Raw genomic sequence first — 72,089 nt, 5'->3', positions numbered from 1 at the left:
TAATTTTACTAAAAATTGCTTGTGTGATCAACACTAAATCTGTTACTTCATAATATTGAAATTGTTTACACGAATACATTAACCACATACTCTTTGTGATACGATACCCTACTTGCTCTAACTATTTAGAATAATTAGGTTTTTGATTGACTCGAACGACGGTCATCAAAATGGCGCCGTTGTCGGGGAGCTAGTGCGCTTAGTGTTGCGTTGCTTGTTTGATTAAAATAAATAAACAAAATTTTTTTGAAATAAAAAGTAAAAAGAAAAATAATAATAAAAAAAAATCCAAAATATATTTTTCTTTTTATTTCTTTTTGTTTAAGTTCGGTATTACGCTTGGTATTTCTTGTGTTTTCTTGTTCAGGATCTTATTATAGCGTCGACAGCATACGTATAGTTCGATTATGAGTTATTATAGTAATCAAAGTTCACCGGGTGGCCCGCCAGACCCGCCATTCACACAAGAATTCTCAAACTTTGACCTTCCACATCCTCAAACACAAAACCAATATGAATATGATGAGTTTGATGAGTTTGTGCCTTCGGTGCCACAATTTAATCAAAGAGGTCAGAATCGGGTCAAGTTGGGTCGGCAAAGGTGTAATGGTTATCAACAGAACAATTATGGAGGACAACACAGTCAGTATGAGTATATGGATGGATATCCTAGGACGAATCACAGAGCCCCGGTTAGAGGAGTTGCCAGTCATTTTGTGCCTATAGTACCAAGGAACGCCCCATGGATCACATCACCGCATCAGAATACAAGATCTTTTGAGAGTCAGGAGAATAGGAAAATGGGTCAGTATGGGTCGGATGATAACTCCCTCAATGAAAAATTGGATACAGTTATTGAGTTAATGATGGATATTCAGAAAGGCAATGAAATCAGAGATAAAATAATTAAGGCATTGTCACAGCAGGTTGGACAATTAACTGAAGAAATGGAAATCATCAGAAGAGATCAGGGTAAGCTTTGTAGTGATACTCAGATATGTCCAACTCACAAATCCTCTAACACAACGAATGTCCACATAAATGAGGTAAGTACTCATCCTCTTTCTGAAATTTCTATTGTTGAAACTCATTCACCACAATGTGTTGAGGGTGGAGTGAATGATATAACTGAGTCTAAGGGTGATAGTGAACATGATCAGGAAGTTAAAAGTTTTACAAAATCTGAAAGTGATTCAAATAACATGTTTTCTGAAATTAGTAATTTGAATCTGAAAGTTCCATTTCCAATGGCTTTACTTGCATCAAAAAATTTAAGTAAACGGGAGCAACCTACAAGCCAAAATCGTAATGGTCGTATAAACTGCCCGGGAGAATACTGATGCTAGCTCCAAGATCCGGGAACGCCCATTATACCCATTCAAGTGGTGATTTTAAAATGACTCGGGCGCTTCTAGATGTTGGAGCTAGCATCAGTATTCTCCCCGGGCAGTTTATACGACCAGTACGATTTTGGCCCGCTTCGTGCGGCTGCCACCACGGTAGTCTTGGCTGACCAGACACCAAAACTGCCCCGAGGAATATTGACAGAAGTTATTGTCAAGGTGGAAGACTTTTACTTTCCAGTTGACTTTTTAGTTCTCGATTATGTTTCGGGTGAGAGGACTAAACAGCCTACGGTTATCCTCGGTAGACCATTTTTGGCTACCGCAAATGCCAACATTAATTATAGAAATGGTACTGTTGACATGGCATTCGGTAACTGTAAGCTGAGAATTAATGTTTTCACACGTGGAGATAACTCTCCGGTCGATGACGAGTGCTTTATGGCCGATGTCATTGACGAGTGCATTCCGTTATACGACTCTGTCGTCAGTTCCGATGGCACAGCGGAGACGTGTTTTTTGTTTGACAGGTTACAGGTGGAAACAGACAAGTTGCTGGAGGAGGAAGAGAAACAAATGGAGATCGCAGCTGTGCGAGGAGACCGTCCACCATGGTCAGTTCAGGTGGAACCGATTCCAGAGAAGATTGATACCAGGTTGAAACCGTCAATGCTGGAAGCACCGAAAGTCGAGATGAAAGAGCTCCCAAAGCATTTAACATATGCTTTTCTTGGTAAGAATAATACATTGCTTGTTATTATAGCTTCTAACTTATCTGTTGAACAGGAAAATGCTTTGATAGAGGTGCTGGTTGCGAATAAAGAAGCAATCAGGTGGACGATAGCGGATTTGAAGGGAATCAGTCCCTCAATTGTGATGCACAAAATTTTAACAGATCCGACTGTCAAACCCGCGCACGATGCTCAGCGGAGGTTGAACCCGAACCTGAGGGAAGTGGTGAAGAAGGAGGTGCTGAAATGGTTAGATGCTGGCATTATCTTTGCCATATCAGACAGCACGTGGGTGAGCCCGACACAGACATTACCGAAAAAGGCGGGCATCCAAGTCGTCAAGGACGACTCAGGTAACGAGGTCGCCACCCGGCCGGTAACCGGGTGGCGCATTTGTATTGATTATCGTAAACTGAACGCGACAACATCGAAAGATCATTTTCCGCTTCCGTTTATCGATCAAATTGTCGAAAAGCTATCTGGTCAAAAATTTTATTGCTTTTTAGACGGGTATTCTGGTTACAACCATATAGCTATTCATCCTGATGATCAGGAAAAAACCACGTTTACGTGCCCGTATGGCACATTCGCGTTTAGGTGAATGCCATTCGGGTTATGTAACGCCCCGCCACCTTTCAGAGGTGCATGATGAGTATCTTTTCAGATATGGTGGGAGAGTCTTTGGAAATTTTCATGGATGATTTTTTGATTTTCGGCACATCTTGTGAGTCGTGTTTAAACCAACTCGAAAGAGTTTTGCAAAGATGTGTCGAAACGAACTTGGTTCTTAGTTGGGAGAAGAGCCGTTTTATGGTCCAAGATGGAATTGTATTTGGCCATATTGTTTCGAGTCGAGGGATTGAGGTGGACGGAGCTAAGGTCCAAGTTATTTCCACTTTACCTCATCTCACAAATGTTAAAGGCATTAGATCATTTCTGGGGCATGTCGGGTTTTATAGACGGTTTATTAAGGGTTTTAGTGACATTACCAAACCCTTAAGTAATTTATTGCTTAAGGATGCCCCGTTTGACTTTAATGATGAATGTGCTAAGGCCTTTGACATTCTGAAATTGAAATTAGTTGAAGCCCTGATCTTGAAATCACCCGATTGGAGTTTACCTTTTGAAATAATGTGTGATGCAAGTGATTATGCGGTCGGGGCTGTTTTGGGTCAACGGGTTGACAAGAAACTCGTTGCTATATATTATGAAAGTAAAACCCTCTCGGATGCTCAATTAAATTATACCACAACCGAGAAGGAGTTACTAGCAGTAGTATATGCTCTAGATAAATTCCGGTCTTATATTTGGGGTACTAAATTATTATATATTCTGACCATTCTGCTGTCATGTACCTTATGGATAAAAAGGATGCAAAACTGAGGCTTATCAGATGGGTTTTGCTGTTGCAGGAATTTGATTTAGAGATTCGGGACAAGAAAGGGAGTGAAAATGTTGTTGCAGATCACTTGTCCCGAATTATGGTGGAAAATGGGAACACTGATGGGCCCATTAACGAATCCTTCCCGGATGAGCATATCCTGGCAGTTTCACAAAATCCTTGGTTTGCTCATATTGTTAATTTTAAAGTTGCAGGTGATTTACCAGAGCATTGGCCAAGGAGAAAGAAGAAACATTTGATAACCCACGCTAAACAGTACATCTGGGACGATCCAGATTTGTATAAAATTGGTGCAGATCAGATGATCAGACGATGCATACCTGAGGAGGATGTCAGATCGGTGTTGGAACACGCACATTCGTCTACGTGTGGCGGTCATTTCAGTGGCCAGAAAACCGCTCGAAAAGTTTTAACGAGTGGTTTCTTTTGGCCTTCATTGTTTAATGCTCACGAGTTCGCGACACACTGCTTAAAGTGTCAATAACTCGGGAGTATTTCCAAGCGGGACGAGATGCCCTTGAACCCGATCCTAGTTGTTGACATTTTTGATATCTGGGGGATCGATTTCATGGGCCCGTTTCTGAATTCTCACGGCAATTTGTATTTGGGGAAATATGAAAAATTTTAGCCCGATAGTACCTCGAAGAGTGTTCAAAAACCAAAGTTGTTAACTGTTAATTATTGCCATTAATGCCAAGTCATAGGTTTCTGGTCATGGTTGGTTTTTCAGCGTCTCATTAGTCTTACTCACAAATGTTTTTATAACGAGAAGTTGAAAATGGGGTCGTTTAGGCGGGGATAACGAGTCATGGGGACAGGTACACATGTTTATATCGTCAACCCTATTCCTCCGGTACATGTGTGAGTTGACCCAAATATATATAGTACACATATAATATATAGTACACACATGTCATTTGAGTGCTTTCACTGATGTTCATGGATTACGGGATCACAGTTCGCAAAAATGCAAAAGTGATAGAGGCAACTAGGTTAAGCCTCGTCTGGATGAGCGTGAGTGTGGGTATTGGGGGGGGGGGGTTGGGGACTTATTATTACACATATGAGGTGAGGTTAATGTGAGGGGCGGGAGGTTGGGTCCCTTAGAAAACATTTCTTGGACTTATTTTTTCATTTGTTTAACCCCGACATTATGTTACGAGACGATCCGGCTTACTAGGTTTATCTGTATCTGTAATTGTAATTGCTTTTGTTTTGTATTTGTATTTATCTCATTGTTAAGCATCACGTTATTATGCTTAGAAAAAAAATTGAGAAAAAGACAAAAAGATGTCTGTTTATATTCAGTTATGTATTTTGTAGTTCGTTGAAGTTCGTTTATGTAAAAAAAAAGTGAAATCAGTATGTTGATAGTTTGCGTATTTAGATGTATATAATCAGTCAGTTAGTTGTACAGTAGTTTCGTTTATTAGATGTTCTGTAATAAGCCGGGTCGGATCGTTTGAGCTACTTAAATATTTCCCTTCCATACCCTTACACCTGGCCCCGTTACAACCCTTTTAAAGACCCCTTGATTTGCATTTGTGCCAAAGAAGCTGGACGGATTAATATGTACTTATGAGTGATATTGAGAGCTGAGTGATACTGGTACATCTTTTGCTAGTCCATATATTAAACCGAGAGGAGAGATGTTATATTACGAGTGGAATGAGCATGTGTGCCTTAACCGGAAACAAAGTACACCTGTCTGGGCGGCTCTATTGTTTTTATTATAGAATTTAACCGTATTTGTGAGATGTCAATCTAAAAACAGTGTCAGTCTGGGAAATTGGGTATGACCTTAAATCTTTCTAGTATTAATGGCGATAATCTGCATACCTATGATGGAGGTCGATGTTTGCTTTAGAGTTTTGCTTGAGGGCAAGAAAGAGATAAGTGTGGGGATGTGATGGTCGTTAATTAGTATATATTTTAGTTCGTTAATTATTTAGTATTAATTGTTTACTCTAGAACTATCGATACTTCATACGTGTATTATTGGATTTTGAGGTCACAGGCGTTAAAGTACTCAATATGGACCTGTTGTGACACAGAATTAAGACCTGTGATGTCCAGCACGCGAAACGAGAAGGTTAATGATATTTGCTGGTGAGGAGACCCATCGCGTAAAGACCCATAGCGTATCGCTATGCTCCGTCTCCAACTTGACCCATCGCGTATCGCGATGGGTCATGGTTTGACCCGAACCCGTTTCTGATGTATATACCCTCTTCTTTCCTTCTTTCTTCCCCGTCTTCTCCCTTCCCCGTCTTTTCTCTCTTTCCGGAGAACCACCACTTTCTCACCCTTCCTCCACCACTGCCGCCACCGCACCCACCACCAATCATCATCAACGTTACTCCCACCCAAAACCTACCACCACCGATTCACCCACCACCGCCGTAAACCACCCTTCAACAACCACCACTGTCACCACCTCGCAGTCTACTCCCACTCCTCCACCACCAAACCTCCGACGAATCACCAACCACCGTCCATCAGTCAGCACTACCCCACCACACCACCACTGTCTACCCTGTCACCACAAAACCACCACCAATAATCACCACCACTGCCGACCACCGTCTTCATTAATTGATTTACTATCTTTCGTCGACTTTGAGGTATGTTATTTTAATATTATTATTTTACTTCGTCGATGTTCGATTTGCGGGATTTATTGGGTGTCGGGCCACTCGTCGGGTTATTCTCGAGTTGACTAAGGTTTGATATGTGGTCTGCCGGGTTGTTTGGGTTAGTTATTTAGTAGATAAATTATGGTTTATTGTGAATGTCAGTTTTCTTTGAATGCGTTTATTTGGCAAATTGGGTTTTGATAGTTCAAAAATTCTAAATCAATTTTTTTAAAATAAATGATAGTGACGGTTCGTTATTAAATTTTAATTTTGAACTTAATTGGGTAATATTTTATTCTTAAACCCGATTTATCACATTTCCGTCATTACCGACAGGTTCAGTGTTACTTTGCACGTTATTCGACACAGTTTGTCAGTTTGTATGTTAGTTAGTTAGAGTTAGTGGTTCGTTTGATGTGTTGTTGTGTATTTTAGAGTCTGTTGGTCTAGTGTCGAGTAGCATTTGTTTGTGGTTTGTTAATCGAGTCGCGGGGCCGAATTGTTAGTTTGAAAAGTCATAAATTTGAATTGTTAATTGATTACCCACCCGTACTCAATCTCCATTCGGGTGGGTTAATCTGGTTTTTAGATATACGCACAGGGTGTCCCGGAATTTTTCGTCTTTATTTATTTTTTTTTATTTTAATATTTTATTATTATTATAACATTATTTAATTATGTGGGACAACCGCGACCGAAATGCTATACGGTTGTCACCACATTGACCGTTGACATATCTAACTTACATGTTTGATTTTACAGATATGTCTGCGGCATCAGCGTCTTCGAGGCGCAAGAGACAGAGGACTGGGCCCCGCACCATACGTTACGATGGTGATGAGGTGCCGATTATCGAGGGCGTTGAGAGAGCGGATATCGTGGGCGATGGACACCACATGCCTCATCAGGTTCTTAGATTTTCTGATCCGTCCGAGGAGTACACCAGGTACACGCGGATGAGAGGTATGCAGCTTTTGCGTATGAGGACGTTTGATTGGGTACTCTGGGGGCAGATACCACTCTCTAGGGATTGATGTCGGCTCGGTGGCGGGCAGTACTCGAGTGTGACTCGATTTCATATTTCGAGCTCACACGCGAGTTTTACTCGACATTCTCATACACCGCCCCCGATTTCGACGAGCCGCATGCCGTGTCGTTCTTACTCTGACGACACGTGTATGAGATGCCGGTCCCTGATTTCGCTGTGGCGACGAGCTTTTACACGCAGGAGGATGTTTAGGCTCCCGCGTTTTTACAGAGCTTTCGCGGATACACGACATATCAGCAGCAGGGTCGACCGTTTTGTCTCACTGAGCCTGATTTGGCTCAGTTTTGGGGGCAGATCGCGGACGTGGCCCATTCGAGTTCTGTGGTAGCATCCGCTATCAGGAACCCCGTCCACTGATACTTACACCGCATCGTTTCTTACACTATCGCTGGCCATCACTCGGTCCGCGATAAGTGTAGCAAATTTGATTTGTTGTGCCTCCTGTCCATGATCAGTAGCAGGGAGGCCAACATTGCGATGCTGCTCCTTACATCATTCGCACGAGTCCAGAGTATACATGGTGCATCGGCCCAGTTAGCATTGGGGCCGTACATTACTAGGATTGCAGAGACATTGGGCGCATTTGATAGATATTCGAGAGATTACTTCACTACGGGCCCAGCTACCGAGACGTTTTCGTTGGCAGACATTCAGAGGATCGGGATATGTACTTATGACGATCCACCGGTACTCATCCCAGTCTGACAGGGACCACAAGTACCACCACCAGAGGGTACTACAGCCGACGTGGCCAAGCAGCGGGGGATTCCGATGCATCGTCAGCATATTCGGGTCCCGCGCATTGAGTGGCCTCAGCAGCAGCATCCGCTGAGACAGGCATCAGCATCATCATCTTCACAGCCGCAGGAGCCAGTCACATTACAGATGATTTATCAGCGGCAGTTGGGGATTCAGGAGGAGCAAAGAGCTCAACGGGTTAGATATGACGAGTATTTTCGGTTGTTGTTTGTTTCTTCGCAGGTACCACTACCACCGTCATTGAGTATTGCAGTGGACCCACCGGTGGATCCGCAGGATGAGTCAGATGATGACCCGCCAGTACAGTAGCTTTTTGGTTACCCCTTTTCACTTTATTTTGTTTTTATTAGTATCATGGTCTGTATTATATTATATTATATTTTGGGGGATCATGTTAGGGTAACTGGTTGGGATTATATGTTTATATATCTTTTGATTGCTGATGTGTTTGACATTTTTTGTACATTTTGTTGTAACCGAACTTTTTGGGTGTAGTTCACTATAAACCCTCACGAGACCCCACTCGTCCTCCCGGGCTACCGGGGGGTTTACAGGGCTTGTTGCATACGCTAAATGCAATCGTGATTCCTATGAAAGTGAGTTAGGTCTTTTAACGTTTTTAACTAATTTAACAGAATTTATTATGAAACGAATTAATTTGGCTCGGTAATTGTTTTAATAAAATTAACAATTATTCATTTTCGAAACTCTTAAAATACCTATGTCTTACACTTGTGAGAAGCTTGCTTCTACACATCTCGAGATTTTGCAGGTTCGATTGTAAGTTTGGTTATTGGATGAGATGAGAGTTTACGAGTTACGAGAGTTCACTAGCCGACTGGTCCTTCTCCAGTCACGTTGATATCAGGTGATTTCAGTTTCATAATTTATTTTGTTTTTATTGCTTTAAACGCTAAAAGTGTAATTGTATAATTGTCAGTAGAACCGCCTCACATGAGCCCCGAAATTTTTAAATCGCTTAATAGAAAAAAATTCAATTTCAACCCCGTCCCTAAAATGTTCATTAATCGTTCTATCATCTTTAACTTTGAGGACAATGTTAAGTGTTCTTACATTGCGGACAATGTAAACCTCAAGTGTGGGGATGGGGGAAATTTTAAAAATTTTAGCCCGATAGTACCTCGAAGAGTGTTCAGAAACCAAAGTTGTTAACTGTTAATTATTGCCATTAATGGCAAGTCATAGGTTTCTGGTCATGGTTGGTTTTTCAGCGTCTCATTAGTCTTACTCACAAATGTTTTTATAACGAGAAGTTGAAAATGGGGTCGTTTAGGTGGGGATAACTAGTCATGGGGACAAGTACACATGTTTATATCGTCAACTCTATTCCTCCGGTACGTGTGTGAGTTGACCCAAATATATATAGTACACATATAATATATAGTACACACATGTCATTTGAGTGCTTTCACTGATGTTCATGGATTACGGGATCACAGTTGGCAAAATGCAAAAGTGATAGAGGCAACTAGGTTAAGCCTCGTCTGGATGAGCGTGAGTGTGTGTATTGGGGGATTGGGGTCTCATTATTACACATATGAGGTGAGGGTAATGTGAGGGGCGGGGGGTTGGGTCCCTCAGAAAACATTTCTTGGACTTATTTTTTCATTTGTTTAGCCCCGACATTATGTTACGAGACGATCCGGCTTACTAGGTTTATTTGTATCTGTAATTGTAATTGCTTTTGTTTTGTATTTGTATTTGTATTTATCTCATTGTTAAGCATCACGTTATTATGCTTAGAAAAAAAATTGAGAAAAAGACAAAAAGATGTCTAGCTATATTCAGTTATGTATTTTGTAGTTCGTTGAAGTTCGTTTATGTGAAAAAAAAATGTGAAATCAGTATGTTGATAGTTTGCGTATTTAGATGTATATAATCAGTCAGTTTGTTGTACAGTAGTTTCATTTATTTAGATGTTCTGTAATAAGCCAGGTCGGATCGTTTGAGCTACTTAAATATTTCCCTTCCATACCCTTACACCTGGCCCCGTTACAACCCTTTTAAAGACCTCTTGATTTGCATTTGTGCCAAAGAAGCTGGACGGATTAATATGTACTTATGAGTGATATTGAGAGATGAGTGATACTGGTACATATTTTGCTAGTCCATATATTAAACCGAGAAGGGAGATGATATATTACGAGTGGTATGAGAATGTGTGCCTTAACTGGAAACAAAGTACACCTGTCTGGGCGGCTCTATTGTTTTTATTATAGCATTTAACCGTATTTGTGAGATGTCAATCTAAAAACAGTGTCAGTCTGGGAAATTGGGTATGACCTTAAACCTTACTAGTATTAATGGAGATAATCTGCATACCTATGATGGAGGTCGATGTTTGCTTTAGAGTTTTGCTTGAGGGCAAGCAAAAGATAAGTGTGGGGATGTGATGGTCGGTTAATTTGTATATATTTTAGTTCGTTTATTATTAAGTTTTAACTGTTTATTATAGAACTATTGATACTTCATACGTGTATTATTGGATTTCAGGCCACAGGCGTTAAAGTACTCAATATGGACCTATTGTGACACGGAATGAAGACCCGGGATGTCCAACACGCGAAATGAGAAGGTTAATGATATTTGCTGGTGAGGAGACCCATCGCGATACGCGATGGGCTCCCTTGAAGACCCATAGCGTATCGCTATGGGGTTAAATAAGTTTGACTATCTGGTCCATCGTGATATGCGATGGACCATTGAAGACCCCATCGCGTATCGCGATGGGGGGTGCAGACGGGATTTTTTGGTTTTTATCGTATTTTTCATCTTGGAAAATCCTAACTCCGTTTTTACAACCAAGAGGCGATTTCCAGCAGTCCTATAGGCGATTTCCACTATCCTAGCTTGTGTCAAGACCATATCTATGGTCTATATCATCCGTATTGAAGATTCGATGATGTCGTTGCTCGGCTAATCTCCTAGAATCGCACCTGGGATGTATAGTTTGTAACCATTTACAGTTTTTCTCATGTGATTAAGAATACTTATTTTTGTTATTGAAGATTGATACATGATTATTGATGTTTAGTATTTTTGTGTGTTCGGTCGGTTTAGGTTTACGTCGGTCTGAACGATCTGTTACTAGTTGCTAGATAATTAGTCATATAACTGTTTGGTTAGATTGAATACGATAAAACGTACAATTACCCTTAACTGAGTCACACTGGCAAGGACTGTTTGATAACCAATGCCGCGTGTAAAGTAATTGTTGACGTCTAAGGTTTTGTCTGGTTGATCAGTTTTCAGTTAATCGTTAATAATAAATCTGTTAGGTTGCATGAGATACTGTTTGGTTGCTTACTTGAATTCCAGGGTGTGATTTGCTTGTTAAATGTTTGAAATTAATTTACGTGTTCGTTGCTTAGTTCTATAAATTTACTAAAAATTGCTTGTGTGATCAGCACTAAATCTGTTACTTCATAATATTGAAATTGTTTACACGAATACATTAACCACATATTCTTTGTGATACGATACCATACTTGCTCCAACTATTTAGAATAAATAGGTTTTTGATTGACTCGAACGACGGTCATCAATGTTATGTACGACCTGACATGGGATGAGTTTAAGGCCATGGTGATGGGAAAGTTTTGTCCTATGCACGAAACCGACCAAATTCAAACGAAATTCCTTAATCATAATGTCGTAGGGACAAACCTTCGAGAGTACAATACCAAATTTCTTGAGTACTGTCGCCTCGTTCCCCATCTGGTTAACCCTGAGTCCAGCAAAGTCACAAGATATATATGGGGACTGCCGCGAGAAATCCGCGATATGGTGAGGTCTCACCTACCTCAAAACGCTGACTATGCGATGGAGTTAGCCGGTTATTTGATGGGCGGCCTAGTCCGCAACAAGGAAGAGGACAAGAAGGTGACGACGACAGCTGCTCAAGGAAAGACTGGAGGAGGTTCCAACTTTAGAAGCAAAGGTGTAAACCGAAACAACTCTAAGCCATGCAAGACATGTAGGAGATATCACAAGGGTCGATGCAATTTCGCCCCATCTCCTAAAGTCTGTGAGTCCTGTAATCGTACGGGACACGATGCTGCTAACTGTTGGAAGAAGAAGATGATTTGCTTCAGTTGCAAGGAAATGGGCCATTTAAGTTTCGAGTGCCCAAAGAACAAGCCTGCTGCTGGTGGTGCGGGTGGAAGTGGCCAAAACAAGAAAGGAAACGCTCGAGTCTTCGTACTCGACACAAAAAGGGCCGCTGACTTGCCAAAACCATCACCGGTACGTTTCTAGTCAACGACACCTATGCTAGAGTTTTATTTAATTCAGGTGCCAATTTAAGTTTTATAGATTATAGTTTCTGTAGTCTATTAAACGAACCATTAACTAAATTAGATAAAACTCTAAGGGTCGAGACTGCTAGTGGAGAAATCGTTAAGATCTCCGAAGCTCTTGAAAACGGAAAAAATTCTTTTAGCTGGTTATATTCTGCCTATTTGTTTGTTACCCATGAGTTTGGTTGGTTTTGATATTGTACTTGGTATGGATTGGTTATCCGATAACCAAGCCCGTATCATATGCAATAGCAAAACCATTGAACTTCAAGCCCTCGATAAACGAACGATTCGAATTGAAGGGGACAAAGACGCTGGTCAAGTTAGCATAATCTCCATGATTAGGGCTAATAAATGTTTGAATCAAGGATGCCTCACATTCATGGCGTACATCACTGAAGAGTCCAAGCCAAAAGAAATCAAAGACGTTCCTATCGTGTCGAATTTTCTGACGTCTTTCCTGATGAACTTCCCGGAATCCCTCTTGATCACGAAGTAGAGTTTAGGATTGATCTTACTCCTGGTACTGCTCCGATCGCCAAAGCTCCGTATCGTTTAGCGTCAACTGAAATGAAGGAGTTAAAGAAACAACTCGATGAGCTACTAGAAAAGGGTTTCATTCGATCGAGTTCGTCGCCTTGGGGAGCACCAATTCTATTCGTCAAGAAGAAGGACGGATCCATGCATATGTGTATCGATTATCGTGCGTTGAACAAAGTCAAAATCAAGAACCGATATCCACTCCCTCGTATCGATGATCTTTTTGACCAACTTCAGGGTGCTAGCTTCTTTTCAAAAATCGATCTTCGTTCCGGCTATCACCAACTCAAAGTTCAATCCGAGGATATTCCAAAGACCGCCTTCCGAACAAGGTAGGGACATTACGAGTTCACGGTCATGCTGTTTGGACTTACTAATGCCCCAGCCGCATTCATGGACATGATGAATCGTATTTGCAAGCCGTACTTGGATAAATTTGTTATCGTATTCATTGACGACATACTTATTTATTCAAAGTCCAAGGCTGATCATGAAATTCATCTTCGAACTTTGCTTGAAATTCTTAGAACCGAGAAGTTGTACGCCAAGTTCTCGAAATGTGAGTTCTGGTTGCACGAGGTGCAATTTCTTGGTCACGTCATTAATGGAAACGGTATTCAAGTGGACCCCGCTAAGATTGAAGCTATCTCTAAGTGGGAGGTCCCGAAGTCGCCAACCGAGATTCGAAGATTTCTAGGTTTGGCCGGCTATTACCGTAGGTTCATTGAAAATTTCTCTCGAATCGCCGTTCCCTTAACTTCCTTAACTCGTAAGAACATCAAGTACGAATGGAGAACGAAGCAACAAGAGGCATTCGATATACTTAAACAAAAGCTCACCCAAGCACCTATCTTGGCTTTGCCAGAAGGTACTGAGGATTTTGTAGTCTTTAGTGATGCATCTCACTCGGGTTTGGGATGCGTACTAATGCAACGAAAGAAAGTTATCGCTTATGCCTCTCGTCAACTCAAAGTACACGAAAAGAATTACACGACTCACGATCTAGAGTTAGGCGCCATAATCTTTGCACTTAAGATATGGAGGCACTATATCTATGGAGTAATATTTACTGTGCACAATAATCATAAGATTTTGAAACACATTTTCGATCAAAAAGAGCTCAACATGCGCCAACGGCGATGGATGGAAACGCTCAATGACTATGATTGCGAAATTGTTTATCATGAAGGCAAAGCCAACGTCATAGCTGATGCCTTAAGTCGCAAAGAACATGAGAAAACCAAAAGAGTCTGAGCGTTACACCTAGAACTCCAAATTGATCTTATTGAACAAATCAAATCCGCGTAAACTCAAGCAATCAACGAAAACCAAATCTCCGACGAAAAACATAATTGCACCATTGAATCGTTAGTCAAAGGTGACGATGGTATCCTTAGACTTGGTAATAGGATTTGGGTACCAATCGTTGGAGGGGTGCGTGAGAAAATTTTGATCGAAGCTCATAAGTTGATATACATGATGCATCCCGGAAGTGATAAAATGTACCACAATCTAAAGGCGAATTATTGGTGGAATAGGATGAAAAGGGATGTCGCTTCGCATGTTGCGAAATGCTTAACTTGTTTAAAAGTAAAGGCTGAACACCAAAAGCCTTCGGGATTGCTCCAGCAACCCAAACTTCCCGTGTGGAAGTGGGAGTTAATAACCATGGATTTCATTACCAAACTCCCAAAGACGACTCGACAACACAATGCAATATGGGTAATTGTGGATCGATTGACGAAATCCGCACACTTTATACCCATCAATGAGTCGTACTCTATGGATAGACTAGCGCGTATCTATGTAAACACTATTTTCGCTTTGCATGGAGTACCGCTGTCTATAATATCTGATCGAGACAGTCGTTTTACGTCTCATTTCTGGAAAAGCTTCCAACAAGCTCTTGGTACGAAACTTAACCTTAGTACTGCCTATCTTCCACAAACTGATGGGCAAAGCGAAAGGACTATTCAAACGTTGGATGATATGCTCCGCGCTAGTGTGATAGACTTTGGTGGAAGTTGGGATGACCACTTACCCCTAATGGAATTCTCGTACAATAATAGTTATCACGCAAGTATTCAAACCGCACCATTCGAGGCATTATATGGTCGAAAGTGTAGAACGCCCGTGTGTTGGTCTGAAACCGGAGACAATCAGTTGTTTGGACCTGAGATAGTCCAAGAAACCACCGACAAAGTTCTCCAAATCCGTGAACGACTTAAGACGGCGCGTGATCGTCAAAAGAGTTACGCCGATGTCTGTTGTAAGCCGTTAGAGTTTTATGTCGGTGATAAAGTTCTTTTAAAAGTCTCGCCTTGGAAAGGCGTTTTTCGCTTCGGTAAGAAAGGAAAGTTAAGTTCTCGTTTCGTTGGACCTTTTGAGGTACTCGAACGAATAGGTACTGTTGCATACCGATTGCGATTTCCAGAAGAAATGCAAGGAATACATGATGTATTCCATGTTTTGAATCTGCGCAAGTGTCTAACCGACGAATCTTTGGCTATGCCATTAAAAGACATAAAAATAAACGAAAATTTAAAATTCGTAGAACGTCCAATTAAAATTGAAGATTCGAAAACAAAGCAATTGAAAAGAAGAACTTTGAAAATTGTGAAAGTTAAATGGGACTCGCGTAGAGGGCCCGAACATACTTGGGAACTCGAATCGGAAATGAGAAAGAAATACCCCCAATTATTCTTATAAAGCAATCTCGAGGACGAGATTTGTTTCAAGGTGGAGAGGATGTAACAACATGAAAATTTCGAGTTCAAAGTATCAACTTTCCAAAATCTAGGGACTAAAATTGCCAAAATCCAAACTTGAGGGTTAAAAATGAAAATTTGGTTTTTCCGACCCATCGCGCTACGCGATGAGTCCGAAAAGATTCCCATCGCGTACCGCGATGGGGTGTCTGACAATGGTGACACGTGTGCCACGTGGCACACGGTGGCAATATGTGCTGCCACGTGTCACCACGTGGCAACACTGCTGCCACTTGTCGCCACGTGGAACGGTGCCTGCCACGTGTCGCCACGTGGCAAGCCTACGCTGTGCGTCAGCAGACCTATATCGCGGTACGCGATAGGTCTGCTCAAGGACCCATCGCATACCGCGATGGGGTCCCAGAAATCGCCTATAAATAGCGGCCATAGGATCTCATTTCAAAGCATCCCAAACACAGCTCTCACATCTCTCTAATCTCTCTCTAAGATATACCTCGATAATCGTGCCTTGTTGCCTCGATAAGCGTGTCCGAACCCTCGTTTGTGTAACGACGTTTCCTTGAAGTGTGTGCCAACCTCCACCCACATACAACCAAGATAGTGTTTGATCTCAAAGTTCGTACCAACTAGTGTTGAAGATTTGGCGTACCTCGATTGGCGTGTCGAGAAAGGAAAAGCGGCGTTGGAGTGCTGCTCAAGTCCCTAGGATTTCTATACGCCACTAAGGTTAGGCGTAATACCGAATTCGATATAATTTAATATTATATTAAAGGCTTAAGCCCTAAGTCGAGGTTATACTCGATACCTCGATAAAAGAAAAGAAAACATAACAAAGAAACAAATGAAAGTATGATTATTGAATATTGATTGAATACGTATATATGTGTGTAAGTATATATGTAAATATTCTTTGTTATGAAAATATTATTTAATGAATAGAGATTATTCTTAAATAATAAAAGAAAAAGATTACGTTTCTTGGAGAAGAAGAAACACCGGGTTTCATATAAACTAAAGGTTTATAATTTACTTTTAAACTAAAGGTTTTCAAGTAAATAAGAATTGAACTAGAGGTTCATCGAGGATTGAGATATAAGACTAAAGGTCTTAAGCCGGATCGTGTATCCGACTAATAAATATTTATACTCATTCTATAGGTGTGAGATAAAGAAGGGAAAGACCCTTGGACGGTGAGTGAAGCCGATCCTAAAGCGATAAGGTGAATACGCCTCAAACTTTTAAACTTGTTTTCAAAATAAGTCAACTTGTTATATGAAATTGTTTTACAAGGAACTATGTGTTCCTAAAACCGTTATAACTATGGGTATGAACCTAGCCCTCAGGCTGTGGTATACATATGTCTGCATCCTTACATAGGTGGTACTATGCGATGTATGGGCATGATCGCACCACCCTTGGTCGTAGGACGCTCTCCTGCAGGGAGTACGACCGTTGTGTATATTTATGAGTACTTAACTAAGTCGAACGCTGCGGTGTTTGCTGAGGTTACCTAGTGTAGAGGCTCTAGTTTATAATGTGTTATTTTACGTTGTTATTCCTAAGCCACGTTGGGCCGAGGCAGACGTAGTCTCGAGGGGTAATAAAGTAAAAGAAGTTATTTTGCGTCAGCGTGTTCACCAGCATTCGTTGCTGACGTATTTTCTTACATTTTGCAGGTGAACAAGAATAACGCTTGGATGAGTCGAAGTGCTACTAATATCCGATGGCTCGGATTTTCTTTTGTAAACTTAATATGGTGGTTTGTAACTATAAACACATAAATATTTTGTAACTTAAAAGGGTGTTTTATAATCCCGTCTTTTAAATATAAATGTTACACTTTCGATCCTTAAAGTTTTATAAGTCTTCCGAAAATTAATGCAACTCTGATTTATTTACAATTACTATACCAACTGTTGGGTCACACGCCTAGGCCTAAGATGGGGGTGTGACACTTGAAGTTCAACGGTCTTGCTATTGCAAAGGATACGAGCATGGTTGTCGGATAACCAATCCATACCCAATACAACATCAAAACTAACAAGATTCATTGGTAGAAATTGAATAGGCAAAACATAACCGGCTAATAAGATTTTTCCGTTATCTAGAGCTTCGGTGATTTTAATGATTTCGCCATTAGCGGTTTCGACACTTAGAGAGTTTTATTGAGTTTGATTAAAGGTTCGTTTAATAGACTACAAAAATTATAATCTATAAAACTTAAGTTGGCTCCTGAATCAAACAAGACTCTAGAATAAGCGTTGTTAACAAGGAACGTACCGGTGATGGTTTCCGGCGTGTCGGCCGGTTTCTTCGTATCCAAGAAAAAGACTCTTGCATTGCCCTTCTTGGGCTCGTTCTTTTGACCGCTACCACCCGCACCACCAGTCGCGGGTTTATTCTTGGGGCATTCGAAGCTAAGATGTCCCATCTCTTTGTAGTTGTAGCAGGTCATCTTCATTTTCCAACAAGCGGCCGTGGCGTGGCCGGGTTTGTGGCATGATTCACAGAGTCGCGGAGTTAGATGGCATTTACCCATATGGTATTTCTTACAAATTTTGCATTGTGGGATGCCGGGGTTAAAGCCAGACCTCCGTTGGTCAACTCCTTTACCCTTGAATCGGGTATTTCCTTCTTTCTTCGAATCTTGCGTTGATACGACCCTCTTGTCCTCTTCTTTATTTCGGATCATTCCGCCCATTAGATACCCAGCCAACTCCATTGCGGAGTCAGCAGTTTGCGGCAAGTGTGACCTCACCATGTCATGAATCTCTCTTGGTAGTCCCCATATGTAACGCGTAACTTTGTTGGATTCAAGGGTAACCAGCTGGGGAATCAAGCGACAATATTCGTGGAATTTCGTGTTATACTCACGAAGGTTCGTTCCAACAACCTTGTGAGCCAAGAACTTGGTTTGAATTTGGTCCGTTTCGTGCATCGGACAGAATTTCGACATCAGTAACTCCTTGAACTCATTCCATGTCAAACTATACATCGCCTCCCTTCCTCTACTCATTATTAACGTGTTCCACCACACTAGCGATTCGCCTTTGAACATCGGGGCGGAGTATTGAATCTTCTCTTCGTCAGAACATTTGCTCGTAATCACGATCGTTTCCATTTCTTCGAGCCACCTCACCGTTGTGATGGCTCCTTTGTCTCCATGAAACTCTTTTGGTCCATAATACTTGAAGTCCTTAAACGAACACCCGCCTATTTTGAGTTTCTTAAATTCTTTTCTAACGCCCCCGTCGGCATTTGACTCATGCACACTTTCTTCTAAATGAGATGGTTTCGGATGAGATTTCTCGGATTTACGAGAGGGATTAACATATCGAGATTTTTTGGATTGTCTAGAGTGAGAATGTTTAGATTGAGATCTAAATTCAGATTCTTCCCTAACAGCCTTTTTAATCATTTGTTGGATTTTATTCATATATTTCTCGGGAATCTTTTCCTCTCGTTCATTTTCGGGACCTTTCCCTTTTTCTCACGTCTTTCAGCTTCCTTTCGGGAGGCCTCTCGATTATCACTTTGTCGAGACATATTTTATCTTTTATTCTTTTTCTTTTATCTGAAATTGAACATATTTTCTTTCTTTAATACACAATTTTATTTATTTCACATATCAATACATGATATGTATATTATTTTTTACAACATACTTATATATCGCTTTAAAACGATATATAACTCTTATCCTTATTACATTGTATATTACACATATCACACAAACTATCTTAACACACACAAACATGCCATCAACATCTTCTCAATCCTTTATGAATTTCTTCACAACTTTTGTGAGATTGTTGCATTTGCGAAGAAGCTTGTCTCCCATCTTCTTCTTTTTCTTTCCATCAACATCAATCTTCTTTCTCAACTCATCCGTTTCCTGTAGGGCTTGATCCAAATGCTCCTCCTGGGACTGAGGTATGTCAGTAGGATATCCGTATCTTGGAGGTGGGTCACGGTAACCCATCATCATAATGTCATAGTGGTTCTTCGGGTTTGGATACGGAGACATTGTCACATCGGAGGGATAGTTGAAGAATGCATCGGCTGCTTCATTCTGTTCACGGATTTCATTGGCCTGTTCTTCAATGGATGGAATTTTTCCTTGGTATGGTGGGATGCTTGATGATGCCTTGCCCTTAAGTTCTTGAATAAATTGCATGTACGGATCGACAGAACCATAGCTTGGGTGTTGTGAGTATAGTTCTTCCTGTGGTGTGGTTACCTTATTTGGATTGTCAGGATACTCCTCCTCAGGGTCAGTTTCTTCTTCCGGTTCCTCTTCTGGTTCTTCTTCGGGTTCCTCCTCGGTCATTGCCGGTATATGAATATTCTCGTATGGCATTGTCACTCTCCTCTTCTGGTTCTTCTTCCTTGTTGCCGTGGGAATCAGCAGAGTCCATAGTTGAAGTGCCGGTATGCCACATTCATTGATCGGAGTGGCATTGCATCCAGTCGGATGAAGAAGATTTGGGTTCCTCCTTGATTGGTAAATTGGAGAGGAAAGCATACGAAGGATGCGGATTTGGTAAATGTGTTGAACCCCCGGATGGGTAATACTTTGGAATTTCAGTTGGTTGATAAGTCGGAATCTCGGAAGGATGATATGTTGGGACCTCGGAGGGTTGGTACATAGGTAGGCTTGTTGGGTGATAGCTAAAATGTCTTGGTGCCTCTTGGAAACTTGTAGTATTTCCTTGCCCTTCTTGCTTCATTATCATAATACTCCATTAATTTCTCGAAAGACATCTTTGGGTGGTTTAGATTGAGGAGAGGGAAAGAAAAGGTTACCAACCAATCTTATCCCTATTCAAATAAACAAATAATTATTTCATATGCTTGGATCGAAGCTTGGGTATTGTTTTATGATACCCAATTCGCTAAGATCGATGGCTCTGATACCAACCTGTCACACCCCCATCTTTGGGCCTAGGAGTGTGACCAATAGTTGGTATCGCATTTGTAAGTATATCAGAGTTGAGGGTTATTAGCGGAAGTCTTTATAAAACATGTAGATTAAAGTTATAAATATTTACAATACAAAAGACGAGACAAAAGTCTTGTTTAAGTGTACTTGTTTATAAGTTTTACAAAACCACCATATTTTAATATTCAAACAAAATTATCCGAGCCATCAGATTCTTGAGCTCTTCGTCTTTCAAGCTCTACTCTTGATTACCTGCAAAATATTAAAAATACGTCAGCAACGAATGCTGGTGAATATGCTGATGCTAAAATATTTTATTTTACTTAATCACCCCTCGAGACCACGTAAGTCTCGGCCCATCTTGGCTTAAGAATAATCAAGTTAAACAATTATTATAAACTCGAGTCTCTACACTAGGTCACCTCAGCAAAACACCGCAGCGTTTCGACGTACTTAGGTACCATAAATATACACAAGGTCATTCTCACTCGAACATACTTTGGTTCGGCCCATCGTGGCTGGAGGTCGTGATCAAGCGTGGTGCGATGCGCCCACCGCGTTCCACATATGTAAGGATCCAGACAAACGTATACCACAGCCTGAGGGCTAGGCTCATACTCTAATTTACAATGTTTTTAGAGACACTTAGTCTCATGCAAAGTTTTACACATAACATGTTTATTTGTTTAAAAACAAGTTTGTAAAAGTGGGGCGTATTCACCTTAAAAATGGGATCGGCTTCCAACATCGTCTTTGAGTCTTTCCTTTGCTATCTCACACCTATAGTACGAGTATAACTTTTGTTAGTTGGATACACGATCCGGCTTAAGACCTTTAGTCTTGTTTATCTCGATGAACCTTTAGTTCCAAAATCTCTTTTTACTTTAAAACCTTTAGTTTTAATAGTAATTTATAAACTTTTAGTTTATTTATAAGCCCCTACATTTCTTTTTCTTTAAGAAACGTATTCTTTTCTTTATTATTTAAGATTACTCATTAAACTTAAATAATATTTATAACAAAGAAATATATATAATCACACATACACACACACACATATATATATATATAAGTATATATACTTTTATATTCTTTTCTTTTCTTTGTTATTTATTTTCTTCTTATAATCATCGAATATAATTCCAACTTAGGGCATTAAGTCTTTGTAATATTTTATTATTATTTTAATCGGACATTACTCCTACCTTTACTCTGCTTATAAATCCCTAGATATTCGAGCAGCACTTCGACGCCGCTTGATCAACACTCCTTCCTCGTAAACTCTTTCTCCTCCCTTTGGCACGCTTCTCAAGGCACTAACACTTCACGGCACGTACTTCGAGATGATCGTCGGGTCGTCGGAGAGTATCACCTTCTTGTTTGGAACGTCGTCGGGGTGTGGTACAAATATCGAGATATGGCATTAAAAAAATTACGAGAAATCGGGTACGCAAAACGAGGTGGATCGATGGCACGAACTTCGAGGTTTAGAGAGAGACTAGTGAGAGAGTAAGGTGTGAAATTTTGGTGTGAGATTATGAATGCCCGGACCTACTATTTATAGGGCTGAAATTGGATCCCATTACGTGATGTTACAATGGGGGCATGACAGTCAGATCCACTTCTGACAAACTGTTGATCAGTGTTTGCGTCAACAAAGGATCTTGTGACAAAGATGGAGCTTGAGTACTAGTAGTATTTGGAATAGACATGCCTCGAAGCTGATTAAACAAACTGTCAGATCTATGACCCCGATCATAAAAAACATTTGTATAAAAAGAATTAACATGATATTGTGGATAATAACCATAGTAGCTATTATCAAATTGATTGTACAGTTGAGGTTGATAATATTGATTTGTGGATTGATAAAAATTGTTTCTATGAGGTGGCGCATACTTACTAGATGTACTTGCCTTTTCCTTTTCAAAACGATTTTCATTAAATTTAGATTCCTCCACTTTACAATCATTTGATGAACAACTAGGTAAGTTAATATTCACAGATACGGTTTCATGCACAATTCTATCAACAATGGTTTTATCAAAAATAGTTTCACAATCACTTTCATAAATAGAAACATCATTTTCATTTTCAATAGAGGTGCCAACATGAACATCCTCGTCACATACATCATTGTTCAAAATGTTTTTGGAAACAAAATTATTACAACATCATTGTTCAAAATGTTTTTGGAAACAAAATTATTACATACGGGTTTGATAATAGATGAATCAAAAAGCAAATTTTTATCTCCATATCCCATGTTTGTTTCGATACACACATTTTCTTCTACACAACCTGCTATAAAAGATGAATCACTATTAGGATTAACTGAAGAATTAGTTGAGTTAACAGTTTTGGGAGCAGCAGGAACAAATTACTTTGATAAGGGCACATGAACAATACCATAAACCATTTCTTCCTCATGAGGGGAGTTAAAATCAAAGTGAGGAAGGCTAGTATAGTTATTGTTAAAAGTTGGTGGTATAGCAGAATTATCACAGCCTATTCCAGTCTTTAGTCTTAACTCCATGTGTGACCCAATTAATTTGTTCAGCTTCTCAGTAGCTAACTCAAAGTTTTCAATGGCAATTTTATTTTAGGTTAACTCAATTTCTAATTTAACAATTTTAACGTTTAGTTCAATTACATGATTTTCATGACGTTTTGCTAAATTTCTAGCAATTGAAACTTGTTCCCTAAGATCGGCCATATCATTACCATGAGTGTTAATTATGATAGTGTAAATCTTTGCAGCCTTTTTAAGATCATCACTATCAACTCTAATGCTATCAATTTGTTCAAAGAAATTTATCATTATGGTTTCTATAATGAATAACTTTATCAATACATTCTTGAGAGCAAAGTTTGTGTACCTCGAGAATGAGCAAGGTAGGTGTAGGAATTCCATCTGAGGTGCGTGAAGAGGTGCCAGACTGATCTGTGAATGCCATCCCAGTAAAGTTAAGAGGATTATTTAATTCTTCAAATTGATCCCCTTCCCAGTCAGGTACGGTTGACTCGAAATTCCTAGCAACCATCGACTTAGAGCTCGACTCAAAGTTCCCATTTGTTGAGTTTCCTTGATTGATCCTTGGGATCCTTTGCTTCGAGGAGTAGTTTGGGATGATTCTTTTACCAGACTTCTTTGCACTCTCATTTTTAGACATCTCGGTGATCTTGATCTCTCCCACAACCATTGGAGGATTTGTGCATTCACGAGCAAAGTGACCTGGCTCCCCACAGTTGTTGCACCGAAGGTTGTCTTTCTCAAAACCCAGATTCTTCCCATCTTTGAAACTATCCTTCCTGTACTTCTTCATAAAGTTTGTGGCCCGATGAACAGCCATGGCCATCTGATATTTGATATTCCTTTTCTTGAGATCATATTTGTTGATCTCGGGAAGATCTCCTTGTTCAAATGATGGAGGAAGCAACTTTCCTTGTAACAACTCCTCATGACTTGACAAGAAGGCATGAGTCAAAGCCACATTGGAGCCATCAGTAGGTAGGGGCTTTGAAGTAGTGTAAGTTGGATTGCTTGGAGTAGGCTTGATTCCTTGAGCTTTAAGTGCTTGAGCCACGGCTTGATCAACAACATATTGAAATGAGCTTGAGTTTGCACTTGATGAAGCTTGAGACACACCAGACCTGTTGAAGGTTGAGCCTTGAATCTGAGCAATGGTGTTGACTTGGCTTATGAATGCAGAGCTCATACCTGTTCCGGTTGCCATACCAGCCTTTGAGAGAGAACTTATGTGATTGTTCATCCTCAACTTCTCATCCATTACAAATGACTTAATGACTGAGGTCAGCTCAGATAAACTGATAAGTTGAAGATTTGTCATTCTCCTGATGGTGATAACACTGTTGCTCCATGAGTAAGGGAGAGAGTTGTGAAGATTGTCGTTAATCTCAATTTGCGCTAATTCAATTCTAGCACTGTTGATTTTGGTAATCAACATTTCAAATCTTGAGATGAGATTATCAATTGATTCTCCTTGAATATAGTTAAACATGTTAAACTCTCCCTTCAACATCCATTTACGGTTGTTTCTCATTTCCAGGTTGCCTTCAAACTTGTTCACTAAAGCATCCTATAGAGCCTTAGCAGTGGTGTAGTCTCTCAGTGTCAAGGCAATTTCTTGTGAAAGAGATACAGTTAGGATACCAAAATCATTTTGATCTTCAGCAAGCATTCTTCGATCATCATCATTGTAGTTTCCTACTGTTTTGGGAACCTCACCATCAGTACCGGTTGTCATAGGACGGTGTGGACCTTGTTCAATAGGTCTAATAAGATTATAATCAATGATCTTGAGATAGTTGTAAAATCTCCACTTAACTCATCAAAATGACAGTCCCATTTCATCAACTTTGGAGGCTGAGAGGTGGTTCCGGCCTCGTTCTCAAACGTCACATATTTAACAGCTTCAGCACTAGAAACGGTGGAAATTGGGTTTGCCATTTTTTAAAATCTGCTAAAAAACTAATTCTGATGTAATCTAATGAGAATTGTAAGCTAATCAAAATTGATTAGATTAAAATTGCCTTAGAATATAAAGATCACACACATTGTAAGCTAATGAAAATTGTATTATAATCAAATTTGATTAGATTACAATTGACTTAGAAAAATTTTGAATACAAGATGGAATTGTAAGCTAGTGATGAGATGTAAGCTAATGAGAATGTAATCGATGGAAGATTGTAAGCGACTGTGGATGATGGTTGTAATCGAGTAAGGTGTAAGCGAGTTGGAATGTAATTGATAAAGGGATTGTGAGCGAAATGGGATGTAAGAGAATCTGATGTGAGCGATTAAGATGTAAGCGAGTGAAAAGAAATGTAAGCGACTGAAGAGGACGTATGCGAGTATGGGGAGTAAGCGAGTAATCAAATTGTAAGAGAGTGTGGGAATTTGTAATCGAATGGAATGAAAGTATGCGAGTTGGGTAGATTGTAATCGAATGTGGGGAGTGTATTCGAGTAAATGGTTGTATTCGAGTCTTAAAAAGTAAGCGACTATTGTAATCGAAATTCGAGTTTAAAAATGGAATGTCACCTACTAACTTTCTTGTCACCTTTTACAATACACACCCAAATGCATGAATATCACACTTTTCAAGCATCCATTCACATGCAACAACTTAAAACACCATCTTTTGAGAATTCAAACACCAAAATCTCAACCTTTTCAACCAAACTTTGACATTTTCATGAACTCAACAACAAAAATTCTTAAGACCTTGAAGAACACAAGAACCCGAAAACCACTTATTTTCTTGAAAAATCCGTCTTTTCACACACAAGACCAAAATCCAAGGTTGTGACCCAAGATCTACAACTAGTAGAACCCGAAAGCTCTGATACCAATTGTAGGTCTCGTGACTGGATCAAACAACAAAACAAACTAAGTACTAGTTGTTCTTGGATCAACCTCACAACTAGTTGACGAAAACAACTAGCTAGAACGAGATCTCGGATCTTGTGTGTGGGTATGGTGGAGCCGAAACTAAGAAGGGTGAAGGAGTTGAGAGAGTTTGCAAGTAACTTGGATATAGATTATAATGCAAAGGTTGCTTGAGTATGGTTTTACACACACCTTATATAGTATGTGTAATCCATACTCTATTTCCATTAATAAATGGCCAATGGGCTTCAAGTACAAGAGCCCTCGGGCCAAAACTTACAACCGTAAATAGACATAAACGTAAACTAATACGAGTTACAAATACGAAAGACTTAATAACAAAACCGGGCCTTACAATTATAGATTACACATAAGTTAATATAAAAAATGAAAATCTATATGTTCAACTTGGTTTGTCGGCTTTAGTTACATGCAAAACCAAAATGGAACCAAATGTCCAGTTTTTTCAAAACATAAAACCTAACCCTCGGTTTTTGTTTTGGTTTGATTATTTCGGTTTTGGATCAGTTTTTTCGGTTAATTCACACCCTTATTTCTATGCCCTAATAACCGTACTTGGAGCACAACTTGAAATGATCAACCAGCTCTTATTCACACAAGACAAAGTACAAACCTCAAGTGTTAACAATCACTAGACCTATTTATTTATAAACAAGATACAACATTTTATTATAACTCCCTCAAGAAACAAGTACTAGTTAGCTACGACAATGGTCTTTTTTATTGTAGGCACAATACTTAATGTGACTACTGTGGATTCGGAGGACGGCTATTAGCAGCAGAGACTCGCGAACCCCATTCTAGTAACTCTTTGCTCGTATCGTCCTTGTGCACAAATACTTCAATAAAACATAGTGAATCCTTTTGTGCTCCTGTTGCTGTTTCAATGGCTTCCACAAGCTCTTCCTCAGTTTTAACCTGTTACAACAATTCATGTTCATGGATGTTTGAATAATAGAACAGTTTTAAAAAAATGCTAGCTGGATAATAACTGGTATTCATGAATGATTAGCTATTAACCTTGCAAGTCCAACATTTGCCTTCACCGTTGTGGACAGCGTTGACAAGACCGGTGTAGTCCCAGTTCTTGATTATATTATAAGGACCGTCGTGGATTTCTACTTCGATTGTGTAACCTCCGTTGTTGATTAGGAATATGATTGTAATTTGTCCACACCGAATCATAGTTGAAATATCTTGTGCGGTTACCTGGTTAATAATTAACATCACTTGGTAAAAAAAATAATAATTTCATTGTTCCATTTTCTTGAAAATATTAATAACCCATTTGACCCAATCATGTGGTTTTCATTCCTTTCAACTAAAGTTCACAGGCCTTCTGCCCAGAGCATGTGATCTTCATTGTAATTCAAACAATGTTCATACCATAAACGAGCTAAGTCACTTGTCAACTTCGAGATCAGCTCGCTCAAAGCTCAAATTGGGCAGAGCTTAAATGAGCTCAAGCTCAAAAATAAGCTTGTTTGGTATATGAGCTCAAACCCGAGCTTCACTGATCGAGTTCGAGCTAACTCGCTAGCCTAAATTAACGAGCCCATTATCTAAATAAATTTATGTAGTATATTAAATATATTTTTAATTATTATATAAAAAATTACGATGAAAATAACCATATAATTAATATACATTTTGTTTTATATAAAAACTACTCACAAACAAATTTGAGCTTTAGAGATAGAGCTCGAAACGAGCCAAGCTCGGGCTTGGATCGGCCCGTTTACACTCTAGGTTGTGGTTTGTTTGCGCATAGCATGTAAATTTCATTGTTTTCCATCTAAAATATAACCCATTTGCCCAAAGCATGATTTTCAAAGATTCAAATCCAAATAAAGTTTTATAGCCCGTTAAGGTGTTTACGAACAGAGGACATGCAGTACCTGGAAACTACCATCACCAATACAAGCTATCACACGTTTGTCTTTAGCTGCTTGAGCATAACCAAGAGTTGCACCAACGGACCATCCGATCGATCCATATTGCATCTGAAATTCATAACTGCACCAAAATTCACAGCATATTTATTTTATAACATTTATAATAACTAATAAAAGAGAGTATGCTTATTAGTTACTAAAATTTACATAAAGAACCACTCTTACCCGCAATTTTCAGGGAGGCGTAGCTTTTGACAATTGAACCATGAATCACCCGTCTCAGCAATTACCGCGGTTTCTCCACTTAACATTTCCTGTTAATAGAATAATTTCAATCAATAAAAAAAACCCGAAAATGTGGATTTATGTAGAAACAATTCATACCTGAATGTGTTTGAAGAGGATATTGACTCTTAAGAGGCTCATCTTTCTCATATTTCAAAGGCACACCACCAGGTACAAATATCCTATGATAATTCTCCAAAGCTGTACTATTTTTCTTTAACCTTTTAGCCAATGCACTCAAGAAATCAGCCATGAAAACCCACCCCAAAGACGGACCGTTACCGATTGTCACACGATTAGGCTGCACGTTGACAAGTTTCTCTTTCTTAATCAACAACGAGTAACCAACCGAGCTATAATCGTTAAAGATGGGTCCCACAAAGATATAAGAATCAGCGGACTCCACTATCTCCCCAACAAAGTTGGTGCTAACCGCACCCCAATATGTCCCGATAAAGTTTGGATGGTGTTCGGGTACAAGTCCTTTGGCTGATGGCATTATAGCTATTGGATATCCGGAAGCATTTGCGAATTCCAAAAAAGCTTTTTGTGCCTTTGCAACTCTTAATTTGCATCCAGCTACGATCACTGGTTTTACGGCTTTGTTTAATAACTTAGCTGTTTCTTCCACTGCTGCTTCTAGACCCAATGGGTTACTTGATCTACAAGTAATGTTGTACATTGCGAGTTTTAGTTAAAAATTTTAACCATTTGTTAATGAATTAATTAGACTTACATTGGTGGAAGAAAGAACGGTACGGGCTCTCTTCCGAATGTAGGATGAGGAATTGCAGGTAAGTTGCAACTTATACTGATGTAGACTGGTTTGCTTTCTTTTAAAGCTGTTGATATTGCATTGTCTATTTGTTCATGAGCATCTTCCAAATTGTTCACCACTGCCTGTTCAATTTTGTCACATATCAGTCATGCAATGTTTGTGATTTAGCTGATCCCGTTGATAGTAGAGTATCTTAATTTTTCTAGTAACGACTTCTCATGGTTAAAAAATAAAGAAATATCACGAAAATACTCATTTAACCGAGGATATTAACAAACTAAACTTTTAACTGTTGTGAAATTATAAAAATAGTTATTTGACATTTCCATTTTTAATTTTTAATAATTTCCACCAATCACGGTGCACGTGTCACCAAAAACTGACTGATATCCTACGCCACTTTCAACTTTAAAGAGAGTCATTTATTTTTTTATTTGTGTAGCCTAATGAGTCTACCTCATTATAGCTTCTAAAATACATATATTACGCTTTGGTTGATTGGTTATTTAAAAACAACTAGTATTTCTCCCGGCGCGTTGCGCCAGGCAGGTTGGCAAAACTCGGGTAATGGTAAAACCCTAGCGTTGATACGGTAAGTCGACGTGAATTCGGTTGGTTTCGGTTACGTGCGTTATAATATCAAAACTAAGACAAAAAATTATAAAAATTGGGGTGAACCAATGGCGTGGCGTCGGTTGGAAAAACTCGATCGTTGGTAAATCCCGACCGTTATCGATCCCGGGCGTTGAGGTGGTTGAGTCTACTCGAATTCAGTCGATTTTCATCATGTTCGTTACGATAACCGAACTAAAAAACAAAAATAACATTCGGTCGGTTTTCATTACGTACTGGAACTAAAACAAAACTCAGTGATTATACTTGAATTCGGTCGGCTTTCGTTACGTTTTCATTGCGGGGAGAAACTAAAAGAACAAAATCGGTTGCATGCGTTATAGTATCGAAACTAAGACAAAAATATTATAAAAGGGTCGGCAAAACTCGATCGTTGATAAATCCCGACCGTTATTGATCCCGGGTGTTGAGGCGGTTGAGTCTACGCGAATTCAGTCGATTTTCATCATGTTTGTTACGGTAATGGAACTAAAAAAACAAAAATAACATTCGGTCGATTTTCATTACGTACTGAAACTAAAACAAAACTCAGTGAGTCTACTTAAATTCAGTTGGTTAACGTCGTGTTTGAGACGATAAAGTAACTAAAACAGAGTAACAGAAAAAAAGAACAAAAACAATATTCACATTCGGTAAGTATTCGTTACGTTTTCATTGCGGGCCGAAATTGAAAGAAAAAAATATCCAACCAATAGGGTGCCACAAAGTGTCCCAATGATGGGCTTGCGGCACCAAAGTTGACATTTACTTCTATTAGATAATAGATAATAGATAATTAACACTTCTTTTTTTATTATTTTTGTCAGTAAAAATGGATATTTTCATGATTTTCCCTTGAATTTACAATAATAATCAAATGGTATATCCTAACTTAAAACACGATTAATCAGTTAGCCAGAATCACTATAATCGATTCAATAAGCAAACATAATAAATCAGTTTAATAATCAATGAATTAAATAAGAATCAATCACCTGAAAACAAGTAACCGTACGGAAACACTGCAACTCCTGTGTAAAATCCGGCAACCCAATAGTATGATGAAGAATCCGGTTCGTCCCGTAGTCATTCGAATTCGGTCCACCGACAATACAAATAACCGGTAAACCCTCACTATAAGCTCCAGCTATGGCGTTGAGCACACTGAGTCCACCAACAGTGAACGTGACCACGCAAGCACCCACTCCTTTAGCTCGGGCGTAGCCGTCGGCCGCGTATCCGGCGTTCAGCTCGTTACAGCAGCCGATGAGGTTGAGACTCGGCTCGGCGATCAAGTGGTCAAGTAAAGTCAAGTTAAAGTCACCAGGAACTGAGAACACGTCGTTCACGCCGATCTGGACTAGCCGGCGCGCCAGATGGCCGCCGAGGGTTCCGCTGGTTGATGAGACGGTGCTTGGCGGCTGAACCGCCGCGCCGACTGCATGGTTAGCTTCCATTTATGGAATTAAATTGGTAAACCTTTGATAATAGAATATGGAAAGTGGTTATTTTTTGAATATGTTGTTTTAAGTGTTACAGAGATGTACTTATAAGCAGCTTAATTTCACTTGGGATCAAGAAACAGTAAAACAAGGTGGTGGTTTTTGAAATAAGTGTCTTGACACTATGGGCCGACAATGGACAAATTAAGAACTTTGTTTCAAAGAGGTTTTCAACTTTAGGGAATATTATTAATGTTTTAGTCAAGATTACTTTCACTAGAATGTAAAGTTGATGATTTTTTTATAGGAATAAATGGTTTTTAAATCTTAACTAGGTTTGTATATGTTGTGTAAGGACGATGAATTAATTAACATGAATTCGTCTGGTAGGGTTAAGATTTTTATAATACCAATAGTATTGAAAATATTAATATGTGAACGTAGAAAACAGTGTTGGTACATGATGTCAGTAGTTCAGTGTCTAGTGTCTGTAATCGTGTTAGTTGGATTTGTTTATGTGTTTTAGATAACTTGTCTCACAAGTTCGCCTGTTATAAGCGAACTTGTGGAACAAGTGAAGTTATCAACAACTTCACCTAGCCTGTTAGGCGAAGTTGTCGATAACTATATATGTTTGATGTACGGGTTATTTTGTAATAGGAGTTCAGTACGTGTAATTGTGATTTGGCTATCACGTGTTAAATGAGTTGCAATGTAACGTGTCTTTGTACTTGGGTTTAACGTATATCGCGTCTAACACTCGTATCGTCTTACGTAGGGATTCCGCACCTACGTAATACGAGATATTTTCGTGTAGATCCGGCTGGGAACCTACAATTGGTATCAGAGCGTTTGCTAGTGATTGTGTGGCTCGGGATTATCACACGAGTGTAGAAATCGTTCCGTTCGACTATTCGCGGGACGAGTTTACGTTGAAATATCGAGTTTTTGTGTCCTACCCATCTCTCACCATCAAGAATAACCCATTACACCTTCGCATACCTCGAAATACGTCAAATTAAAACCTGCAAAAACCGTTTGTTCATCAGGCGAAGTTGCCATCACTGTTCGTAGGGTTTAGGCGAAGATATTAGTTTAAGCGAAGTTATCATTAACTTCGCTTGTCTCACAAGTTCGCTTGAATTAAGCGAAGTTGTCATTAAGCGAAGTTAACATCAGGCGAAGTTAAGAAGCAAGCGAAGTTAAGGTTTAGCGAAGTTAAGCTTAAGCGAAGTTATACTTAACTTCGCCTACTGGGCACTGTTCAAAATAATAAAAAAATATTTTATACTTTCCTCGTGTTTTGAGTTGTGTTTCTTTCAGCGATGACTTCGATAAACATTACGGAACTGGTGAAAATGGAAGTTGAGGCCGGTTCAGCAACTAAGGCCCCAAAAATGCTAAAGGGTACCGATTTCGTGGCTTGAAAAGATCGGTTTGAGCAGTATGTTAAATATCAAGATGCTAAGATGTGGGTGTGCATTCAAGATGGATACATTCCACCAACGGCCTTGTTTGAGGGTCGTGATCAGATTAAGAAGTACAATAAGATGGAAGAGGAAGAAAAGAAGATGTATGAGGCAGAGAGTAAAGCTCATGCAGCAATCACCATGGCTCTTCCACAAGAAATTCTACACACCTTCAAGAAATACAAAACTGCTAGAGAGCTTTGGGAAGCTCTAGAAAACCGATATGAAGGTAATGTGGGGATACGTGCATCCAAGATTAAGCTACTAAAAACCCAATTCTCGGTGTTCAAATATTTGAAAAATGAATCACTTGATGATATCATCACAAGATATTATCACCTGATGACCGAACTCAGCAATTACTCCATTGTATACAAAGAAGAGGAGATAGTAGAGAAACTTCTTGATGCTCTTCCACCGAAATGGGAAATGTACACGGTCTTGATGAGAGAAGATAAAGAGTTTGCCGATTTTGATTTGGAAACTACAGTCAATAAATTACGAACTTTTGAACTTAACATGGTTCGGAAAGAGACACTAACTGATCAGGTTCAGGATCCGGGTATGTACGGTGTAAAAGTTAGTTCAAGTTCAAGCTCAAGATCAGAATCATCTGCTTACTACTCAAAGGGAGACTCAAGCTCAAAATCAACTCATGATGGTCATGTGACTCTCAACATGGATGGTGATGTATGTTTTGTAGCTGGAGGAAGTAATTCTTCAAAACCTCAAGCCACAACTGGTAACTTTTCATCAAATGCTCAAACCAACAAATACTCACAGATGCCCATGAGTGTTAAATCAGCTGAACAACAGTTTGCCCTCTATGCATCTTTCATTGCATCTTATGAAAATTACATCAAAGGTAAAACAGTCGATCCCGCAACTTTGGATGAAGACTATCATCAGATTGATGCTGATGATCTGGAAGAGATGGATCTGCAGTGGCAGATGGCGATGATAGTAAGAAAAGTTAAAAGGTTCATGAAGAAAACGGGTAGAAAGTTCGTTGGTGAAAGACCAGGGCTTGACAAGTCAAAGGTTCGATGCTATAACTGTCAACAAAATGGTCACTTTGCCAAGGAATGTACAAATGAGAGAGTCGAACGCAACCAGACCAGGCCTGCACAACAGAATGGGGGAGATAGTGAGAATAAGTCTATGGTATCTAGACACAATAGTGGGTATAACTGGAATCTACAGGTTGAGGAAGTCTTCGAACAGGCAAATTTAGTTAACATCGAAACTGGAGGAAGCGAGAGGGAGAAGGGGGAAAATCAAGCTTACATGGCAGAAGTGAACGATCAGCTTTCTGAGGTAAGTTCTGAACTCCCTTGTATGCAATGCGAAAATCTGTCTGAACAATTGAAAACAATAACCGATCAGTTTGTTAGTTTGGACGCTCAATTTAAAACGTTAAAAGAAGATCATCATTACACTAAAACTAGAGAAAACAGTTACTCGGTAAAAATAAAAGCTAGTGAAAAAGATATCAGAAGTCTTAAAGCAAGTCTAGCTGAAAAAAATACAAGTAATTGATCTTAGTTATGAAGTGTTAGAAGAAAAAACCAAACTAATTGCTGACAGGGATAAACAGATAGCTGATTACCAGGTAAAAGTGGTGGAATTAAACAGAAAAATTGAACAATTTAGAAACTCCTCAGCAATGCTTGATCACATCGTAAGTGTTCAACGTTCCCCAGTTAAAAAAGGGGGATTTGGCTATTATGAAGTTCAACCACCATATAATCATAACTATACGTATAATCCTAGTAATCAGAATTCTGTTGATGATGAGATTAGTCAGACAGTTCCTGTCAAAGTTTCGATTAAAGAACCTGAAGTTAGTCAAAGCAAAACAAATAAGCCTGTTTCGAATGTTAAGATTTCTGTTCCTAGTTCTGTCTCATCAAATTCGGACAAGACATCCGAATCTAGTGAGATAAAAGAAGAGGTAGTATTACTAAAACGTGGGGAGGAATATAAGCCAACTGAAAAGATTTCTCCCCTAAACCCGTTTGTCCCACCATATGTTAGACAAACGAATAGTAATGCAACCTCAACATCTGAAACAACTGTTGAGACGAAAGTTGAACACAGGAGTTGTTTCAGATGCAATCAAATCGGACACCTAATTGCTAATTGCCCTCTCAATCAGAGATTCAGAGGGATGAGGCCTCCGAAAACTGAGAATAAAACTAATAGTAATTACTATAATGGTAAGAATGCTAACTCTCCAAAATTCAGACATTGGACTAACCCAAGATTTCAAAGAAATCGATCTCAGTTTTTCCCAGTAAACAACCGAACCAACAATAATAATTCAGTTAATTCACTAAGGTTTGGATGGCCTCATAGTTAATTCTCAAGAAGGTATCCTTATAGAACTTACATAAATTATTCTCAAACTGACTTTGAACAGCCAAAGTACGGGATGCCGTTTAACAGATTTAATCGACCCAAGACCAATAGGTCTTGGGTCCCCAGATTTTAATCCTTTGCTTTAATCGTGCAGGAACAGTTGAACAGGACTGTAAACAATCGGTGGATTGTGGATAGTGGCTGTTCCCGGCACATGACTGGTAACAAGAATTTGTTACATGAATGGAAACTTGTTCAAGGAGGAAGAGTTAGTTTCGCTTGAGAGAGCGGAGGTAGAATTACTGGTATTGGAACTGTAACAAATGGAAAAATGAAATTGGAAAAGGTGAATTTTGTTGAGGAGTTGAAGCATAATTTGTTGAGTGTATCTCAGATTTGTGACAAAGAGTACATAGTGCACTTTACTAAAAATGAGGCAATTGTTCTGTATCCTGGTTTCAAGATACCAGAGGCATGGGTGGTGATGAAGGCTCCAAGAGAAAAGAGCACATACGTCATGGATATGAGGTCAACTGAGATGACAACAGAAGAATCATGTCTTCTGTCAAAGGCAACTGAATCTGAGTCTGAGTATGACATCGAAGAATGGGGCATATACATCTTCGAAAAATGAACTACATTGTCAAGAATGGGCTGGTGCTTGGTGTTCCCTTGAAGAACTTCAACTTTGAAGACCAATGCTTATCGTGCAAGAAGAGAAAGCAACACAATAAACCTCATCACACCAAGAAGGTTAATTCAATTGTCAGTACCCTAGACCTACTTCACATGGATCTCTTCGGTCCCGTGAATGTAAAGAGTCTAAGGGGAACATCGTACTGCTTGGTAATAACTGATGATTACTCTCGATATTCTTGGGTATATTTTCTGAAGACAAAAGATGAGACGGTACAGTTGGTAATTAACTTGATTACTAAGATTGAGAATATTGTGGGGAGAAAGGTTAACTATATCAGGAGTGATAATGGGACAGAGTTCAAAAACTACCAGATGGAGCTGTTCTGCTTACAGAAAGGGATAGACCACCAGTACAGCGCCCCGTATACTCCACAACAAAATGGGGTGGCTGAGAGGAAGAACATGACGCTAATTGAAGGAGCCAGAACCATGCTGGCTGATGCTAAACTTCCCGTGGTGTTCTGGGCTGAAGCAGTTGCCACAGCCTGTTATATCCTTAATCGTGTTTTAACTGTTAAAAAGCTAAATAAAACTTGTTATGAACTTATGCATGGTCGAAAACCAAACTTGAATGGTCTCGAACCATTTGGGTCCCCATGTACGATATTAAAGACAAACTCTAAATTTGGTGAGAAAGCCGACGAAGGTATTTTAGTCGGATATGTTGTTGGGACACCCAACAGAAGAGTCTTTAATTTATCGAACAACAAGGTTGAAGTGGTATGTAACACCGACATCACGAGTTACAAACCACCAATGCCCAGCACGGGACCCGCTGAAGTTTTTGACTATGATAAACTGTTCAAATCCTTTAATATGCCTTACTTGAATTTTGCAGAAGTTGATGAGAAAATTGCTTCACAGATTCTGTATGATGAGGAGGAAAATATTGTGCAACGTCCACAGTACGATGAATGTCAACCTTCCACGTCAAGTGCCGTTAATGCTCCGGCCGCCTCTACTGAAGAAGAATTTTACAACCCTTTTCACTCTCAACAACAATCACCCATTGATGAACTCTCTTCGAACCTGGAAGACAATCTGCAAGTCATTTCGGTTCCGACTACTGGAATTCACAAAAATCACCCTTTGGAGAATGTAATAGGTGATCTGTCTGACGGTGTACAAACAAGACGAAGCTTGAATGAACACACTTGTGTTTACGCAAGCATTAAAGAAACGGGTATCTTAAATGAATGCTTGTACACCTGCTTCATCAGCCAGATTGAACCAAAGAACTATCAAATGGCTCTAAAGGACAGCTCGTGGGTCGAAGCCATGCAAGAAGAGTTAGCTTAGTTCGAGAAGATGGAAGTATGGAAATTGGTTGCAAAACCGAAAAATGTGCATGCAATAGGCACCAAATGGGTTTTCAAATGTAAGAGAGATGAGAAAGGGATAATCATAAGGACAAGGCGAGGCTGGTCGTAAAAGGGTTTAATCAGCAAGAAGGGATCGACTACAATGAAGTGTTTGCTCCTGTGGCAAGATTGGAAGCGATTCGTTTGTTTTTGGCATTTGCTGCACACAATGAGTTGAAGGTGTTCCAGTTAGAGGTGAAAAGTGCGTTTCTTAACGGTAAAGTCGATGAGGTTGTGTACATTGAGCAGCCTCCAGGTTTTCCTGACCCATACTTTCCTGATCACGTGTACAAGTTAAGTAAAGCGCTATATGGACTACATCAGGCCCCTCGTGCCTGGTACGCAACCTTGTCTGATTACTTACTTGAGAATGGGTTCGAAAGAGGAAAGATCAACAGCACGCTGTTTGTCAAGAAAAAGGGGGGAGACTTTCTCCTAGTTCAAGTCTACGTGGACGACATCATCTTTGCTGCTTCAAAAGTCGCCATGTGTCAGGAATTTGAGGAAGTCATGAAAAGGAGGTTTGAAATGAGTGCAATGGGTGAATTAACTTTCTTTTTAGGATTGCAGGTTAATCAGAAGAAGGAGGGGATGTTCATCCATCAAACTAAATATGTCCAAGACGTTCTCAAACGCTTCAAGATGGAGGACAGCACTCCATTTGATACTCCGGTTTGCGTCAACCACAAGCTGGGTGCTGATTCAGACAGTGACGCAGATGTGGACCCCACCCAATATCGAGCAATCATAGGTTCTTTAATGTATTTAACTGCATCTAGACCTGACATTATGTTTGCAGTTTGTCTCTGTGCTCGATTTCAGGCTAGCCCAAAGGAATCTCACATGAAGGGAGTGAAGAGAATACTAAGGTATCTCAAAGGCAAGCCTAAGCTGGGATTGTGGTACACGAAAGGGGGAGACCTGGACTTGGTTGCTTACACGGATTCTGACTATGGAGGTTGCAATCAGAATCAGAAGTCGACAACCGGTGGATGCCAGTTTCTGGGAGGAAGATTGGTGTCTTGGCAGTGCAAAAAGCAGACCTCTGTAGCCATTTCTACCTGTGAAGCAGAGTACATGGCAGCATCAAACTGCTGCTCCCAGGTTCTCTGGATACAACAGCAATTGCGCGATTACGGTCTGAATTTCACTCAAACTCCTATTTGCATTGATAACACTGCAGCGATCTCAGTAACTAACAATCCCGTAAAGCACATCAAAACTAAACACATTGACATTCGTCATCATTTTATACGGGATTGTGCTGAGAAGAAATTAATAGTGCTCGAAAAGGTTGATTCGTTAGATAATTTCGCTGATCTTTTTACTAAAGCGTTTGACAGAACTCGTTTTCAAAACCTTGTTGAGTTTAATGGGATGATCAATCCCGAGTAACCGTATTTTTCGTTTTTACTTAAAACAAAATAAAAAAAAAACGTCACTACCGCTTAGAATTATGTCGGTTGCTTCTGTTTGAAGGACATATCTTCGGATGTGTTTGGTCCTCACTTCTACCAGTAGATTATGAGGATAGCCATTAACAAGATGACAGAAAGCGACTGGGGCGGTTTATGATGTGTTTTCATTCTGTCGCTGAAAAATAGTCGTTCATACTTAGTTAAAAGGATGCATATTCGTATGTGGTCGGTCCAGCTGATCCATTGGATCTTCAGGATAGCCGTTTACCTGATGACTTTGACTTGATCGGGGCGATAGAATTTAAATTTTTTTAGGGAGATGATATAATTTTTCAAGTCTATAACTTCGTAAGAATTTTCTATACAATGTTTCTAAGAAAATTGATCCAACCTTGGAAAGTGATACTCAAACTATTTTTGTGTGCTTCACTAGTGAAGTTATTAGGCCTAAAAGACTCTAGAACAGTCATTGTATGTTATGGTAGCTTTTTATGGTGCGTAAAAGTAGAAGTGATACTAACTAAATCTTCTCGATTTAAAGGGACAACTCATTAAGAGTTGTGTATGTCTCCATATATATCTTTCCGAATGATAGGCAGAAAAGCGATTACCCAGTCATACACGAGCCCGTGAGTGATCTGATTCCCAAGAAGATAGTGTGTCAAGTACCTGCAGTGATCCAGATTCGGGACTTGCAGTAGTCTACTGTTTGAAGCTATGTAAATCTTAATTATCAAAAAAAAAAAAAAATTTCCTTGTTAAGACTTCTGAAGCTTACAATGTTATACTTATCAATCAAGAGGCAAGAAAGAGAAAGGGTAGAAGACTCTAAAAGATCAAGATGTATTTACGGTTTAATCAGACACTACGGGTCGAGGTCACCTCGGGGTGACTCGGGGAAAGTCAAATAAGCTTTGAGAATAGATGGGAGGCATCACAATCTCTGATGTGTTGTACGTTTATATTTTGATCTTAATTGAACCTAATCCGTATCACAGAAGCGATGAAAACCATACTAAGTTGTTTACCTGCTTACAACCTGTTCTTTATGTCATAATATAGCTGAACATGGATCTATGTGACAATCACTTAACTAGTATGATTCCTGTTCGGATCTTTTCTAAAACATTCAAGTCCCTGTCAAGACTGAAATTTGATCCCGTGTACTTTATTTCTAAAATTTTCATTGCATATGTCGCTTTATGGTTAAAACTTGGTTACTTGGTCTTTGATCGTATCATTTAACTCTGTAAAGGAAGTTTTAAAAGTAAATAGCATAATGTTCAAATTTATAAGGGTCTGTTTTGTAAGTTTAATACCAAGCGAAGTTGAGAAAGGGCGAACTTGTTATAGGGCGAAGTTAAGGGTAAGCGAAGTTAACCCTAACTTCGCCTGTATAATGTTCAGCCCTATATAAGGGTCAACTCAGTCAAAACTTTTACTTATTTTCAAAACCCAGCGAAGTTATATTAAGCTAACTTGTGATATTAAACCCTCGGCGAAGTTAAATCTCGAATCCAACTTGTTGTTTATCTCCGTTTTTAATCCGTGTTAAAGGTGTGTAAGGTCGAGTGACTTATAATTCATATCAATGGTGTTAATCAAATGTCGTTTCGGTCCGATTTGTGACCTCGTTCATGCAAACCTTTAAACACCCGCTAACCAAACTCTTTCAAATGTGTTCATACCTAATTTGATCTTCTAGATCGTTATTATAACATGCTTTCATGTGATAAACCAACAATTCACCATTTAAATCGTGTTTGGACGTCTGCAATTCGCCGTTTCAGATTCAGGCGAACTTATGTTTAGGCGAAGTTGTTCACAACTTCGCCTATGGCATAACTTCGCCTAATCAATTTTAAATTAATTATGTTGTCTGGATAGTCTCAGGCGAAGTTAGGATTAGGCGATGTTATTCTCAGGAGAAGTTATACTTAACTTCGCCCTTTCCCTAACTTCGCTTGCACACCAGAATTTATCATAACTTCGCTCTTGGTAATAGGCGAAGTTATGATCCGCTTTGACATTGTTCTAACTTAGACTGTTTGTTATGCAGATATGGCAGCTGTAGCAGGAGCCGGTGGTGCTGGTGGTGACGAAGGTGGTGATAACAACTGTCAATTCTTTCCGGGGCACAATATGTACATCACACTGGACCCGGATGCTAACGGTGTTGATGATTATCGCGAGATCATCACTTTTCTGATTCGCTCGCGTATTTTCCATGCTATTACTACAACTCTGCCCATTTCTCTGCCAAACATAGAAGACTTCTGGCAGACGGTGGAATACGATTGTAGAGTCGAACCCCCAGTTATGCGCGCCACCGTTAACAATCAGGTGGTGCCTTTCTTTTCTGAGCAGATAAGGGTTGCGTCGCAGTTTGGAAATGAAATGAGAGATGATCCTACAGACTTTGTTGCTCCATTCAGAGACGGTGCATTTTTAAGAATGGGCTATTCTGGTCCATTGGGTGACACTCAGAGACGCAAGGGATTTTTGTTGGACCAATGGCGCTTTCTCATGCACGTGATGATCGTGTGCATGTCGGGTAGAAAGGCTGGTACGGACGGTAAGGGTGCCACGATGCAATCGGCAATGGCTGCACTGACTTACAACAAGCGTTACAGCTTCAGTCAGATGGTGTTCTATGAAATAGACCGTCAGAGACGAGCGGTGGCTCGTGAAAGATTCTTGATGTATCCTTGGTTTTTAAAAATGATCTTGAATCATGTAGCTCCTACGCTACCTCAGTGCCGTCCGATTCGTTATGTGGAGAGTGTCAGCAAGAGAATTTTTGCACAGTGCAGAGCGTCGAGTGCTAGAAGTAAACCAGAGCTTCGTCCTCGACATACTCCGCTATTTGGGTATTTGATAAACCCAGCGTATGTTGCTCCTAGTGGAGACGAGTTTCGGGATCCGGCACCGCAACAGGCTGCTGTTTCTCAACCACCACCTGTGGTACAGCAAGCACTACCTGCTGCTCCTGTTGTGGCACCGGAGGAACACGTAGACCTTGAAGCTGCTTTTGGTGGCCAAGGATTTTTTGACATGGAACGAGTTGATCCTGAGGAAGAGGTTCAGGTCTCAGTTGCGCAGGTTTCTAGTATGGATGTGTCGATGGTAGCTACGACTGTAGCTGACTCTGAAAGAACCGATTCTGACTCCTCAGCTGATGATGTTGCTCAAGCAAGACAGATACTGGTCGCTCAAGAAAGAATTCACGGAAAGAGAAAGAAAGATACTGATGACTGTGAGTCTGATTATAAGGAGGAGTTAGATCGGTTGGTTCGTCGATCGAAACGGGTAAGACCGGGTGAAGGATCGGGAGCTGGTGAAAGCTCGAGGGTGGTACGCTTCTCTCTACCCGCTTTATTTGGAATGACTATGGTCCCTGCGTCCATGACTATGACAGGACCAATCACCTCGGATGTTCCCGTGGTTTCTACATCATCTTCATTTGGCATTCCACCCACTACATTCCAGTTTTCGACTCCAGAAATTGTTTCCTTGCCACCTCCTACACTTACTCCATCGGAGGTAGTTGCAAGATTCGTTGAGTCGACGCTGGTTGCCACTGCAGGGTTATCTGCTTCGATACCACCTGCGGTTACTTTTATGCCGGTTTATGATGTTCCAGCTACTTTTGGAATCCCTTCACCGTATGCTCAAGACACCTCTCATATGAGTTTTGATTTTGATGCAACCTTATCTGACTTGGACAGAATAGCAGCTCTTGAAAGGGGCGTGGCGGAGCAGTCGAGAATAAATCTGATCCAGACTCACGCTATTCAGCGCCTTGTTGCAGAGAATCAGATTCAGGCGTCCCTCGTGATTGAGCACGGAAAACTTTTTGATGCCTTGAAACAGTTCTTGGCATCTCAGGGGGAGACGAGCTGCAAAGGTGACGAGTTGAGGACGAAGAAGAGGAATGATCGAGACGATGATCCCAATGCATCGAAAGGTGCAGGTGGTGAGTTGCCAATAACTGAACAAGCTCTTGGGACTTCCACATCTCAGGGGGGGTCTACTGGTGCAACTGGTGAATCGGGGGGTGATGACGTGGTGGCAGTGGATGATGAGGAGATGGTGGATGTTGATATTGAAGGTGACGACGATGTGTTACCGATTGAAGAAATTGAGAAGATAGGGGCTGAAATTGTGATTGACAGTGAGGTTGAAGAGGGAGAGATTGTGGAGGAAAACATTGAGCATGAAATTCCAGAAGCTGATAAGTCAAATTTGGGTCAAGATACGGGAAGCGAGGAGACTGAATGGGAAGAGCATCCAAGATGGAAAGAAGGTTATGCTAAATGGTTTGTAAAGACAAAGAAACCAGCGGTCCCAACTATGTTTAAGAAGAGTTACAACATCAAAGGGTATGCTGAATCGAAGAAGGGGATTATATGCTGGTTATACGATGAGCAGTTGAGGCTGTTTGTGATTAAACGTTTTGATGGAGTTCAGTATTTCAAGAGATTGTTGAGATCGTTTAGTACCTTGCCGGAGTGTGAGGTGAAGGACTTAGCCAAGTTGGGGTTGATAAACAGGAGTAGTGATAATATGGCTAGGATTATTGGGAAGATCGTTTGGAAAGAAAGTATAAAAGAGAAAAAGTTCGAGTTATTAAAGCCGCAGAAAGGAAAGCTCGTTGAAGATAAAGACAGAGGTATGAGAGCTGATGGAAAACCTTGGATGATAATGAAGTATAAGCCGATCCGGTGTTTAAAAGAAGTGCCGATGAAACAAATACCCAAGGATGTCTTAAAGAATCTGAAATGGTGGTATGTTGATAGTGAAACAGCTGAAGCGGTGATGGAGGATGAAGATGAACAAGAGTTGCTGAGAGTGTATGATCCAATGCACTTGGTGAATTTGTCTCAAGCTGACTTGCAGGTGCTGAACGAGAAAAAGATATTCTATATTCCGGCATGGAAAGAAGAAGGCAAGAAATATCAGAGAGTAGTTTCCGTTTGTGTCAGAGAAGGAGTTCATGCTTGAAGACGGGTGACTCGAGTTTTGGAATTACAAGACACGTGATTGAAGTTAGAGATATGAATCTACTGCCAAGGGGGAGTCTGTTGGTACATGATGTCAGTAGTTCAATGTCTAGTGTCTGTAATCGTGTTAGTTGGATTTGTTTATGTGTTTTAGATAACTTGTCTCACAAGTTCGCCTGTTATAAGCGAACTTGTGGAACAAGCGAAGTTATCAACAACTTCGCCTAGCCTGTTAGGCGAAGTTGTCGATAATTATATATGTTTGATGTACGGGTTATTTTGTAACAGGAGTTCAGTACGTGTAATTGTGATTTGGCTATCACGTGTTAAAGGAGTTGCAATGTAACGTGTCTTTGTACTTGGGTTTAACGTATATCGCGTCTAACACTCGTATCGTCTTACGTAGGGATTCCGCACCTACGTAATATGAGATATTTTCGTGTAGATCCGGCTGGGAACCTACAAACAGTAACGGCACTCGTACCTTATAATGAAAAATTAACGTATTAACAAACAGTTGTAACTTATGATCAAAGAGACACGAATTCAGTTAGTATCAGTCAGGTTCGTTACGATATTCGCACTAAACACAAAAGCTAAATTAATAAAAGCCCAAATACTCGTATCGCTTATGATACTAAAATAATAACATATTTAAAACGAAATGACGTTATTAGGTCAGTTAAACCCTTGCGTTTCTGCGGCGAGTCGACGCCAATTAGGTCGGTTTTGATTACGTTTGTTACGGTACCGAAATTAAAACAGAAAACATTACATGTTAACGGGGGCAGATCTATATAGTATCATACGGGTTCACGAGAACCCACTGAGTTCCAAAATTTATATAGAATATAGGTATAATTTATGAGAGTGAACCCATATATATTTTGAGAGTGAACCCATATACAATATATAACTCTGGTCTGGTGGTAATTCTCCCCTCTTTAATTCCGCCATCCCTCCTTTTGACCCGGGTTTGAGTCTAAACCACAACGCTAATTTTTTTTATTTCCGTTTTTTCCTTTTTTTTATCCAGCAAAGTAAAAGTTAGGGTTTACTTTTTACTTCTACTCATCGCTAACACACAACATCAGACGCTTCCTGCAGTTCAAACCCTACCCCCCAGGGCCCCACCACCACTGCAGTCCACCGCCAGCGGCCGTCTCTCTTTCCGCCACAAACCCACAACGTCCTCGCCTCCTCTGCCTTCCTCTCCATCCCTAGTCTCCATCTTTCCTTCACTCCAATCTTCACAGATTCACAGTAGGGTACTAAGGTATGCTTTGATGTTTTGCTTCAATTATTATTGTTTATTTACTGAACTTACAATTAGAAAGTATGATTATGTTGAAGTTTGTTAATTGAATTAGATAATTATTGTTGTTTAATTTTGATTTGTAAGCATTATAAATATTAAAAGATATTTCTTAAGTGAACCATCAAACATTCAATCATCATCTTCAAGTAGTAAACAACCCTTAAGAATATATTTGAATGACCTTTCGTGGGATCCTTCGGAAAGGAAACCAATTTCATCTTATCATCCAAGTCAAAAAGATGAAATTAGACCAACTTATTTGCTTAGAGGTCCATGTCAACCAACAGAGCATGAGTTTCCACAAACAGATTTTAGTAGTAAAGCAAGACGTTTTAATAAAGATTGGTACACACAAGAGCATGGAAATTGGTTGGAATATAGTGTCAAAACGGATAAAGTGTATTGCTTATATTGTTACTTGTTTAAGGAAATTGGACACAATGATGCTTTTGTGAGTGAAGGTGTACGGTGGTGGCATAGAATCTCAAGATTTACAACTCATGCTAGTAAATGCAATAGTTTACATGACAAAGCGCGTAAAAGAGGGGAAGACTTACTTAACCAACCTCAATCTGTACATGTGGCACTTGATAAAAAAACTGATAAAAACAAAAGGGAATATAAGATGCGATTAAGTGCTTCGATTTTAGCCACTTATGGATTGTTGAATGGTGCTTTATCTTTTCGTGGTCATGATGAGTCCGAAACATCTCTTTATAGAGGGCATTTCATAGAGCTTTTAAAATTATTTGGAGTAATAAATGAAGAAATTGGTAAAGTTATATTAAGCAATGCTCCGAAGAATAACCAAATGACGGCTCCATCAATCCAAAAAGAGATTTGTAATTATTTTGCGGCAGAAGTATTAAAGAAGATATTTGATGAACTTGGTGATGACGTCTTTTCCATATTAGTTGATGAATCGAGGGATGTTTCTGAAAAGGAACAAATGGTTGTGTTATTGAGATATGTTGATAAATTGGATTTGTGAAAGAGCAATTTGTTGGCCTTGTTCATGTAATGGAAACAACCGTGTTATCTCTTAAGAAGGCCAATGATGAATTATTTGCTCATTACAATGTGAGTTTGAGTAGGATTAGAGACCAAGGATATGATGGTGCAAGTAACATGTCCGGTGAGTTTAATGGTTTGAAAGCTTTGATTTCGAAAGAAAATTCACCTGCATATTATGTTCATTGTTTTGCTCACCAACTTCAACTTGTTGTTGTGGCTCTTGCAAACTAACATCACGAAAGTTTTAAACTTTTCAATGAAGTATCAAGTTTAGTAAATGTTGTTGGTGCATCTTGCAAGCGGGTAGATTTGATAAGAGAAAGTCAAAGAGAAAGATTGGGATTGAATCCGGAAGTTGAAACGGGAAGTGGACAAAATCAAGAACTATCATTTGCAAGAGCCGGAGATACACGTTGGAGTTCTCATGAAAAAAGGATGACCCGTTTGGTTTCTTTATATCCTAGTGTTATTGACGTGCTTGAATATATAGAAAATTCGGGAGATCTTGATGCTCACAAAAGTCAAGGAAATGGACTTCAATTATACATGAGAACATATACTTTTGTGTTTTATCTACATTTGATGAAGCACATTTTTGGGTGTTACTAACACATTGTGTGAAGCACTTTTGATAGATGTCACATCCTTTTGTGAAAAGTATGATATTGAAATGGTTAACATGGAAGCCGTTTATGTTGACCCGAAAAATCGAAGAAAGAAGACCGGCATCACTAATCGTCAACATTATGTGGTCAACAATTTTAACACGGTACTCGACATGCAAATTCAAGAGCTTGGTAACCGTTTTAACGAGGTAACCACTTACTTGCTTATTTATATGAGTTCTTTGAGCCCGTGTCTTAATTTTAGAGCCTTTGATAAACTAAATTTGCTAAAGTTGGCCGAGATGTATCCATGTGATTTTAGTTTTGATGAAAAAGACAAGCTTATCTATGAACTCGGCAACTACATTGCTAATGTGAAATAAGATACACGGTTTGACGACTTGAATGGGGTAAGTGAGCTTGCCAAAAGGATGGTGGAAACAAGAAAACACATTGATTTCCCGTTGGTCTATCGATTAATCAAGTTATCGTTAGTTTTACCGGTTGCAACGACGAGTGTTGAAAGAAGTTTTTCTTCAATGAAGCATTTGAAGACAGAATTGCGTAATAGGATGGGTGATGGATTCTTGAACGATGCTTGCATTTGTAACATTGAAAGAGAGTTCCTTCAACAAGTTTCGATTGAAGATGTATTGCAACGTTTCCAAAAGATGAAAACTCGTAGAGAACAACTATAAGTAAGTTTTTTTTATTTGTTTTAAAAGACAATCGTATCTTTATTATGTATGTTATCATTTCTATGATGATGTTTGTTTTTTGTTAATTTATCGTATTTATGTTATGTAATGAACCTTACGGCCTTACCCGACCCGAACCGTTGAACCGACCTAAACCTTCTAATCGACCCGAAATTTTTATGGTCGGTCGTATAAAATTAGAGCATTTAAAAACAGTGAATCTATTGGAAAAAAATCATGGATCCGCCACTGCATGTTAAAAGAAAAAACAAAAAGAAAACTTCGTATGATGTGGTTAAAGTTGGTGGTATCATGTAGACCAATGAGGTCCTCGCGACACAAAGTTTCAATTTTAAACTTATATGTATTTTTGAATGTTTCTTTGTGAAATTTTATAAACAACCAACATCAAAAAACACAACACCAACACACCCACACACGACTGACCTCCACAACTCGGAGAGTAGCGCCACAAACAAGAACAAACTACATGAAATCAAACTTATACCAATTTAACTAATCTACCGAACTATATTTGGATATTTTATTAAACCATAAAAGTCCTAGCGCTTTAATATCTCCAATAATCTCCTCTACTTTCACCTCCTTTCCTTCAAAAACCTTTTCGTTTCTCGCTTTCCAAAATCTCTAACAAGCAATAATAATAATCCCATGAAACACCTCTTTCTCGCCCTCACCAAGCTTGACAGTCTTGTGAAGTTCTAATATATCTCTAACCGAAAAACCATAGATTGGAGACATCTTGCACCATCAACTAATATGTTCCCATACAATCTTCGAGACCAAACAACTCGTGGTTATATGATCGGCTGACTCCCTCCCCATCTCTCATAAAGCACACTCAATAAAAGAAACTGATAAATTCCTTCTTTCAATCACACCCCTCGTAGGAATTCTATTCATCTCGACCCTCAAACATGAATATTACATTTCGTTGGAACCCATTTGCACCACCTCATGACATAATTGTTTATGCCATCTTTATTTTAAATTACCATCTTCCTAAGCGAACACACTGTAAATTGTCCACCATTATCTCCTAATCATTCCCATGAGTCCCATTCCAATCCCAAGTCCACCATAAACTACCTTCATTCCTCCAAAATTGTTCCTTTACTTTACACCTTTTGTTATTTTCAAGCTTAAACAATCAATCATACCCAGTGGATCCCACCAATAGCAAGGCTATAAGTAGGGTCTGGGGAGGGTGGGATGTAGGTACACCGTACCTCTATCCAACGGGATAGAGAGGTGGCTTCCAGGAAGACCCTCAGCTCTAAGAAACACGTGTATGAGAGAATATAAGAGGGAACCAAAGTTCAACAGTAATATAATTGATAATAGCACGTAGTAACAATAATAATACTAATACATGTATAGATAGAAAGTATATAAATATATGAAAAATTAATAACAAAATGGTGTGTGACCATAAATAAGGTAAAGAGAATCTCCTCAGTTATTCCTTTCTCCCTAAAAATCCTTAACATTAATTCTATGTCCCCAAGAATCCATATCCTCAACCATGTCCTCGGAGAGGTTTAGGTCTAGCAAATCATGTCTAATCCTCTCATGCCAAGTCAATTTAGGTCAACCTCTACCCCTCCTCCCCTATATAGTAATGTTTTCTACGGATCTTACAGGATTCTTCGTTTGTCTTCTCTTCACATGTCCAAACCATCTCAATCTCCACTCTCTTAACGTGTCGGATATGTTAGCTACCCCTAATATCTCTCGAAACACACCGTTTCTTATTCGATCTAACATTGTATGCCCACACATCCATCGTAGCATTCTCATCTCTGCTACCTCCATTTTCTGCACTTGTGTCTTTTTAATGGCCCAACAATCTTTTCCATATAACATTGCAAGTCTAACTGCGACCCAATAAAATTTTCCATTTAGTTTAGTTGGGAATCTCTTGTCGCGCAATATGCATGTGGCTGCTCTCCATTTACACCATCCTACCTGAACTCGATGGGCCACATCACTGTTTAATTCCTCATCGCTCTGAACAAATGATCCTAGATACTTGAACTTCATTACATGCGTAACCACTTGCCCTTCAATGGTGATCTGAACGTCCTCATTGTCATTTACCCCATTAAAATCACAATGGAGGTACCATGTTTTAGAGCGACTAATCCTTAAACCTTTTGTCTCTATGGCAAACCAACTGTTTCCCCCAAAATCAAATTATTCACAACCAAGCTTATATAAATGAGGGCAAACCTCTTTTATACTTGTAGATCCCACCCAATTGTCACTCCAGAAATTCATACTCTGGCCATCTCATAGCCTTCCTTTTATGAGGTCAACCGTTTTGTTGTCCCCCAAAATCAAATTATTCACAACCTTAGCTATATTAGGCCATACTCATGAATTTCCTTTCTTGGCCGGCAACACTTCCCGATTTTTAGTTTGAGTATGTATAGAATTAATAATCCATTTACATAACCCATCCACCTCTTATTGAAATTGCCAGACCACTTAGCAAGAAGCGAGTTATTCACATCTCTAACTCTTGATAAGCCAAGACCACCCTTACCTTTAGGAAGAGCTACCCTCTCCCAAGCCACCCCATGGATTTTGTTGGCATTAGAAGACCCTACCCACAAGAATCTCTTCTTTATATTCTCCAAATTATCCACCACCTTACTTGGCACCTTAAATATAGAGAAATAGTACATCGGTAAGCTTTCTAGAACCGCTTTAATCATCACAACCCTTCCACCTATAGATAAAGAGTGGGCTCTTCAAACTACCAATCTTTTCTCAAAAGTATCCATGATCCCGCTCCAGTTGTGCGCTTTATTCATATTGGCACCCACCAGAACACCGAGATGAATAAAGGGCATTTTACTAGCTTCACACCCGAGCACACCTGCCATATCTCTAACTTCTGCACCTGGAATATTGATACCGAATAATACATATTTTTTTTAAATTTATTTTAAGCCCATAACACATGTAGAAACACCTCATAATTCTATTCACATTTTCCAAATTCTCTTTCGACCATATCTCCAACTTCTCTTACGACGAATCTAGTCCATTGATTTTGGATTTGAATGGTTAACATTAGTTTGCGGCAAAATCATGTGTGAAATAAAGGGAATGACATAAAAGGAATAACACACATTTGTTGAATTTCTATCTCCACTTGCAAGCCACATGTCAATCCCTCCATCATTTTAAAGCGTCTATAACTTTGTTATACAACATTTTTTTATAAAAAAATCACCATAATAACGAGTGTTTTTTATCTTAAATACAAGTGCCATATTGTTATAAAAAAGTAAGTGTGTTTTTTTATACATTGTGTTATAATTATGGGCATTGTGTTTTTTTTATTAATTTCTTATACAAATTGGGTTTTTAATGTTGTTTTTTTACAAATGTGTTATTTCATTGTTATTACCAAATTTATGTTTTTAACATAGCGTGTTTTTTTCATTATGTTTCAATATAAGGATTTTTTTTCTATAATGTTTTTACCATTATGTTTTATTTGCAAACGTGTTATTTCATTATGTTTATCAAATTATGTTTTAACATAGTATATTTCCATTGTAATTTTACCTTGTGTGTTTTCTATCATTGTGTTTTTAACAAATGTGTTAATTTTATAATAGGATTCTTATATTGTGTTTTAAAATAGTTTTTTTCCTATTGTTTTTTAGTTTTTTTCTTGTGTTTTAAAATCACAAACTTATCTCAATAATAACCATGATCGTATTACACCTTTTATCACAATAATTCATTATAACTTTTGCTATTATCCCCGATTAACGCAATAAATCGAGTAAAAACACAATGAATATGGTAAATACACAATGAGGCGTCTTTTTAATCTAGGGTTTCTAGAACTTGCCATGGTTTTCAAATCATACACACAATAACGAGCTTATATTGGAGTTTACCTGGCTTAATTGATTGTCGGTGATGGCGAGCAATGGCTTTAGGGGTTGACGTGGTGGCGAGCGGTGGTTCCAGGGTTGTGGGCCAGAATTACAGGCGGTGCTTGGGCTGTGTTGGTCGGATGCGGAGGAATTAGGGTTGCAGGTGGTGGATTGCGATAGAAAGTGTTGACAACGAGTGGCAGAAGTGAGTTGTCCATCCATGAATTGTTAGGGTTTTGGGTGGAATTGAATTTTAGCCTGGAGGAGTTGTTGAAAAAGAAGAAAGGATGGACATGCTATTTAGGTGTGTTGAGATTACTTTGTAGTTGACTAAAATAGATTGGGATGTATGAGTATGATGTATCTTAATTAAGTAAAGATGAAAACTAAAGGTGATATAATGTGAAGTGTGAAATTGAGTTGGTATGTTTTCTGTTATCATAATTTCTAGAATGAATGTTAATGAAAACGATTTTTCATTCATTTTCGACAATTTATATATGAGTTATATTGATAATTATTTATTACTTTGTGTTATAAGATGTGTAAGTTTCATAAATAAACTAAATAACGTCTAAGTTGAAGCTAAGATGAATGAGATAATTGATTGAATTTAATATTTCCGAACTTTGGTGAATTTTTTTTATTTCAAAATAAGTTTTCTAATTAAACTCAAAATGATTTCAATAAAGTGTCAGGCAAATGGGCAACAAGTTGTGTCGCAACCACATTTTAAATAGCAAATCTAGTCCTACTTTAAACGAAGCTTTGCGACTTAGGAGCCTTAAAAGTACCATGCATGGCAAGCTAAAACCTGCTCTGAAAAATCACAGCCTCTGGGCAGAAAACCAAATGTATCAAAAGCAAATGGGAGAAACATATGTTGATTCCATAAACAAGCTTTCTCGTGTTGAAAAACTTGGCTGATTCGGCCTTCAACGCAACCAAACCCATAACAAACTCATGGTCCCTTAGCCCAAATTGAGGAGCCGCTCCTATAAGGTCTACGCAAACGTGTTTTCCCATGCCCACCCAAAAATAAGAATATCAGTTGGTCGTAAAGTGGACATATCTTCAAGCGAATCCGTAAGAATGTTAACACGGGCCTCCTTTTTAGCAGAAATCCCTTCCCGTTTAAAAACATCAGACATAACACCCCTAAAAAAATCATGTATGTATTTAACCAGATAATTATTTGGAATGCACTGCATGGGCTCCAAAAGAATCCAAACAGACCTTGCGACAAACTAGGCAAGGCTCATCAGTCGGAAACATAGGGATCATTAGTTGGTACTTAAGGATAGCCTGGTACTCCAACTTCGAAGACATTCAAACAACGCTTTTTACCAAGGGGATAGATCAAACTTCACTTTTAAACTCTTGACGATTCCACACAACAAGACACTTGCCACAACATGTTGGGCTTTAGGGGGGGGGGGGTATCCTTATTAGAGAACCCTATAAGATAAAAATTGGGAAGTGAAGTATGTAAATGATCCATCGCACACCTATAATTAGAGTCCAACCCATCAATATCACAACCCCGAAGAATGTGGTCATGCAAACTCCATGATTGTGTTCTCTAAGCCACAAAAGCATAAACCAACCAACCCCCCCCCCCCCACCGAAACGGGTCGGAAGTGATGCCAACCTCAATTGGAAATCCCCGAAGAGCGGACCAACGCAAATCACGATGCCATCAATTGCCTCATGAAGGCCATTGTAAATAATAGAATGTGAGGCCTCGGTTCCGGTTCCCTACATTGGACGTTTGATTTACTCATAAACATAGTTCTAAATATAGTGAATTAAAACTTTTCGCGAAATATAAAACTTCAGCCATATGTTACAAAATCATAACATTCTTGTTTAAAACATCCAAATTGTCTTACTTAAAACATCACAAATAAAACATTATATCTTCATTCTTTAGATGTCAGCCGCTCAATCCATACCATGTGTCATCCTCAAGCCAGCTCCTTTAATCTATTTACCTGCGTGTCACACCCCCATCTTAGGCCTAGGCATGTGACCCATAGTTGGTAAAATTTTCGTAAATATGTCAGAGTTTCGGTTTACTAGCGGAAATTTAGCATGGATTATAAAAATACCAAACACGGGATTATAAAAATATTAAAATTTATATATATATATATATATATATATATATATATATTCCAAACTGGGGATTATAAAAATAACCGTTTAATGTTTACAAAATATTATTTGTTAAAACCACCATTTATATTTAATATTTACAAAATTCATCTAAGCCATCAGATCGCCTAATGGCTAATTCATCCCCAAACATCTAATATTCATTACCTGTTAAACAGTTTACAAATACGTCAGCAACACATGCTGGTGAATAAGCTGACGCAAAAATATTGTTATTTACTTAATTACCCCTCGAGGCATAACTTGGGTCTCAGGCCATCGTGGCTTAGGAATAATCAAGTTAAAAATTTAAACACAATTACAAATCTAAGCTCAACTTGAAACTGCTCAGCAAACACCGCAGCGTTCGAGATTCATAGATACCATAGATATACACATGATTACCCTCTCTCGGGCATTACTTAGGTTCGGCCGGTCATGGTGGAGGCATAACCAGAAGTGGCGCGGTTTACCACCGTCTAACCACATATGAAAGGATCCAGACAAATATAAACGACAACCTGAGGGCCATCGATTACTTTTGTTCATAACGTTTTAGAGATACATAATCTCATGTACTAAATTTACTTGACTCGAATAAACTAGTTATAAAAAGTTGGGGCATATTCACCTTTTTGCTTAATTAGCTTCACTTCATTGATTGAGTTTGTCTTTCTTGTTATCTCGGACCTATAGTACGAGTATAACCATTTGTTATTACTAGATCAATGATCTAGCTTAAGACCTTTACTCTTTTTCGCAAAATCTTTACCTTGATTATATTTTCTTTCCGAACCTTTAGTTCAAATCATTTTTCTTTATTAAATATGTTCGAATCTTTAGTTCAACTTGTTTGATTTTCTAAATACTACGTTTCTTCTTCTCGAATAAACGTATACTTTATTTCATTATTTATTTAAGAAACTTAAATAATATTTTTATTTAATAACAAAGAACTATTTTATCACAATATCCTGTATTTACATTTTTCTTTGTTTATACTTTCGAGTTATCGAGTATACCTTCTACTAGGGTCTAAGCCCATTTTATTAATTTTTTATTCGGGCAGAACCCCTACCTTGATTGGCTTAATAAACACCAAGACCTTCGGCATCACTTCCACATTTGCACGCTTATCGAGGTGTTCTTAATCAATTCTTCTTGGCACGCAAAACGAGGCGATGTTTGGTGGTCGCCAGGTCGTGCACTTACTTAGAGAAAGAATGTCAGGTTACTTTTGGGTGACACGAACTTCGAGATATCGTCGATGTTAAACACGGTTTACGAGGTAACACTAGTCGGGTCGAGGGCACGGAAAACGAGATAGAGAGAGAAAGTTTACTAGAAAGAGATGAAGATGGGATGAAGAAATGAAAGGGCTCGATGCCTTATTTATGGAGCTTATCAGCCAACCCATCGCGTATCACGATGGATTTGGCGGCAGATTTAATGAATATTAAAATCTATCGCTGTACGCGATGGACCTTTGGTAGGCCATCGCGTATCGCGACTAGCCTTGTCGCGCCACAACTAGCTTTGCCATGTATGCCACGTTGCCTGACATGTGGTGCCACGTGGCGTGACTCGCGTCATGAGCTGCCAGACCAAGTCATTGTGATACGCGATGACGTAGTGGCTTGGAGGATCGCGTATCGCGACACCGCCCATTTATGGGACTTTCTGGCATACCCATCATGGTACGCGATGGGTTAGAAAACAAATTTTTCAGTTTTGGTCTCTTAACTTTGATATCTTGTAACTTCTTGGTCTCGGTTCCACTTTCCAAATACATTAAGGCGGCTCTCAAGCGGCCCACGACGATGCGAGCGTGCGAAGTGCAAAGTGTGCCATCAAAGCCCACATTGCGCCCATCGCCCGAGCTCTTGCGCATGCGCGTCGGGTGCTTCTCACCCTCCGCTAGGACCATTGGTGCATGCATGACATATAAGAATATTACCATGGAAACTCAACTTCTTATAAAGAGCTTTCATGTTTCCAACTTTCCATTTGGGATGGACTTTATCTTCCTTATCTATCCCCATGTGAAGGAGTTTCATTTTCTTCCATCTTTCCATTTGGGATGGATTCCTTTCCCCATTTCCTTAATATGAAAATTTTTCCAACTTAATATAATCTATTTATATATCTTATTATTTCTTACCATATTTATTATTTAAAATATTTTTGGATCCTTCTATTTTCAAAGTTGACATTTTTAACCCAAAATAAATATGATATATTTTTCGAGATGTTACACCACGTTCATACTATAAGTCAGCTACGCTGAGTGAGTTCTAGTTAATCAGGCAACATATATTTCATAGACTTACTTACATATATGCGTCCGAAGATACATGTTATATACTTGACATGTTTACTTTTCTTTCGTACATTAATACATTCTTACATACATTCTTTATTACTTTCATATTGCCTGCATAGTTATCTTTACCATCTCAGTTATTAGTAGGGTCTGGTTCCTTTTATCTCAGATATTATTAGGGTCTGGTCCCTTCTTTCCATATAACCATGCATACATTTCTCTACATATACATTCTATTGTATACTTTCATACATACTCTTATCCTCATACATATGTATTTCATACACATTCACATAGCATACACTTACTACTTAAGGTAAGTGCATTAACTAATCACATTGAGTATGCACACATCTTAAAAACATAACAAGGAAATATGGTAGAAACTCACTTGTGTCATGTTCCTTTCTGAGTTTATGGTCACACCTTTTCTCAGCTAGGCACGACTAACTGTGTAGCAATTAGCAAGCATCACTTAATTACTCCTAATTATATCATATTTCTATGTTAATGAAACCCCTAGCTAACTGGGGTCTGGGGGCAAGGCCCCTGGCAGCGGGGTTCTAGGGGTGGCAGCCCCTAGCAGGTCCAAGGGGCATAGCCCCTGCATGGGGTTAAGCTGACTAAAGTCCAAATCCCCATATATATTTCCAGCATATATGTTTCATTACATATGCACCGTATATGTATGCATATGCGACGTATATGTCAAGTAACATATGTGCCGCATATGTTTAATAACATATACGCCATATATGTATACATATGTGCCGCATATGTTAAATTACATATACGTCGTATACGTACACTTGTACATATACACCCGTATATACATACGCGCTCCTACTTATGCGTTGGGCACGTATCCAATGGTTATGTGCATGTTAGCTCATCTTTAACGCGTTTTTAGGGGTTTTCAGCGATTCCGGCACCTTCAGCCATCGTTAACCACCACGGTTGGTAGGATTTTGATTGTTTATAACCCATGTAGTTTCAGGGTGTCCAGATCCAAGCTAAGGTGGCCCTTAAGCTCGCTTTCAATCGATTGAACACCCGATTAAATCTTGATCTAGATACAAATGGCTCATTCGGCATCCCGGGCCTGCGGTGTCGGGTTTTATAATGTTGGGTCAGCTGTGATAATTAATGTCTTACCTTCGGTTGGTCTTGGATCGTTGATTGGAATGGTGTAGAGATTGTTTGGCTTAAGTATTTGTTTTTGATGGTGTAGGCTAATGTGTAGAATGATGGATATGGTGTAAGCTAAGGGGGTATTTATACTCCTTAATCCCATGGACCTTAGGCCCATCTGGATCTTAAATCTATAATTCCAGCATGTCTAATTTTCTAAGGCCTACCATTCCCTTTCGTTATTCGACATACTAATTAATTATTTATTCTGATAACATAAATAATATTTATTATTATTTATTAACCAAACTTAGTTCATCCAACGTAAATAACATCTACATAATATTTATAATATTTTAGGATGTTAGACAGAAACAACTTACCCCACATACATAGGTTGACACATTCTCAGACCGAACAACAACTTTGCTACTCCCATAAATGAGCGAAACAAAAGAAGCTAGCATTGAGGGTCCCGAAGCCTTTGGAGGCAACTCATCATTTCCACAGCACCAGATGCTCTTTACATAGCCAAACTGCTGATAAACCACACATCCCGACCTACAATGCCACCAAGGAGTTCCACACCAAGCACCAGCCATCCAATCCCACAAGGGAACAACTCATCCTACACTTTCACCACATTGCACGTTGGCCAAAATAATTATGTTTTCTTAACGTTTAATTTAACAACCAAATGTGGCCCCTCATCCCTCAAAATGTCTAATGCTTTAACCACTTCTCTAGTGTCCCCAATAATCGTACCATCATCCAAGTACCAAGCATGGAAGAGAAGCTTGCAACAATCTTTGATTCGGTGAACAATTGGATGCAAAATTAAGGCAAAAAGGAGAGGCCCAAGAGCGCTCCCTTGAACCCTAGTGGTGGACCTAATGTAAGCATCACCCACATATAATCTAGTTGAATGCCCATATAAAAAGTCCACCCATAAGGAAATAGAAGGATATCGACTCTGAAACTCATGTAGAAGGGTCTACCTATCGACTAAGTTGAAGGCATTAAAGAAATCAATAGTAAGCATACCCAATGACCCATCCGAGTGAAATTGATTTAGAAAACTGTTCACGCTATGGAGCACGGACTCTGCCCCACTAGGACTCCCACTCAAAATTTAAAGTCACGGACGTATTTAGCAATCTCCTTCCTGACACCCCTCATAGCCACCTAGAGACCAACCTCTTCCAAATGGCCCCTACGGCAATAGGTCTAATTCCATTGTCCGGTTTAACAAATGATGTTAGGGGGGCAGGCGCAACAAAGTCTGTCAACACCCTAGGATACCTTCCCCAAAAATAAATTAATCACCCCGAAAATAGCCTTGAGCAAACTATCAAGAATTATTATGAAAATTTTGATTAAGGCTCATAAGTTTTATTTAAATTTCCATTAAAATGTCATGAATCAAATGAAGGTTTTATTAAACTACAAAATCTAACTACCTAACCTAACTATACTATTAAAAGAAAACATATTATCCACATGGCATTCAACTAGGCTTTTTACATAGGATGCCAAGTAAATTTCATGTCCGTTATTTCCTATTATATAATGACCCGTTTTTCTGTTATAACCCATGACTTGCTTTCCATAGCAGTAACGCTTTGAAAAAAAATTGCATGATACAAGTCTCGAACCCAAGACCTCATGTTACAAACTAAAGTTGCTTAACAACTCCACTTAAATGGTAATTATGTTAGCTTTCTTGACTTAACACATATAAATATATTTTCTGTTTAACTATAAAACCAAAATTATATTTAATTGTTGACATTTCTATAATTCGGAGTATACAAATTGTATGATATAGACAATACTCAAACGATTTATATATTAGGGTATGTTCCCTACATTCGCAGATACTATTAGGGTAAGTTCCGTTCTTAGTCATACAACCATGCAACCATACATGCCTTTCTTTTTATCAATATTTAAATACTTTCATACATACTTTTAACCTTTTATATATCATTCATACATCATTCATAACACATTCACACATCATACACTTACCACTTAAGGTAAGTGTATTAACTAATCACATCGAGTATGCACACAGCCCCAAAAACATAACAAGGAAATGGGGCTAGAAGCTCACCTTTGTCATGTGCCTCTCAGAGTCAACTGTAATACCCCTCCTTAGCTGGTACACTGCTAACTGTGTAATAATTATAAGTATCAATTAACTACCTCTAACTATCATACTTCAAGGTTAATGTAACTGCTAGCTTACGAGGGTTCGGGGGCAGAGCCCCTGGCATCGGAGTTTAGGGGCGGAAGCCCCTAGCAGGGTCCAAGGGGCAGAGCCCCTAGCTGGGATTGTCAGCTTGGAAAATTTTATTTTCAGTAATAGTCCTTTACTAAAATTCATCAAAATTCCAATCGAATCGAGTTTGAAATTCTAATCGATTCTGAAATTCCAATAGAATCGAGTCTCAATCCAATCCAATCGAGTCTCGATTCGATTCGTTTCTATTCGATTTGATTTGTTTCCATTCGATTCGATTTGTTTCCATTCGATTTGATTCGTTTTATCTCCAATGAATCGAGTTTATCCAGAAGTTGATTCAAACATGGTTTTTCATGTCCTTTCTTCGAAATCACATCCTTACATACCGTTAGGCCCGTTTAAATGATAAACCGTGTTTCAGGCCCTAACGACTTCGTTTACTCAATCCAACACGGTCCAAACGCCACTCGTTCATCCCGTTTCATTCTAAACATCTTTTTTTTTCAAGTTTATATTTTTCTTACCCAATAAGGCCTGATTTTCCTTAGTATAAAATCCTAGGGCAAACCGACCTCAAAAACTTAACCTTTAACCTAAAACGTACCTTTTTGGTTCAATTCTAGCTTCGGGTTTGGATTCAACATCCGGGATCTAGACGTGGTTCTTGTTGTTTAATGATGTTCGAGCACAAAATCCAACCTTTCTTCAGCTCCAATCTATGTTTGAAACGATGAGAATGTTTTGTGTGTGTTTTTGAGTGTGTTATGGATGCTGGAGGAATGAAATGAGGGTTTTAGGGAGGTTTAAGGGTGTTTATATACCCTTAAGCCCATTGACAGGCCCATCACCATCCCTTATTCCATCTTTTATTGTCCAAGCCCACACTCTGTTATTTTTATTTAACTTACTAGACAATAGCACACCATTAAGTAACGAAATTCTTTTATTTATTATTATTAAAAGTAGGATGTTTCAAAAAACATATATAACACATATATGAGAAACTGTTAAGGGGCATATGTATATAGGGACAACTTAAAACACAAAGAGAGATAAAAATGAGAAGTGTGAGAAAGATTTGTAGTCTTAGCAAAAATCTGCTCAAAAAAATAAAATAAAAAATCATAACTCAAAATATAAAAAAAATGTACAAATGAAGAAAAAACTAAAATATTTTCCCTGTCATCCCCATTAAAAAAACGACGAAAAGACACATTGCCGACAACAAAGACACAATAACGAATATAAACAACAAACAAAATAATAAATAAAAAAAGACACAATAAATGTCAAGAAAAACACACACAATATGAAGGAAAAAAACAAAATGATAAATATAAAGACACAATGATTTTTTTCCCTCAACATTGTTTTCTTTCTTTAATTTTATGAGAATGAAGAAGACGGTTGAAACATTTTTCTGGTTTTACTTTTTTCGTTTTTTATTAAATTTTAAATTATTATTTTTTATTAACTTTTCATTAGTTTTTTTGAGATGTTTTATTTTCTACCAATTTTTTTTATCATTCTTATTTTTTTTCTGTTTATAAAATAACTTGACCATATGATATGTATCAAAATATAGTGGTGAAACACCTAAAAAGCAAACCTCTCTTGTTACATCTTTAATATATTTATTTACTTATATTAATATTATTAAACAAACTTAATGACAATGTCTTATGAAAGTTAAAGTGTACGTTTTGAAAATTTTAATATTAAAGTTTACACTATTACGTTTAAGATTGAATTCGAAAATAATTTATTAACTTATTATATTTTTTGAAAACTCATTTTAAACCGTCAAGATTACAACTTTTTAATCTTATTAAAAAAGCTAAAATTAAAAAAAGAAAAAAAGTTGTGATTATCAAATATATTTTTAACTTATGGCCTTTATGAAAAAACCAATAAGTCACTATTTATTTCTTAACTAAATCCCAAGCGTAGAGTATAAATATATAACTCTTAATTGAAAGAGTAAATTGCGGTTTATTCTATCTGATTTGTCTAAATCTACGGTTTCTCCAATAGTTCTAAATTTGCGATTTTCGTTCATGTGGTTTCATTTCACTAGAAATTGAACCCGACCCCACTAGCCCTGTTAAGTCTGGTCGTTAAAACCCATTAGTGTGCCCCTCATGTTAGGAGCAATTTTGTCCCTCTTTTTTTTCAAATACACCCCAACCCCTCACGTGAGGGGGGGGGGGGGGGGCTTACGAATTAGGACTCGGGATCATTCGGAGAGAAAAAAGAAAAAAAACTGTCTCTCACGTGAGGGGCACTGTCACACCCCAAAACACGGCCTAGGAGTGTGACGACTATGTTGGTACCACATTTGTAAATATATCAGAGTTACGTTCATTTAGCGGAAGATTTGTGAACATTTGGATTAAATTTATAATATTTACATACAAAAGACGAGATATAAAAGTTTCCCGTTTAGTGTTTAAAAGATTACTTGTTTTACAAAACCACCATTTTAATAACTTAATTTATTACAAAACAAATCCGAGCCATCGGATATTCATAGCACTTTGTCACTCCAAGCGCTATCCTTGTTCACCTGCAAAATGTAATAAAATACGCCAGCAACGAATGCTGGTGAACACGCTGACGCTAAAATAATTTCTTTTAATTTATTACTCCTCGAGACTACGCCTACCTTGTCCCATCGTGGCTTAGGAATAACAAAGTCAAACAACACAATTATAAATTCGAGCCTCTACACTAGGTCACCTCAACAAACACCGCAACGTTCGACTTAGTTAAGTTTACACATGGCCATGCTTCCTATAGGAAAGCGTCCTACGACCAAGCGTGGTGCTATGTGCCTACCGCATACTACCACATATGTAAGGATCCAGACACACATATACTACAGCCTGATGGCTAGGCTTATACTCTTATTTATAACGGTTTTAGGAACACATAGTTCCTTGTAAATAATTTTCATATAACATGTTTGACTCATTTGAAAACAAGTTTATAAAAGTTTGGGGGCGTATTCACCTTTTCTCTTTGAGATCGGCTTCAACACCGTCCGAGGGTATTTCCCTTGCTATCTCGCACCTATAGTACGAGTATAACCATTTGTTTGTCGGATATACAATCCGGCTTAAGACCTTTAGTCTTATTTTATAACTCTACCTCGATGAACCTTTAGTTCATAAAGCTCTTTTACTTGAAAATCTTTAGTTTAAAAGTAATTTTAAACCTTTTGTTTATATAAAACCCGACGTTTCTTCTTCTCTAAGAAACGTATTCTTTTTCTTTTATTATTTAAGAATACTCATTATTACTTAAATAATATTTTCATAACAAAGAATATACATATATAGTTACACACATATATACATACTTTTAGTTCAATCCTTTATTCTTTTCTTTGTTATGTTTTATTTTTCTTTTATCGAGTTATCGAGTATAACCTCGACCTAAGGCTTAAGCCGTTAATATAATATTATTATATTTATTTGTCGTTACGCCTAACCTTGTTGGCGTTTTAGAACCCTAGGAACTTGAGCAGCACTCCAACGCTACTTGATCAACGTTCCTCCTTGTCGACAAACACCAATCTTTAACACTCGTTGGCACGCTTATCGAGACTCATCGCCGTGATAACAAACACCTTCTTGGGTGTATGTGGGTGGAGGGTGGCACGAACTTCGAGGAAATGTTGGCACGCAAAACGAGGAATCGGGGCACGCTTATCGAGGTATTATGGCACGAACTTCGAGGTATGATAATATGACTACAGAGATGTTAGAGAGAGAGAGAGTTGTATGTGTGAATTGGGTGTGGGAAATGAAGATCTCGGACCTGCTATTTATAGACAATTTTTGGGGTCCCATCACGGTACGCGATGGTCCCTAGGCTGGTTCGTCGTGTATCGCGACGTAGCTCAGCTGCGTCACCAAGTAGGTCTGCCACGTGGCGACACGTGGCAGACGTTGCGCCACATAGCGGCAGTGTTGCCACGTGGTGACCCGTGGAGGCAGATGATGCCACCGTGTGCCAAGTGGCACACGTGTCACAACGTGTCAGACCACGTCATCGCGGTACGCGATGACGTTGGTTCAACAGCGATTGCGTATCGCTGTTGACCCTTCCAGAAGTTTTGACCAAACCCCATCGCGGTACACGATGGGCTTATCTTTTGTCCCGTCGCGTATCGCGATAGGACAAGAAAACAGAATTTTCACTTTAAACCCTAAAGTTTGGATTTTAGCATTTTTAGTCCCTTGACTTTGGAAAGTTGACATTTTGAACTCAAAATTTTCACGATGTTACATCCTCCCCACCTTGAAATAAATCTCGTCCTCGCGATTGCTTCCCAATAAAAAGTGGGGTATTTCCTTTTCATTTCCGATTCGAGTTCCCATATATATTCGGGCCCTCTACGCGAGTCCCATTTTACTTTCACAGTTTTCAATGTTCTTCTTTTTAATTTCTTTGTTTTCGAATCTTCAATTTGAATTGGACGTTCTACAAATTTTAAGTTTTCATTTATTTCAACGTCTTTTAATGGCATAGCTAAAGATTCATCAGTTAAACATTTAGGCATATTCGAAACATGGAATACATCGTGTATCCCTTGCATTTCCCCGGGTAGTCGCAAACAGTATGCAACAGTGCCGATTCGTTCAAGTACCTCGAAGGGTCCAACAAATCGAGGACTCAATTTTCCTTTCTTACCGAAGCGAACAACGCCTCTCCAAGGCGAGACCTTTAATAATACTTTGTCACCAACTTTGAATTCCAATAGCTTACGACGAACATTGGCGTAACTCTTTTGGCGATCACGTGTCGTCTTAAGTCGTTCTCGGATTTGGAGAATCTTGTCGGTGGTTTCTTGGACTATCTCGGGTCCAGATAATTTATTGTCTCCGGTTTCAGACCAACACACATGTGTTCTACATTTTCGACCATATAACGCCTCAAATGGCGCGGCTTGAATACTTGTGTGATAGCTATTATTATACGAGAATTCCATTAGGGGTAAATGGTCATCCCAACTTCCACCTAAGTCAATCATACAAGCCCGAAACATGTCCTCCAACGTTTGAATTGTCCTTTCGCTTTGCCCATCAGTTTGCGGATGATAGGCGGTGCTAAGGTTAACCTTGGTGCCTAAGGCTTGTTGGAAGCTTTTCCAAAAGTGAGACGTAAAACGAATGTCTCGGTCAGAAATTATGGACAGCGGTACTCCATGTAAAGCAACGATGTTGTTTACATAAATACGTGCTAGCTTGTCCATTGAGTATGACTCATTGATGGGTATGAAGTGTGCAGACTTTGTTAATCGATCCACAATCACCCAAAAAGCATTGTGTTGTTGAGTCGTCTTCGGAAGTTTGGTAATGAAATCCATAGTGATTAACTCCCACTTCCATACGGGAAGTTCGGGTTGCTGAAGCAATCCCGAAGGCCCATGGTGTTCAGCCTTGACTTTCAAACATGTCAAACATTTCGCAACATGCGAAGCGACATCCCTTTTCATCCCATTCCACCAGTAGTTCGATTTGAGATTATGATACATTTTGTCACTACCGGGGTGTATCATGTACTTGGACTTATGGGCCTCGTTCAAAATTTTCTCACGCAAATCCCAACGATTGGTACCCAAATACTATTTCAGAGTCTAAGGACACCATCGTCACCCTTGACTAACGAGTCAATGGTGCCGTTGCGTTTTTCGTCGGAGATTTGGTTTTCATTGATCGCTTGATTTTGAGCAGATTTGATTTGTTCGAGGACATCAATTTGAAGTTCTAGACGCAACGCTCGGACTCTTTTGGGATTCTCATGTTCCTTGCAACTAAGGCATCAGCCACGACATTAGCTTTGCCTTCATGGTAGACTATTTCACAATCATAGTCATTGAGTGTTTCCATCCATCGCCGTTGGCGCATGTTAAGCTCTTTTTGATCGAAGATGTGTTTTAGAATTTTGTGATCAGTGTACAAGGTAAATCTTACTCCATAGAGATAGTGCCTCCATATCTTAAGTGCAAAGATTATGGCGCCTAACTCTAGATCGTGAGTCGTATATTTCTTTTCGTGTACTTTGAGTTGACGAGAGGCGTAAGCGATTACTTTCTTACGTTGCATTAGTACACATCCCAAGCCGGAGTGAGATGCGTCACTAAATACCACAAAGTCCTCAGTACCTTCTTGCAAGGCCAGTATAGGTGCTTGGGTTAGCTTTTGTTTAAGTATATTGAACACCTCTTGTTGCTTTGTTCCCCATTCGTATTTGATGGTCTTGCGAGTTAAGGAGGTTAGGGGAACAATGATTCGGGAAACGTTTTCAATGAATCTACGGTAATAGCCGGCCAAACCTAAGAAACTTCGGATCTCGGTTGGCGATTTTGGGATCTTCCACTTAGAGATAGCTTTAATCTTAGCGGGATCAACTTGAATACCGTTGACGTTGATGATGTGACCAAGAAATTGTACCTCGTGCAACCAGAACTCGCATTTCGAGAACTTGGCGTACAACTTCTCGGCTCTAAGAATTTTAACCCTTATATATATATATATATATGTTATGCTACAACATAATTACACCCAAAAACAAAAACCTACATTTTGCTGACAGGGCATTACATGGCACAAAACGCCCCCATTTTGTAGCCCTCCACTACACATACTCTTAGTGTAAATTAGGGTTTTGTTTTTTTCCTGAAGGGTGCTTCATACTGATAGACTGATGAACACTTTCAACTTCCAAGTTGGATGAAGCCGATGTAAATTAGGGTTTTGTTTTTCTTGAAGGGTGCTTCATACTGATAGACTGATGAACACTTCCAACTTCCAAGTTAGATGAACCCATTGAATATCTCAAGCAACATTAATTCGGCTACAAGTATGCGGTTCTTGAAATAATGAAAAATTTGGGAGGTTGTAATTAACTTTTTGATTAAACAAAATAAACGATTTGATTAATGTTTGGAAATAAACAAAATGTTTTAAACAAGTTGTATAATTTCATTGAAAACCGGTTTTTGTGTGTGAACTACACTACCCTTTTGCCAGTTTTCTTATCTGTTTTGGGTGCATGCTCAATCTACATATTCTAATAAAGTAAATAGTTGTAGGCATGTGTTAGTTTGTGGATAATCCTCACAATTGTTTCCCCTCAAAAACTAACATATGTCATAAATAAATAATTATTCACTTTCTTTTTACGCTCAATATATATTATATCTATAAAATAATTAAAATTATTCACCTTTCTTTAAACTTTATTTATATTATATAAATACACTTTTATAAAAGTGAATATTTACATAATATAATACTATTCATTGTTAAAATATATTTCACAACATATGGGGTGAAATCCAAAAATCAACACTTTTATAAAAATAAATATGTAAATATTGTATTATTATGCATTGTTATAATATATTTCATAACATACTTGGTGAAATCCAAAAATCAACAACTGGGTGTTTGTTAAATATTGAAAAGAACATAATTTTAAATGTTATCATTAACTTATTATACTATATATATTGTTAAAGATTGTAAATAAAAAAAACAACAAAAAAAAAACTCTAAAATGCTTTCAATTTACGTAGTAATTTTTTTAATTATTAAATAATATAGGGGTGGGTTATTGTACAATAATCAGTTATCGTACATTAAGTACGTGAGCTTTATAAACGTCGATTTAATTTTTACGCGGTGGCATAATTGTAAATAACCTAAATATAATTCTACGATCTAATTCATCAATTGATTCATCGAACGTCCATCCATATCAATGTAATTCGATCGTCGATCCATATCAAACTAATCTACAGATTGACATCAAACTAAATTGAGTTATCTAAACCTAAAAATGTTCGTTACCTGGGAATAAACTTCAAACACAATCAGTCAATTTTTTTTTACAATTAAACAAACAATTGTTGTTTGTTTTTCTTTTTTTCACCTAATCATACAAATTTGAGCCTTCAGTTTTACAGTTGCAACATATTTTGGACGTTAAACAAAATTGAAGACACTGTACATTTAAACGTTCTGACAAAAATGAACACCTTTAAACGTTAAGTTTAGAAGTTCTGTACCAAGACTTTAAAAGTTCTAACAAAAAGGTTTAGAAGTTCTAACAAAAACATCAATCGATTATGGAATTGCAGAAATAATGCACTCAATCGAGCTCTTATTAGGGTTCAAAATATTATGTTTAAACATTCTGAAACAAAACTGAAGACCTTTAAACGTTCTGACCAAAAAAGAACATCTTTAAACGTTCTAATACGTTCAAGTTTAGAAGTTCAATACAAAAACTTTAGAAGTTCTAACCAAAAACTTTAAACGTTCAAATACGTTCAGGCTTAAAATTTAGAAGTTCTAACAAAAACTTTAAACGTTTAGTTAAAACCCATCACTCAAAACTCAAAATTGATCAATTCAAACTTCAAATTGATGATTAATTGGATCAATTTCAAAGTTTAATAGATCAATTAGTTCAGCAATTTCAATTTCAATTGATCAATTTGATCAACAAACCTAAGAACAAGTCGTGAAGGAGGAAGATGGTGTACAGTGGACAAAATCGTTGGATGGTGGACGGTGGACAGACTCGTTGGATAGTGACGGATTGTTGAACGGTCATGGTGAAGGTGGACAAAATTGATCGGAGCAGTGGTAGATGAAGACCGGCTCGCCGTTGTTGTTGCTCGCTATTCTGATCGAAGAACCGTAGATCGCTAATTGTAATCGAACGTTTCATAGCCTCGCGTACGTAATGTACGATAAAGGATTTTCGTATTCTATCCTTTATATATATATATGTGTGTGTGTGTGTGTGTGTGTGTGTGTGTTAAGTTGTAAGGATAATATATACCAATCACTTTCAAATATAATAAAGTTTATCATATTTAGTTTTTCGGGTTTTTTTTATCAAGAATTACTTCGGGTTTTTGTGGAACTTAAATTTGATTTTTATAGGTTAAAAGTTAGTAAATAGATCGTTTGGTACAAATTAACTACATTTGGCTCAAATTTGTTACGAGTAAAAAAGGGGTAATATGAATAGTTTAAAAAAAATTGAGAATGCAAATAGATTTATCGTCAAACTTGTTACGAGTTTAAAGTTTTGACTTGAAAATGTAAAATAAATGAAAGTTAGAATTTTAAATGTGATTTGGTTTCGAATTTAGTTTTAAGAACATTTTTGGAAATAGTTAAAATATTCGGGATTTTGCATATTGAGTATTTTTCCATGACTAATAAAATTTAAGAAAAAATGACAAACACTTCCGAAATGCCACATCCAGGCCTATCAATGAATTTAACTTTTATCAAACTGGAAACATTTATGTCAGCATTGACTTTTACTTTAATAGAGATCCATATGTTATATGCGAAGCATGTCGTACAAAATTATGCTCAAGTGAAGCAAAACATTCACAAAATTGAGCGGGTTAACATGTTATTTTTTTTGTCAATTGGCAAAGTCGAAAAGCCCCTCAAACTTTTCAAAATCTTTTTCATTGTGTAGCTCAAAACTAATATTATTAAGATGTATTCTTCAAAATTGGTTCATAGCCAAATTTCTTTCAATTATATGTAAATGATACTGAGGATAAATTTTTAATAGATGGAGTGTTGTTGGGTATGTTTTTACACGTGCATTATTTTCTTTTATTGAGTTCAATTTTTTTTGGAAAATATTTATTGTGATATAAATAAAATCAATTTATATATAGTGATACAAGTATAGATATAATATATTTTTCTATATAATTCATGTATTGCTTTATTTGTAAATTAATTATTTAGATCATCTTGTGTTTTACACGGGCTTTAAAATTAGTTATCATATATTCAAATGGGTGACTACTGAATTATCTGGTCTTCTTATATGACGTCACGTTAGCAAATGGACTTTTTGGCTAAATGGGGTGTAGAGGATAGAGTCACTTCCAATTATTACCTCATCATTATTTTTTTCTTTATTTAAAATAATCAAAATAACATTTTATTAAATAAAATAAACTTAAAAAACTACATTAAAATTAAAACAAATACATTAAAAAAATCACTAGTACTAAAAATAAATATTACTCGTCGAGGTTATATTTTTTAATAATTTTATCCTTTTTTATTTCCGCTAGCCTTCGGGCATGTCTAGTAACATGGTTGATCGGTTGCTGTAAAAAAAGCGAGATCGTTATCCATTTGTCTCTCGTTCAGTACATTGGTAAACACCTTGATGGAATCAGAATTTTATTGCGTCACCTGAAAACGTTGATTAAGGTCTTCTAAATTGGCAAGTTAGGGTTCATTTCGGGTAATTCTTCTCTAACTTCCGCACTTGAAGAAGCCGCCAATGACGAACCCCCTTTCTCCCTTCTACGACTTCTCCTGCCGCCCGGTCGAGACAACTCCACATACTCTGCTCGTTATCACCGACTTCGTGCTTGTTCAAATGGAAGTTTCGAGCATCTGACAGCGGCGTTTCGGATCTATTGAGGAGGAGGTTTTGGACCTTTTGCTCGTCGCCTACTTCCGGACCCGGGCATGTCTAGTAACATGGTTGATCGGTTGCTGTAAAAAAGCGAGATCGTTATCTATTTGTCTCTCGTTCAGTACATCGGTAAACACCTTGATGGATTCGGAATTTTATTGCTTCATCTGAAAACGTTGATTCCCAAGGTCTTTTAAATTGGCAAGTTGGCGGTTCATTTCGGGTAATTCTTCTCTAACTTCCGCACTTGAAGAAGCCGCCAATGACGACCCCCCTTTCTCCCTTCCACGACTTCTCATGCCGCTCGGTCGAGACAACTCCACATACTCTGCTCGTTATCACCGACTTCGTATTCGTTCAAATAGAAGTTTCGAGCATCTGACTGCGGCGTTTCAGGATCTATTGAGGAGGAAGTTTTGGACCTTTTTGCTCGTCGCCTACTTTCGGACCCGTGGGGGGGGGGGGGGTACAACGTTCCATTTAGGGTGATAACGAAGAATGTTCCAACAATTCATATATATATATATATATATATATATATATATATATAGTTCCCCCGACCACTTTGGTACTTACTCAATGCCGCCACAATAATTTCAGCATCACTGGCACCACTATCCCATGATTTATGAAGCCGGCTGTAAACCCCTTGAAAGAACATGCATTTACCGTTTATATCGGACCATTTTCCCGATATGGAATCGGTCGTTCGGCAATCGTCCCCTTTGCCCATTTCTAGGGTTGTATGCGAACCGGATGGCCGGTCGTCTGTTGGGCAAGAAATTCGTTTTTGTTTGTCCGTTTAATAAACGAACCGGACATGAACAAAAAACTTCGTTCGGTAAGCTTAACGAACGAACACGAACAAGGGCCAAGTCTGTTCAATAATGTTCGTGAACGTTCGATATCGTTTGTCCGATTACGCCCGGTAACGTCCGTCCGATATTGTAAGATTTTAGATCTATCCAGTATTGTAGTCTAATTGTGAAATTTCTAGTGTTATTAATCACACTTTTGTATTACTACATATGTCTGATGTCTCTTATAATGATCCACTTTATATTAATATATTAAATGTTAAGTTTATTTGGGTATTATATGATGTAATTCCAAATTTGTAGGTAAAGTTATTTGGTTTTATGTTTGGAATTAATATTATTTTTGTCCATTAGTGTTCGTTGTCTATTAATGTTCACATGTTCGTTTGTCTATTAATATCTATTAGTGTCCGTTTGTCCATTATTATCCGTTAACGTCCGTCTACAATTTTAATGGACGAACACGGACAAACTCAATTTCTTAATGTCCATGGACATGAATTTTCGTTCGGTAGAGTGTTCATGAACCGTCCGTTTGTTTGTCAAAAGCTTAACGAATGGACATGGACAAGCTCTCGTCCGGTCCGGTTCGGTCCGTGTACACCCCTACCCATTTCCTTTAAAAAAAGCTCACGAACTTTTTTTCAAAAAATTCCTAATGTTTGATAGTTGGCTACCAAAAAAATATAGAAAACATATTAGTTACCTTAAATATTTTGAACATAAAAAAAAATATTAAACAGCACTTACAACACCCGGATCTTCCGAGACCGCGCACCACCCCTATAAAAGGTTCAAATACTCCTCGGGGGTCCATAGTTGAGTTGTTGTTTTTCCACGAGACTCGGTCAAGACTTTCTTTCTGTTTGACCGTCCTCGTCCGGCTTTCCTCGAACCTGCTTTTTTAGATTTTCTCGAACCTGGTTGTGTCTCCGGCTCGTCTTGAAGCACCGGATCGAGTTGTGTCTTTGGCACTATCGCCTCTAGTGTCGTGAGATGTTTGTGGGAAGCTCGGTTGAGTCGGCGGGTTAAAACCTAGGGGTGGTAGGTTGGCGGACATTAAATATTACATGCATGACAACATGTTAGGGTCGAAATTCATACCGTCCGGGATGGTATGGTGGGGGTAGGTTGACTCGCTTGGGTGAAGTTCGGGTGAGTCGGTTGTGTGGTGTTCGGGCGTTGGTTGGTTGCAATTTGACCAAAACCGAACTTAGAAGGGTTGAATGGATTCATGGTGGTTGTGTCTCTGGCTCGTCTTGAAGCACCGGATCGAGTTGTGTCTTTGGCACTATCGCCTCTAGTGTCGTGAGATGTTTGTGGGAAGCTCGGTTGAGTTGGTGGGTTAAAACCTATGGGTGGTAGGTTGGCGGACATTAAATATTGCATGCATGACAACATGTTAGGGTCGAAATTCATACCGTCCGGGATGGTATGGTGGGGGTAGGTTGACTCGCTTGGGTGAAGTTCGGGTGAGTCGGGTTGTGTGGTGTTCGGGCGTTGGTTGGTTGCAATTTGACCAAAACCGAACCTAGAAGGGTTGAATGGATTCATGGTGGTAGATATTGAAATGATTTTTTTGTTTTGAGTTTGATAGAAAATGAAAGAATGTGAAGATGTGTTTAAGAAAATAGTATGTTTGATACACACACATATATATATATATATATGATGATGATAGAAAATAAAATTGTTTTTGTTAATATAGGCAATGGCTAGTGGGGAAAAACAAAGACAAAGACCGGCGTTGTATGGGGAGCGCCCAACCCCCCTCCAAAGCGCCACGAGGGCGGTTTTCCAGGACTCTTTGGGGCACCTTGAGGTTGGGAAGCACTCAAGTGTTCCTTAGATGGATATTATATGATCATTAGGTGTATGTTCCTTTTATTGATAATAAACGTTGTTCCTTTTATGGATAATATATAGAGTTCCTTGTATGGATAGTGAATATTGTTTATTCTATGGATAATATATATATATATAGTGTTCCTTCTATGGATAATACATAGTGTTCCTTTAATGGACTATAGTAGATATTTTTGTAATGAATGTCGTGTAATGTTCCTCTTATAAATATTTAAGAATAATGTATTATTATATGTCTTCGGATACATGTAAGTAAATATTTATGCATGTAAGAAGGGTTACAGGTTAAGT

At 38.6% G+C, this 72,089-nt stretch overlaps 1 protein-coding gene and 1 pseudogene across 2 annotated transcripts; one reads left to right on the top strand and one right to left on the bottom strand.

Annotated features, from left to right (window-relative positions):
* Positions 1–26,632: 26,632 nt before the first annotated feature.
* On the bottom strand, positions 26,633–30,987 carry LOC143620936 (pyruvate decarboxylase 1-like; annotated as a pseudogene). Its single transcript, XR_013151422.1, has 7 exons — positions 30,452–30,987; positions 28,803–28,966; positions 28,166–28,728; positions 28,007–28,095; positions 27,785–27,902; positions 26,907–27,095; positions 26,633–26,804 (listed from the first exon to the last, which is right to left on the bottom strand). The product of XR_013151422.1 is annotated as a pyruvate decarboxylase 1-like (transcript).
* A 14,165-nt stretch (positions 30,988–45,152) lies between these two features.
* On the top strand, positions 45,153–46,529 carry LOC143620908 (uncharacterized). Its single transcript, XM_077092483.1, has 4 exons — positions 45,153–45,479; positions 45,524–45,662; positions 45,804–46,061; positions 46,177–46,529. The coding sequence occupies exons 1-4, from the start codon at positions 45,153–45,155 to the stop codon at positions 46,527–46,529; spliced, it is 1,077 nt and encodes a 358-aa protein (XP_076948598.1).
* The last annotated feature ends 25,560 nt before the right edge of the window (positions 46,530–72,089 follow it).

The sequence above is a fragment of the Bidens hawaiensis genome, unplaced genomic scaffold (assembly GCF_021521415.1).
Source record: "Bidens hawaiensis isolate Kalapana, Puna unplaced genomic scaffold, B.hawaiensis_p1.1 tig00002735_1, whole genome shotgun sequence".
NCBI classification, from domain to species: domain Eukaryota; kingdom Viridiplantae; phylum Streptophyta; class Magnoliopsida; order Asterales; family Asteraceae; genus Bidens; species Bidens hawaiensis.
This window is presented reverse-complemented; position numbering and strand designations above follow the sequence as displayed.

Bases quoted from the DNA above. Each gene is read 5' to 3' on its own strand.
- LOC143620908 (XM_077092483.1), top strand. From the start codon at position 45,153: ATGCGATTAAGTGCTTCGATTTTAGCCACTTATGGATTGTTGAATGGT. The intron at 45,480-45,523 runs GTTGTGTTATTG...TTTGTGAAAGAG, and splicing joins TTTCTGAAAAGGAACAAATG to CAATTTGTTGGCCTTGTTCA. The intron at 46,062-46,176 runs GTCAAGGAAATG...CACTTTTGATAG, and splicing joins AGATCTTGATGCTCACAAAA to ATGTCACATCCTTTTGTGAA.